Source organism: Hordeum vulgare, chromosome 5H, assembly GCF_904849725.1.
Source record: "Hordeum vulgare subsp. vulgare chromosome 5H, MorexV3_pseudomolecules_assembly, whole genome shotgun sequence".
NCBI lineage: Eukaryota > Viridiplantae > Streptophyta > Magnoliopsida > Poales > Poaceae > Hordeum > Hordeum vulgare.
The window spans coordinates 135748742-135820830 of NC_058522.1; the positions used below are offsets into that span (position 1 = coordinate 135748742).

Below are 72089 nucleotides of genomic sequence, written 5' to 3' on the forward strand. Positions count from 1 at the left end.
ACCAACAGGATTAAGACGAGGTGCGAGAACGGGTCCTCCATATGTCATGGGAGGTGGAATCGAAGCATATGTTCCAGTCCCATCCTTTTCGTGAGGTGAAGCAGGTTGCATACCTTTAGCCGCTTCCTTAGAGGAGTTGGCCTCCGAATCGAAAATGGTGGGTTTAACCACTAAAGCTGGTTCGGGTGAACTTTTAAGACCATCAATTAATTCTTTAAGCATGGTTTTGACTTCGCTCGTCAAGGATGTCTTGAGGGCTGCCATAGCCGTATTCAAGTCGTCCCTTGTGACCGAAGTCAAGTCCATGTCCTCGGGTTGCCCACGGTTAACTTCCTCTCCGCCTTCCATACTCTTCGGGTGGTTAAACCCTTAATAAAGAGACGTGGCTCTGATACCAATTGAAAGGATCGATATGGTTGGCTAGAGGGGGGGTGAATAGACAACGACCACTTTTTAATTAATCTTAACAAATTAAGGTAAACACTATACGGGTTCACAAATAATATGACAATGAGGTGAACCCTATAGAAGCTAACAACAAGAGCTATTAAGACAAGTAAGATATAGTCACAAGCATAAGCAAATACAAAGTAAAGGTTAGAGATAACCACAAGTGGAACCGATGGAGACGAGGATGTGTTACCGAAGTTCCTTCCCTTTGACAGGAAGTACGTCTCCGTTGGAGCGGTGTGGAGGCACAATGCTCCCCAAAAAGGCACTAAGGCCACCGTATTCTCCTCACGCCCTCGCATGATGCAAGGTACCGTGATTCCACTATAGGTGCCCTTGAAGGCGGCGACCGAACCTTTACAAACAAGGTTGGGGCAACTCCACACAAAGCTTGGAGGCTCCCAACTAAACCACGAAGCTTCACCACAATGGAATATGGCTTCGAGGTGACCTCAACCGTCTAGGATGCTCAAACACCCAAGAGTAACAAGATCCGCAAGGGATTGGTGGGGGAATCAACTTTTCTCTTGGTGGAAGTGTGTATCTAGGCCTTCTCAACCAATCCCTAAAGAATCAACAAGTTTGATTGGCTAGGGAGAGAGATCGGGCACTTTAGAGCTTGTGGAGCAACAATGGAGCTTAGAGAGGTAAGAGATAGGGTTCCTCAGCTAGAAGAACCATTTATATAGTGGGGGGGGGGAAATCAGACCGTTTTCCCACTCTCTGCCCGAGTACCAGCGGTACTACCGCTGTGCCGGAGCGGTACTACCACTGCCTGGCGGTACTACCGCTGGTTGCAGCGGTACTACCGTTGGGCCTCCAGCGGTACTACCGCTGACACCAGCGGTACTACCGATGGGCCTCCAACGGTACTACCGCTGACACCAGCGGTACTACCGCTGGCCCCTTGGTAGTGCACAAGCACTACTACCGCCGGGAAAGTCTTCGCAAAAGGGTCCGTCCACGAACTACCGCTAGGTAGGTGGAACAAAACACCTGGAGCGGTACTACCGCTGACTAGGGGCGGTACTACCGCTGGCTAGCGGTACTACCGCTGGATGCAGCGGTACTACCGCTGGCACCAGAGGTACTACCGCTGGGGACCATTTTGCACAGATAATCGAGACGAATAGGCGAGGGCCGCTCCAAAAGATAAGGAAAGGGAGAATGTGAAGTGTGCGTGTGTAAAGATAGATTCCACCCAAACCTTTCCACTACAGATCCCCTCTTAATAGTACGGCTTTCCTATGACTCAAATAAAGAGAATCGTAGAGAGCGCCGTGCTTTCGTTCCAGAAGAGAGGAGACGTGTCGTCTTGTGCCGTTGACGAGTGTTACCTGAAACCTTGACACACACGATTAGTCCTGTACGGTACTGTCATCAATCACCAAAATTACTTAGGCATAATCTATGCCTCAACAATCTCCCCCTTTTTGGTGGATTGATGACAATACCGGATTTGCACAGAGAATAATATGAGAATAAAAAGATAGAGATATATGACAATACGGGACATATGACTCACAGCATATGATGGAAATAAATCTCACATAAGATCATGTCTCACAAAAGATAGCAAACGAGAATCAAACCAAGTTCGAAGCAAACCATACGAGATAAAGCAAAGCAATGCAAAGTTCGAAATGAAAGCAAATCCTAGACTCTCTCCCCCTTTGGCACAAGACACCAAAAAGGGGCACACCTAATGCCACAGGTAACTACTCCTCGTCTTCAGGATCACCAGACTCGTCTGTCCCCTCCTGGTCGGTCTGCTCCTCCTCTTCTGCCTCATCGCCAGACCACTGGTACCCCTGAGCCTGCATCCAAGTGGCCTCAGGAGTGATGTCGTCCTCTGAGCCGCTGGAGATGTCCACATCCAAGGTCCTGAGAACACGCTTATGCCTCTGGCGGCTCTGCTTCTGAGCCACATGTGTCTGGTACTGACCCTTGGCCTGCATACAGAAAAGTGTCTTCATCTTGTCCTGCAGTTTGATCGCCCAAGATGGCATGGCAGACGAGCGGGACTGAGAGGCAGTTCCTCTGTCAGCAGCGGTCTCTGTATCTGTATCCATGTGCTGAGAGGATGTAGATGGGTTGGCCCACTTGTCCTTGACGCGAAGCCTGATCGGGTCATGCACAATGTAATCAGACTGTGCGTAGAGCACCTCATCCGGAAAAGCCTGTTCCCACTTATGGCAAATGTATGCGAACAGGTAAGGCCCGTAGATAGGAACCTTACAATTGATGATGCAGTTCCAGAGCTCTGTGAACATCACATCTGAAATATCCAGCTGAGCAGACTCCTGAGACATAGCCTCCTCACACAGTAACAGCATCTCAGCCAAGTATCCATGGACCTCATCAAAGTTACCACTCTGAGGGAAGAGGGTGTTGCGAAAAATCCGATGCATGATGTCCAGGTGCTTGGGAAGCACCCCCTTCCTTAGATACAGTGACTGCAGTCTGTCCTTTGCGGGGGCCCTATCGGTGGGGGCTGCAGCATGAGGACGCAGCCCAAGAGGAGTGTCAGCACCCTGAAAGTCAATGTGAAGGAACTGCATGAACTCAGTCCAGGAACCGGTCATCTTCTTCGACCCAGTCATCCAGATCATGGAACGCTGTGCATCAGGAGAGAAATGGACTGTGACATAAAACTGAGCCACTGCAGTGGGATCAAAGTCCGTCTTGAAGGTGATGATGTCTTTGATGCCCAGTTTGTCAACCAGAGAGAGGGCATCACCAAAGTAGTCCATGTTCCGCTGAAGATGTGCCAGATCAATCCACTGAACAGAGACATGGTTCTTCTTGAAGGAAGCAATCACATCCCGATAGATCCTGCACTGGTCCCCTGCCCAGACATTTTCAACCCCATCGATCACTTCCCTCTCCTTGAGATAGGGGTTCTTGGTGCGAAAGCCCAGAAATCCTCGACTTTTGCAACAGTAATTATTGTAATTAAGCTACAGTGATCAACCGCTAATGATGCCACGTCATCGAATTCCCATCTCAGACCCGCGTTGATTCGAGTCTATCCGGATCCAAAATTTGAAAGCAAAAGAAAAAGTACTTTATAAGTTCATTACAAATATTAAAAGAATATGTATATGAAAGAGAGATTTAGAAGTATGTATAATAAATTGAAAAAGAAAGTATAATAAAAGAAAGTATTTAAAAAGAAAAATCAGTTAGTGAAAAGAAATTAGAAAGAAAGAAATAATAAAAAAGGCAAAAGGCAAAATAAAACAAAATGAAACAAAAAAGAAGAAAAGAAAAAAACAACCCCCCCCGGCCCAGCTGGGCCACCCACAGGCCCAACCGGCCAAACCCTAGAGCCCCCTGGCGAGCAATCCCACCCCCCCTCGCTACTCGCTCCCCTCCTGAGCGCCGCCACCCCCCCCCCCACTCGCCTCCCACGCCGCCGCCAGCCTCCCCCTCGTGGGGGGCCCCACCCCCACGACAGCGCCACCCCCCTCTCTCGGTCCTCTCCCCCCACCCCCACCGGCACTCCCTGCCCACGAGAGAACCCCATCCTGTGACTCTCTCCCACGACGCCAGGCCCCTCCCCATCTCTCCCGTGACCCTCGCCCCCATCTCCCTCCCACGAGCCCTCTCCTCCCGTCGCCCCCCCCACTCAGATCCACCTCGGCTCCCCTCCTGTCGCCCCCCTCCTCCACCTCGGCCCACCTCGGCCGGCGGCCTCTCCTCCTCCCGCCGGCAGCCCCCCCGGCGGCCTCTCCTCCTCCCGCCGGCAGCCCCCTCGGTCCTCCTTCCCGCGGCGAGCCCCGGCCCCCCTCGGCCCTCCTTCCCGCCGACGAGCCGCCCCCCCCCCCCCCTCGGCCTCCACCCCGCCGGCAGGGGCCCCGGCCTCCTCGAGGTCCCTCTTGCCGGCCTCAACTCCGACCGGCTCCATCTCCGGGGGCCCCTCCTCACCGGGGCCCCTCTCGGCGAACCTCCGGCCGGCTCCTCCTCGCCGGCACGCCCGTCTTCACCGGAACCGCGTCACCGTCGTCACCTTCACCTTCGTGCGAACTCCGGCTTCATCGGGCCGTGTCGTCACCGTCGGTGAGCCCCTCCTCGGGCTCCTCCCACCATGTCGATCTCCTCACCGCCCCGGTTCCGTTCCGGCAAACGAGACCTCGATCCGTCAACGGTAGACACCGGTAGGAAGGATTGAATATTTGGTTCCTCTAGGTTGAGTTGGAGCACAGAGAGTTCTCTGTCTCTGTGTTAACACAGAGGGAGATGAGAGTTTTGAGAGAAAATAATAAAAACAAATGATGTATTAGATGTGTATGTATGTATGTATGTATGTATGAGATGTGATGTATGTATTCGCGTATATGGATATTTAGAGGAATACGGTATTTGCACGGTTAGGTATCTAATAAAAAAGGATGAGTAAATGGCCTTGGGTCACTTACCGGTGGGGCCAATGCACCCGCTGTCTATGACAGGGAGGCCCCACGCGATAATTAAATATAAAAAATAAAAATAAAGTTTTTATTAAATAAATAAATAAATAGATATATTAGTTAAAATAATTAATTAACATAATTAGAGTATGACACGTGGGTCCCCCACTAAATTAATCTGATTAATTAATATTTAATCTTAAATAAAACTTGTGCCTATGACGTTCGGGACCCGCTGGTCAGTTGACCAGTCAAATGTTGATGTCAGCATGACATCGTGATGATGTCATAATGGAATTTTATTAAAATAGCTAAATCTGTTTTTAATTCCTAAATAATTAATAAAACTTTGAAAATTAATATTAAATAATCCGTAAGTCAGATCAAAATATTTTCAACATGAAAGTTGATCAGCAAAACGAGACGAACCCGGTTACACGGTCCATTCGCCTGTCACGCGTCCCTAGCATAGCAAACATGGAACTTTTCCATCGTTTCCAGTATAACCGATAGTAGCCCGAGACCCGGAAAATATCGTCAGATATTCTTCCGACCCGTCTATGACGGATGTTGCTGCGTTAGCTCATGTCTAGCCTGCATCTTTCCATGTCATGCTTTGTGTTGCATCGGTGCTATTATTTATTGTTTCTTCCCCCTCTTCTTACCGGTAGACCCCGAGACTGACGCTGCTGCCGGGTACATCTACGACCCTGCCGATCAGTCCTTTGCCGCAGAGCAGCAAGGCAAGCAAATTCCCCTTGATCATTCCTATATCGCCTATGTCTTTCTTTCTACTGCTTGCATTAGTATTTTGCTACTGTTGTAGTTAGCTCCTATATCTGATGCATAGCCTGTTTTTGATGAACTGCTACTTTCAGTCCTGCACCTTTAATATGCTTAGTATAGGTGGAGCAGTCATCCCCTCTGACCCCGTAGTCCAGTTGCCCCGCTTGTTTTCGAATCTCGATCTCTGATCGACGAGCCAGACCCGACACAACACATTCACCCCCCCCCCTTCGTTGTACGACGCTATAGGGATACTATCGGGTACCGAGGGTGACACCTCGCTAAGTACTCCTGATGATATCTCTGTAGTATAGCTAGTCGGTCGTGGTTATCGAGGGTGATTCCTCTTTCACCATTCCCGATGACGCCTCTGTCGTGCAACCCCGCGAGTGTGGGACCCCCGAGGGTGATTCCTCTAAGCCCACCTTGACGGGTACATCGTTCGGAATCCAACGAGGGTGATACCTCGAATTCCCCCGATGTTACGACCACACAGTTACTCGACCATGTTACTGGGATCATTGGTGTTTAGTTGTAAGCCGGGTGGATTCCCGTGAGACTGTGTTATTGGCCTAATTAAAATGCTAATGGATTTGGGTATTTGATCTGGGTTGGTCGGAGACCTTTTCGCACTAACCGGCTACGCGGGAAGAATTATGGGTACTCGGCGTCGCGGTATCAGCCGAAGCTTTTCAGATGCCAGCAATGTAGCGGCGCGCGCCCGAGTGGTCCCGAGACGCATCGCGCTTGTGATTAAGGGATGCTAGGACTGACGTCGGCCGCCACGCCACGTGCAGGAGCGTGAAGGGGAACTGGGCCCACGAACCCTTTGTGCTTAGAATTTAGACCGGCGGGCTGGCCTCTCTGATTAGTCTTAGGTGGGGTTGCGACGTGTCGATATTCCGAGGCCGGGCAGGACCCAGAAAAGTATGTCCGGCCAGAGTGTTATCGAGCGTGACGGGACATGTGGTGCACCCCTGCAGGGATGAAAATTAACTATTCGGATAGCCGTGTCCACGGTTACAGGACGACTTGGAGTTGTGCCCCGATCTTTTACAACTACAATTGTTACTTAACTGGAATTAGTTTGCCTCGGGATTGCTTCCTCGCAGGGAGTCGAGGGAGGATCCTTAGGCGTGACCTCACTTTAATTTTGCTGCAACAATATGACTATTATTGTTTTACCCCTGTTCTACTCTCGTCTATTGCTGCAAGACCCTAAAGATGCTAGTCTTCGATAGGACTAGGCCTTCTCTCTCTATTCTCGCATTGCTGCAGTCAGTCCACATATAACCCCCTTCTTTGATACTGATGCATATTTAGAATAGTTCTGATGTAAGACTTGCGAGTACTTTGGATGAGTACTCACCGCTGCTTTGCTCCCCCCTTGTCCCCTTGATCCGTTGCTGTGACCAGAAGATGGAGCCCAGGAGATGGAGGTCCCCGCCGCCGACGACTGCTACCCCGACGGTGCCTACTACTACGTGGAGGCCGCTGATGATCAGGAGTAGTTAGGAGGTTCCCAGGCAGGAGGCCTCGCCTCGTTCGATCGTTGTATCTTTTGTGCTAGCCTTCTCTAAGGAACCCCATGTTTTATGTCTGTACTCAGATATTTGTTGCTTCCGCTGACTCGTGTGTTTATCGAGCTTTCGTATTCTAGCCCTCGAGGCCCCTGGCTTGTAATATGAAGCTGATGTTATTTTATTTGTGTCTAGAGTTGTGTTGCGATATCTCCCCGTGAGTCCTTGAGTTTGGTCGTACGCATTTGCGTGTATGATTAGCGTACGATTAAATCGAGGGCGTCACAGGATCCCCTCTTAATAGTACGGCTTTCCTATGACTCAAATAAAGAGAATCGTAGAGAGCGCCGTGCTTTCGTTCCAGAAGAGAGGAGACGTGTCGTCTTGTGCCGTTGACGAGTGTTACCTGAAACCTTGACACACACGATTAGTCCTGTACGGTACTGTCATCAATCACCAAAATTACTTAGGCATAAACTATGCCTCAACACAGTGGCATCATGAGCTAGGTCTATGCATAGATGACATCGCGAGTAGAACACAAAGGAGTTTGTGGGCATTGGTATTCAGAATGCTTCCCTCCTTAATCATTTATTGATTCGGCGGTATTGCTGGATGAAGCGTCCCTGACCAACCTTACTCGTATGCTTACGAGAGACAAGTTCCATCGACTGACATGCAACTTGTTACATAATGATGGCTGGCGGGTGTCTGTCTTTCCTACTTTAGTTGAATCGGATTCGACAAAGGAGGACCTTGGAGAAGGTTAAATAGCAACTTGTGTATCATCGCAGTGGTTTTTCGTAGGTAAGAATCGTTCTTGCTAGATACCCATAGCAACCCCGTAAAACTTGCAAAAACAAATTAGAGGACGTCTAACTTGTTTTTGCAGGGTATGATGTGATATGATATGGCCAAGTACATGATATTATATATTTGATGTATGAGATGATCATGTTGTAATAGTTAAATATCGACTTGCATGTCGATGCTACGGCAACCGGCAGGAGCCATAGGGTTGTCTTTAATTTATTTTGGCGCTCGGTGATGCTTTGCTTTATCGCTAGTTCAGTAGCTTTAGTAGTAATAACATTGTTGGCTTGGCAACCTTGATGGAAGCACAATGATGGATATCATGATGATGGAGATCATGGTGTTGTGCCGGTGACGATGGAGATCATGCCAATGCTTTGGAGATGGAGATCAAAAGCACAAGATCATGGCCATATCATGTCACTTATGATTTGGATGTGATTGTAATCCTTTTATGCACTTTATTTTGCTAGATACATGTGTGGATACATAGACAAAACAATGTTCCTAATAAGCCTCTAGTTGGCTAGTCAGTTGATCAAGGATGGTTAAGGTTTTCTGACCATATGCAAGTGTTGTCACTTGATAACTGGATCACATCATTAGGAGAATGATGTGATGGACAAGTAGAGGAATAAACAAATCTCAACGTGAAATACCTCCCCTTGCAGACGTGTCAACTAACAAAACGTTTTTTCTTCATCAATTCCCAATCCCCAGTTAAATTACCACGGGTCCCAGGGAAGAGATCCGAAGGAATTGGACCTGTTAATTCATCTTCCCCTTCCCTTCTTAATTCCCATGTCTCCGAATCAATCAAGGGATTTAAAGTGTCCTTATCTTAGAAAACATCATCCACCTTGATAGTCGTCTGATCTACATGTGTAGCCGTCCGATCCGCGCGCGGCGCTTCGGGTGGGCACCCGGTAATTCCTGAGACAACGCTCGAGTTTCTGAAACAATCGCTTTGTTGCAGTTTTTTTTCTTCGTGCGCGGCGCCTCGGTTGGGCACCTGATAATTCCTGAGACAACGCTCGAGTTTCTGCAACAATCTCTTTGTTGCAGTTTTTTTTTCTTCGTGCGCGGCGCTTCGGCTGGGCACCCGGTAATTCCTGAGACAACGCTCAAGTTTCTGAAACAATCGTTTTATTGTTGTTTTTCTTCGCGCGCGGCGCTTCTGCTGGGCACCCGGTAATTCCTGAGACAACGCTCGAGTTTCTGAAACAATCGCTTTGTTGCAGTTTTTTTTCTTCGTGCGCGGCGCTTCGGCTGGGCACCTGATAATTCTTGAGACAACGCTCGAGTTTCTGAAACAATCGCTTTGTTGCAGTTTTTTTTCTTCGCGCGCGGCGCTTCAGCTGGGCACTCGGTAATTCCTGAGACAACGCTCGAGTTTCTGAAACAATCGTTTTGTTGTTGTTTTTTTCTTCGCGCGCGGCGCTTCTGTTGGGCACCCGGTAATTCCTGAGACAACGCTCGAGTTTCTGAAACAATCGCTTTGTTGCTGTTTTTTTCTTCGCGCGCGGCGCTTCGGCTGGGCACCCGGTAATTCCTGAGATAACGCTCGAGTTTCTGAAACAATCGCTTTGTTGCAGTTTTTTTCTTCGCGCGTGCTTCGGCTGGGCACCTGGTATTTCCTGAGACAACGATCGAGTTTCTGAAACAATCGCTTTGTTGCAGTTTTTTTCTTCGTGCGTGCTTCGGATGGGCACCTGGTAATTCCTGAGACAACGATCGAGTTTCTGAAACAATCGCTTTGTTGCAGTTTTTTTCTTCACGCGCGCTTCGGCTGGGCACCCGGTAATTCCTGAGACAACACTCGAGTTTCTGAAACATAGACAGGCTCAGAAGAGCTTGTAAGGGGAGGAGGCGTCCAACGGATGGATGAGGTAGGTGAGCACCAGCGCCAGGGTCATCAGAAGGTAAGCGACGCCCTGGTCGATCGAAGACGCTGCACGTATTGACAAGAAAACAAGTGAGAAGAAATTCAAAAGGGAAGAAGCAACTCAAAAGGGAAGGCGTCAGAGTCTCATGGCTCACCGTCACTGGTGGGCGCCGGCGCGGGGGCCTGCGCGGCGACGAGGGCCGGCATGAGGACGGCAAGGAGGAGTGCGGCGGCGGCGGGCGGCGACGAAACCAAAGAGGGTTCTCGCCATGCGGTTGACGATGTACTTGAGATGTTTCAGGAATCGAAAAGGTGAAGACGTGTGGGACCTATCTGAACACATGTTGCACAGAAATACTTTTCAGTCGGTTAACGGTGAGCGTTTTCCTTAAATTTTTTCTTTTGAACCTCGTTTTCCTTAATCTTAAATTGCCATTCCCTATCTCGAACTCCCCCAACCAAACACGCTGTGAGGAGAGGAGACCTGTCGTGGATTCTTCTCCGCTATTAATTAAGAATCGCCGACGACAGTGTGCCGAAAACCGCAGACAGACACGTGAGTAAAGAAAGCGCTAGAAAGATGGCGAGTCAACACACAGCAGCTGCTGCCGTCCGCGGGCCCAGTATCGCCGGCGCCGGCTGCCGTGGCGCCCTCCTCCTCGCGTTGCTCCTTGCCGCCGCGGCCGCCTTAGTCCCAGTAGCCGAGCCGTCCTGCCCCCGAGGTCTCCCCAGCCATGCTTTTTTTTCTTCTCCTCTTCCCCTTTCAGTTTACTCCTGCAGTTCTTGGAACCTCTGTTTTTTATCAACACTTCACAGTTACTAGCCAAGATCTATTTGAAAATTAAAAACTGATCTAGGTTCCGAGTAATTTTGAAGGTTAGAGGTAAATTTGAGATAGCAATGAGATTTCAGACAGTTCGAGGCAGTTCAACACCAGATCTAAGTGTATTAGTTAAGTACAGGAGTACTGGATAATAGACAGTTCAGTTCTAGCAACTGCCAACTAAACGCATCGAATTCTAGTCATCTAGTGTATCCACCCAAGCTAATCTCTGTTCTAGCAAGTGCTAACTAACTGTATCTAGTGTATGCAGCCAAACCGATCTCATTTCTACCGAGGGCTAACTGTATCTACTGTCGTATCCAGACAATTCAGTCGTGAAGGACATAAACAAAATGCACCAGAGCAACTATGGAATTGGAGGATTCTCACATATAACCGTTGCCGGCGCACTAGCTCACGGCATGAAGGAGGTGAGCAATCAATCCAGGAACCAGACTGTACTTGAGTTTTTTCCATTTCGTGGTGCTATGCATTTATGCAGACCTTTACTTGGATGCACTCATGTATATATATGGTTCATCTGTATTGGACAATGTGTCGATCTAAATGGAGCTGTTCTTTCTTGCTTATTTTGTGAAATGTTTTCCTCTAGGTGGAGGTGTGGCTCCAGACAATTAGTGTGGGCCAGAGGACACCGATCCACAGACACTCATGCGAGGAGGTCTTTGTTGTTCTCAAAGGGAGAGGCACACTCTTGCTGGGGTCGACCTCACTGCCGTACCCGGGAACGCCTCAGGAGATTCCTGTCGCTCAGAATAGCACATTCACAGTTCCTGTAAATGATCCACACCAGGTAACAATGATGGATGGCTGCCATTATTATTAAGCACGCTCGTAGTCAGGAAACCATCACTAGATTTTAAGATTATGATGGGAATCGATTTGCATGCTAGTGTTTACGCCATGTTCCTTTTGATTGCAGGTTTGGAATTCTGATGAACATGAAGATTTACAAGTGCTTGTGATCATATCGCGCCCACCTGTGAAGATGTATGTGTACCTTGCTTGAATGTTGTACCGTCTAGTTGATAACATAAACTGAATTGATTTGTTCATACCCATCATTGTAGAGTAACTTGTGTTGGGTTCTATATATGCATATTGTCAAAACCAATTTTATCCCAAAACCGCTGCTTGTACAGTACTGAAAAAAAAAGGATTCAAAGGTAGAAAAATGGCATAGTGTTTTATCTTTTACAATTTTTTTCCTTTAAAACCCAACATTTGGAGTTCGAACACAATCTTAGTATTTACTCCGTCAGCGACATAATATAAGATGTTTTTTGACATTGTCATGGTGTCAAAAGACGTTTTATATTATGTTACGGAGGGAGTACAGTTCTCCTAACTACTCCTTCCGTTACTAAATATAAGTCTTTCTAGAGGTTTCACTAGTGAACTACATACGGATGTATATAGACATATTTTAAAGTGTAGATTCACTCATTTTGCTTCGTATGTAGTCCCCTAGTGAAATCTCTTAAAAGATCTATATTTAGGAACGGAGGGAGTAGTAAACAGCCGTGTAGAACCAAGAACCATTTGTGCAGTATTTCTTACAGTTTCCATTTTTATATAGGCCTTACCTATATTAATGAGTTCCTGTCGGAGCTTTGTGGCCATGCCTAAATGCAGTTTGCTATAACAAATGCTCAAAGCTGATTAAGAGAAAAGACAAAAGGCAGTGATGCTTTTGTTATTAAGGTTAATTACTTGTAGCATACAGTAAGTGTCCGTAGTATCAAGAGTAATTTTTTTGGCGGGGTAAGTGTGATATTATTCTAGTACTCCCTCCGTTCCTAAATATAAGTCATTTTAGAGATTTCACTATGGACTACATACGGATGTATATAGACATACTTTAGAGTGTGGATTCTGTTACAGTATATGTGGATTGCACTAGCCCTTTCCATCAGTTCGGATTTTTGGTTGCGCTGTGTTGGCTAGTGCATGAAGCTTAGAGCATCTCCAACAGGCGCGCGCGCTAAAAAACGGCAGTTTACCGCGCGCGGGACTGAAATGCGCGCTCCAACAGCGGCGGGAAAACCGCGTGTGCGGGAACCGCTAGCGCGCGCGGAGGCGGCAGCCCGCGCGCCATTTTTGCGGCGGCGCGTCCCGCGCGCGCCATAAAAGGCAGCGCGCTGCCCTGCCTCTCGCGCCGCGTTCTCTCTTCTCTCTTTCTCTGCCGCTCGCGCCGCCGCCGCGTTCTCCCTGCCTCTCGCGCCGCGCTCTCTCTCCCTTCTCGCGCCGCCGCCGCCGCCGACGAGCCACCATGCCGCCGCGCCGCCGGTCTGCGTCGGGCTACCGCGGCGTTCGCCAGCGCCCCAACGGCGGGTTCTATGCCGAGATACGCTGCGGCGATCTCCGGCTGAGCCTCGGCACGTACGACACGGCGCACGAGGCCGCCCGCGCGTTCGACGCGGCGGCGTGGCGCCTAGGCAGGCCGCGACTGCAGATGAACTTCCCCGACGTCCGCACGCTCCAGCAGGCATTAGACCTGGCTCCGCCGCCTCGTCTAAACTCCGCACAAGACCGTGCGGAGCACACTGCGCTGCAGCGCCGCCTCCTCGTCGCCCAGGAGGACGAGCGGGTCATGGCGGAGTGGCGCCGGCGCCACCCAGAAGACGTCGTCTACGAGGGAACGGCGCCGCGAGGAGGACACGCGCCGGCGCCGCGAGGAGCGGTTGGATAGACGTCGTCGGAAGGCTTTGGCGTGTGCGCAGGCCGACCTCGTCAATGCAGGCGGGAGTTCCTTCTTCATTGAAGAAGATGAACGATGGTTTGACATTTGGCTGTCAACCTCCGACGACACCGACGACGATGGTGGTGCAGATGACTGGAGCGACTAGGATTAGTATTTTTTTATCGAACTATCTAGCACCGAACTATCTATCTATGTTTTCGAACTACCTATCTAGTTGCTATCTATGTAAAATAACTTTGTATCTTTTTTATTTAAATGCAATCTATTTATTAAAAAAAAATTGTGCGCGCTGCATTTTTGGGCACTGCTGGAACGGCGCGCGCGCTGCATTATAGCGCGGCTGTTGGAGCCAGCGCTGCGCGACGCGCAAAACCAGGCGACCAGCACGCGACAAACGTGACGCGAAGCGCGCCTGTTGGAGATGCTCTTAACATGGTATTAGAGCTAGGTCAATTTTTTGCACGTGCTCTTAACATGGTATTAGAGCTAGGTCAATTTTTTGCACGTGGCAACTCATGCAGTTGATCCGCTCCGCGCCGCCACTCTCCTCCGTGGTCGTTGCTCGTCGCCGCCCTTCTGCCGTGTGGATCGCAGGACTGGGCCGACTCCTCTCCTCGATCCAGTCCCTGCTGGATCCCGTCGCCAGCCTCCCCGTGCTGGATCCCGTCAACGTCGCCAGCCTCTCCTGTCCCGTCGCCCCCGTGTTGGATCCCTCGCCAGTCCTCAGCCGTGCCGGTCCTCCGCCGCAGCCGCCGATCTCGCCCTCGCCGGTCCTCCGCCGCAGCCGTCGATCTCGCCGGATCTCGTGCTGCTGCAACACTCCGTCGTCCCTCCAGGCCGGGTGGTTCCAGATAGAGCAGCCTCCAGGCCGGGTTCCAGCCTCCAGATCGAGCAGCCTCCAGATCGAGCAGCCTCCAGATCGAGCAGCCTCCAGGCCGGGTTCCAGATCGAGCAGAGCAGCCTCCAGGCCGGGTTCCAGATCGAGCCGAGCAGCCTCCAGGCCGGGTTTCGGATTCCCACGCAGCAGATCGAGGCGGTTCCAGATTCCGCCCTGCCCGCACGAGCAGTTGTTTCTGCCAGATCGCAGGCTTGGCCCTGGTCTGCTTTTCGTTGATTGAGTTTCTTCGATAAGAAAAAGAGAAAAAAAAGAAAAAAATAAATGTCTACACCAGCTCACAAGGTTGCAGTACCTTGCTTGACTCCTGACGGCTGTGCTGGTAGCTCTTCTGCCGCTCCTCCTGCGAGCTCAGCATATGGTAATTGTCGCTTTACAACAACTCCTCTTGCGATTTTCATCGGTGCATGTCGCTCTTCCCCGACACCTCACGACTTTCATCGGTTGTCCTCCATGGACTGTGCTTCGTCCACGCGTCTTCCCTTGGCGCTCGGTGCTTGTCTGCACACGGCCTCGTCTTCTCCATCGGCCTTTGCCGACAATATTGGTCATGCTACACCGCCATATTTAGCGGCTTCCACAGGTGGTGGTGGTCGCTCTCTCCTCGTGCCACTACGCCGCCTACTTCAGCTGTGTACTTCACCGAGGACGAGATTGCGCGACTTCGCGCCCTGTTGATTGCCTCTGACTCTCTATTGATATCATGTTAAGCTTCATGCACTAGCCAACGCAACCAAAAGTCTGAACTGATGGAAAGGGTTAGTGCAATCCACATATACTGTAACACCCCCTCTCATGTGTGACGGGGAAGACAAGTCAACACGTGCAACCGGAAGAGAGCGACGGCGCGCGAAACTCACGTGTGACTCAAGGGGCCTTTACGTGGACACAAAGGGGGGCTACCAACAATTTTTTAAATAAATTGCGAAAGTCAGGACTTGAACTCAAGACCTTAGCTTTGATACCATGTTAGGAAATATGCAACTTGTATTTCCAGGAGGCCATAGGCCAGTATATATACATGTACAGGTGTGTAATGTGCAGAAAACCCCTTATACAATAGGGTAAATGTGAAAGGTTACATGGCTACATATATAGTACTCTAACAATTCATTCATTTTGCTCCGTATGTAGTTTGTAATGGAATCTCTAAAAAGACTTATATTCAGGAACGGAGGGAGTATATGTTTTCTTGGTCAAAGTTGATGGTAAAGTTATAAGGAGGCATAAGTAGAACAAAACATCAATGACTTAATTTCCAAACCTTACAAAGTAAATACCGGTAACTTGAAATGAACATGAAACACTGTTACAGATCGCTTGACAGGCTCCCTACGAATCTTCCTGTGATGTTTTTTTTCTTGAAAAGGAGGATAGCCGCCGGCCTTTGCATCAGGACGATCTTCCTATGATGTTCTGTCCAGTTGTCACACATTTTACATGTCATGTCAATATGAACGATGCATCTATTGATGTCAAATACTACTGTAGTGTTTTTTGATATCGAAAATGTTGCTTGTTGTAGATTTCTGTATGACGATTGGAGCATGCGTCACACGGCGGCTAAGTTGAAGTTCCCCTTTGTCTGGGATGAGGGCTGCTTAGACGCACCTAAAGATGAACTGTAAGTTGGAAAGTGCTTACATGTCAGCGGATCCGCTTCAGTCAGCGCACTGATGAACTGTGGTCTACAGCTTGCCTGCTTCCTAATAATGCGCATGTCTGTAACATCTTTTCTCTTCACGGAATATGTACTTGAGAGCATGATGAAGCAAGCTTCTGCAGTAAGAACCATTTTCAAATTTTGAATTACCAGTGTATCAGACTGCAAACGTCGCTGAGCTTGATCAGAGGGCCATTGTTCACCCGAAACCGTTCTGGTTCCAAGTAGATTTCATGAGCTAGATTTTTTATGAGTTCACAAAATTATTTTAGAGTTGATAACTGTTCATGGTGTACACGAGATGTCAAAAAATGCGGTGCTTGGGTTTTTGTTTCCGTAAGACTGGCCACGATGGAAGTAACTTCAAGGAGGTGTTTGGTTCACTGTTTTTCACCCGGTATCCAATTACATTGCAACCCCATACTGTTACTCATGTTTGTTTCGCTTTGCCTGTAAATAGATCCCACTTATTCAGATCCCAGCTCTGTTTTAGCCTGATTCCGCCCACCCCCCACTGTAAACAAGTTACGTTACAGCCAGAGCGAGCCGAGTCGAGCGACTCTTCGAGGCTCAATCCCCAAACCTCGACGCCCACTCCCCAGCGTAAAACAAAGTAGCGGTTGGAGCTAGCTAGCTGCCTAGACAACTGGCCGGTATGGATAAGCGTTACAACAATTAGCCAAACAAAAATTAATTAAAAATTAATTTTGACCCATACCGTTTACATTAACGGTATAAACCCTTTACATTTACATTTGCGTTACTCAGTAAATTTGCTTATGTGGCAATGAGTTAGTGAGGAAAGAGAGAAATTAAGTAACTTGGCTAGGTTTTTTTTAGAAAAAATAATGCTTGGTTAGTTATTTATTTTATGAATAACATCACACATATCAAGACAAAATAAGTCTAACCTAATCCTCTATTCTTAAATAGCTAAAACCCACTAGCTAATTTTCTCTTTCATGCAACAATGCTACATCATCAAATCATGCATGAAGTCATAAGTTACTTTTTTCATTAATCTCTTCATGCAAAACATACCACTTCATGTATTATTTTTTCCCAGGGAATTTAGTCATGTAAGAAAGTTTTATACTAATTTTAGTCTTCTATCACTTATCCATACATTTTTAACGAGGTTCCCGCCGTAACGCGCGGGCATCGTCTAGTAAATAAAGTTTTGTATGACACTACACATATGTTACTATCCACTATAAAAGTGGTAACATAGTCTAAGATAACGTGTATATTACTCCATCCGTTTTTAAATATAAGCATTTTAAGGTTTAGGAGATCTCACTGTACATACAAAACAAAATAAGTGAATCTATACTTTAAAATATGTCTATATATATTTGTATATAAGTCTTTTAATAAAACTTTTAAAAAAAATTATATTTGAAAACGAAAGAAGTACTGGTGTAAGTTACTTTCGCTGTAATTAGTCTAACTATTTAGTATTTGGGGAGCAACACCCATAGTCATGTTCTAAAAATATAGCCATGCTAATGAATCTCGTTAATAAATTTGGATGTTCTGCTTGTGCTGGCGTAATTGCTTGTCCTTGACGAATCAATGTCCGTCTTGAAATATCTAACTAATATCATGAGCAAGATTTTTTTAAGAGCCACACAAATTATTCTAGAGAGTTGACATTCGTTCATGGTGTAGGCGGTAGGTCTGACCTGAAGCTGTGGTACTTGGGTCTGTGTTCGAAATACTTGCTCCGTTTTAAAATAAATGTCTCAACTTTATATTTGTTTTAGTATAAAGTTGTACTCCCTTCATTCTTAAATATTTGAATTTCTAAAGATTTAACTACGGACCACATATAAAGTAAAATAAATAAATTTACTCTTTAAATTATGTCTATATACATCTGTATGTAGTTCGTAATAAAATATCTGAAAAACAAATATTTAGAAACGAAAGAAGTATTAAGCTTGAAACAATTATTTTGAGATAGAAAGTAACCAACACGCGGTTCATGGTGTGCCGCAGGCCGGGCGCCACAACGTAGCCTAAGACACGGGCCGCGCCAGTTTTCCCGGGTGAGATGACGAGAGGTGTTGGGGGGGGGGGGGGGGAGGAGGGGCTAGACCCCCCTTAACAAATTAATTTTTCTACTATAATAGTGATTGTTGTAGCTAAATTTTTGTATTTCATATAAACTTTGCCCCCTCCATGAACAAAGTTGCCCCCCGTATGTTTGCATGTTGGCTTCGTCCGGGTGCACTGGCAGCTTGTTTGGCGCACTTGGGCGCCTCTCAGTCTCAGGATGGGGCTATTCATCTGGCTGGCTGCCCAAGACCGGCACTGGACGGCCGCACGGCGATGCGTGTGCGGTGTGCCCTCTGTGACCAGGCTGACGAAAACCAAGCAACATCTTCTGGGCCATTGTCCGCTCTTGAAGCAAGTAATACGAGGCTCATCTGCTCGCTGATCATCCAATCGATCAAATACGAGGCTACCGGGATGACAATGTTGTTCTTTGGGCTGAGCATCCCCTTATGTAGTATTCTCCTCACTCTGACCCTAGTTGTGCCTAATCATTAACCCTCTGTTCCTAAATAATTATAGTTGAAAAAAAACTAGTTTAATTCTGTCCAACTACAATTATTTAGGTACGGAGGGATTAACTATCAGTGAAATCGCAATGGTGTATTCGTCAAGAAAAGAGAATGATCTTCGTCCTCTTCTGCTTTCTACCTCTATTCTTCCCCAAATCCCCGACCCCTACCGCTAGGCTACATCTCTCTTCTCCTCCGGTCAGGGACATAACAGCATAGCCAAGGGAGGAGACGCCGCTGCGAAGCGCGCTAGTGTGACTCTGTGCGCCCACAAATACAAGCGCATGTTGTGTTCCCATGCAACATACAGTAGCAAACAAGGCTGCAGCCGAAAGAGAGACACCACAAGGTAGTAGCAGGACCAAATAACACTCTCACCTGGTAGTGAAGTTCCAGCATCACATGAAAAAATTGGATTATTCACTCTGCAACCAGAGCAGCTGACCATTACGGTCGTTATCACGGGCAAGAATCATGCATGTCCCTGCACTTGCGGATAAATACAGATGGTGGGAAATGAATAAAGTCCACGATACCATACCAACTATCCCACGTTTAAGTTACACAGGGCAACGGCAGATTTCTCTACAACGCAACTTCATAGGCTTCTCTCCACAAAATCCCAGATCCTCTCCTCCATATAGATCCGGTCGTCTAGCTGACGTGGCATGTGCCTCTCATCAGGGAAGAGGAGGATCTCGTACGACTTGCGTTCCGCCATCAAACTGTTGATGAGCCTAGCCGTGTGCCTGAAATGCACGTTCTCGTCAATCATCCCATGGATGAGGAGCAGCTTCCCCTTGAGATTCTTCACATGGTGCATGATTGACCCGTACTCGTAAGCATCGCTATGCTCCGAGGGCAGTCCCAGGTACTTCTCTGTGTAGAAGGTATCATACCCGTCCCATGCAGTCACTGGGGCACCAGACACGGCGCAGCAGAACGTGTCGGGAAACCTCGATAGGCACATTGCTGATAGAAAACCACCGTAACTCCAGCCATACAAACCAATATGTCCAGGCTTCGCAAGGCCTTGCTTTATTAACCACTCAGTACCAGCTAGTTGATCCTCAGCATCGACACGGCCAATGTTGTACTTAAGCTGTCCCTCAAAATGCAAACCTCGTCTTGCAGATCCCCGGTTGTCCATCTGCCAGAGCATGTATTGTCGTGAAACCAGTGATAGGTATAGGTTGAGCCTGGGATGCAAGCTATATGCATCTAATCCAATTATGTAAAATGGCATTATGTGATTATTATTCCATGGTTTGCAATTGTTAAGGGCAAGACGGATGCAGCAGGTGCATAATAACAGGATTCCGGATGTAAGCCATCACCCCGTTTGAAGATCGACCATTGGCATCAATAATTTTAATTTTATATACAAATGTGCTGGAAAAGGTTGGCATTCTAAAAAAACAAATATAGCAGATTCTCCAAAAAAATCCTTCACTTTGTTCTCTAAAAAAAAATCCTTCACTTCTTTTATGGGTTGTCATAGGTTAATGTTGGGTTTCATCTCTAGCGTACCAAAATTGTTTGGGACAAAAGGCCCTGTTATTGCTGTTGTAAAGAAATGCTACCTAACAAAACCATGTTGAACAAAATAATAATAGAAATAATAATGTTTACCTTCCAGACCAATATTCCCTTACTTCGCAGATACTGAGCCCTCATGTCAACAGTGCTAATCCATGAATCACTAACGAGCTGGACACTGGGACCACCATAAACATTAACAAGTGTTTTGTAGGGAGGCGGTCCATATTTCTTCTCATCGGGAAGATAGAGAGTTCCATAAAATGAAGTCCCATCCTTTCCTGTAAACTGGACCATCTCTGGAGCCAGCTGCTGAAACTTTTTAAGTGGCTGAACTGTTAGTGGCTGCTCATACAGAGGCATTAGTACACTTCCATCAAGCAAAGAACACAGCAGGATCACAGGTGGTGATTTTACTGAGTCATACACATCAATAAACCTTAGCAACTGATGGTCAAGAATTACTGAATGTCGTCCAGTTCCACGAGTCAACCTCTTTGGGGCCTGTAATGGAAGGCTACAATCAGGAAAGAGATTGGTGCAGTACAGATTTGTCTCCAATGGTCCATCCAGTGTTCCAGTAAAATATACAAGTCCAGAACTCTCATTGACACCAGCAATTTGGTCGACCAACCAATCACCTTGCGTGATAGGGCCTAAGCACTCACCATTCTTGTCATGAAGATATAAGTGTCTAAATCCTGTCTTCTCACTGGCCCAAATAAACCCACCTGGATGTTTACTACTCACTCCACTGTCTAGAGGAGTGAAACAATCATGTAATGTTATCCATATAGCATGCTCTTCTTCGAGTAAGACTTCCCTTTTACCAGTGCCAATATCAAACTTGAGGAGCTTAAGTTTTGTGTGAGCTCTATTGAGAACTTGAACAGCAAGAGCATTATGATGCATCCAGTTAACCCTAGCAAGATATTCTTCATCGCCATGTGCTCCATTTGGTTCTCCACAAAGGAGATCCATCCAAGTTACTTCTCCTCCACTGGAAGGAACAACTCCCAGTCGCACTTTAACATTAGCTGCTCCAGCAAAGGGGTAAGCATGATCTTCTTGAGCATCTAAACCAACAGAATTTTTGCCCTGATGCATAATTCTGTATAGTGGAATTGCAGATGAATCTACTTCAGTAAATGCAAGGTGTTTACTATCAGGAGACCACCAAAATCCCATCTTCCTTTCCATCTCTTCCTAAATTGAGGAATGCAAAGTATTAGATAACAGTCATCAAAACAAATTTCATACTAATGATAATGGAACACCCTCTAGTACCTGCGCAATATATTCAGCAAGTCCATGGACCTGAAAAGAGAAAACACATACAAATGTTAGATTTGAAGTTTTTCCACACTTACCCAGTATATACAGTTGTAAGAATACAGTCAGCAAAAGAACAAGCATGTATAGTTACATTCATCAATGATTGATAATGATGAATTATTGGTGGAAGGGGGTGAACACTCTTTAGCAGCTTAAGAACGTGAATTACGTTTGCTAGTTACCAGTTAAGTCCAAACATAAGCCAGCTGTTTGGACCTGTATTTAGCCTATTTTTGTGGCAGGCCAAAAGTTAAACTGGATTAAGAATGCCTTACTAACAAGAGACTGACACGGAACATCTGAACCACAATACTAGCATATACAATAATACAATACCAAATCAATACCATTAGATTCATCATTGAATCAATTTTCACATCATATAGATATGCTATTGTAAATGTTCATATTGTTTTCTATAAACTTGGTCAAACTTTACAAAGTTTGACTTCAGTCAAAACTCAAAACTAATATGCGGGGTAAATAAGAACGGAGGGAGTAATATTTTGCTGCCTGCTAAACAAAACTGGGCATGGTAACACACGTCAACAGCAACCATGCTCCCATTAAAATACTATTTGCAACAGAAAAGCAAGGAACTACCTTTCCACTTTCTCTTGCACCGTAGGTCAATTGCCTAGTTTCGCCATCATCAAAACCGAAGTTATATATCTTGCACTGCAGTTCATCATCCCTGACATATGCAATCATGGTCCCATCGGGAGATAGATGTGGGTCAATAATTGGTGATGTGGAAGAACTTTGTAGCATGAGTACTGGTTCAGAGCCAGACAGGTCCTGAAAGTAAACCTATTGAAAAAGGAAAAGCTGGTTATACATCTCTCGTGAAATCAACCATATCTTCAAAGTTGCAGAAGTACTTTCAGAAGAATCAACAACATGTCTGCGCTGGTACTCAGCAAGAACCAATTTTCACCGAGCGGAGAAAACATATGAACATTCATTATCATTTCATCCGTGAAGTCTTGGAGAATGAGAGCATCCCTGCTTATTTTGTCAGCAACGATGAATAGCTCACAGACAACCTAGCAAAGGCATTAGGGCAAGCTCGCTTCCATGAGCTTAGCGTAACGATTCGAATGGTCAAGGGAACATACAGGGATGTTTTTAGATAGACCTTCAGGGCAACAATACAAGCTACAGTTTCAGAAAATAACACTCCTGTGTGCAGCTCCTTCTAGTCTGATTCTAACACAAAATAGCAAATAGGTAGTATATACACTACTGAAATATTCTTATATGCTACATACAAAAGCTACATACCCTCTGGTATGAAAGATTACTACTCCAATGTACAAAACACATGTTGAACATCTGGTGTTTTCATGTTAGTGTGATGAATCATCGGTGTTATTATTAAGGGTTTTTTTCCATCCTAAATATTGATCTAAAAAGGACATGAATTCTGATAGATGCACCTGCAAGATTAACAACATCCAATCCATTTTTTGTACAGTTGGTTAAAAACATATCTGCCAAGCCTGGACTGGCATCAGAAGACATGGCATGAGACAACAGGATGATCTCCAAAGGGGAGAAGCAGGGAGTGGCAAGAAGTGGATTAGCGCCAAGTAACATATCACTATCAGGGAAGACTGCACGCTGGACTGGCTAATATTAGACTTGCAAGTGAGATACAGTGAGGGAATGGCTATACAGCCAAGGCACTGCTGTGATGTGACAGATTATCAATAGAGAAAATAAAAGTGAATTCTCTCCAATTATCTGCTTCCTCTCCAAATTCTTCTTCCACACCTCACATCATTTTTTCTTGTTCTGTGTTCTATTCCAATCCCATCATAGGCAGGTTTTTAACAATATTGAACAAGGCAATACAACCTTTTCCCTCATATATGCAAACAAGATGTCAGCAAGAACTACTCTATGTAAGATAACTTGGCACAATTTCTATAGTTTTCCTCTCCTGTCAAGTGGGTCAGTTGTGATTCTCATCTCCTAACATGCATCATACATTTATCATATCATTTTTTTAGCATATGCATAGCAAGGCAAATCAAACTATTGACCTCCGGACCGGAAGTAGTAATACAATGCAGAGAGTTAAGCTACTACCAAATTCAATTCAATTCAATGCATTGAACAAATAGCGGAAGGTTGAAGGGAAATTACGAACCCCTGAGGGGAGAGGCACGACAATGCCCGCACGAGAAGAGGGGCCGCCAGACCGACGGGCACGCCACTCGTACCGAGTGACCCCAAGGCCACGCTCCCGGGAACGCTCGCGGCGTAGCCGCTCCTCGGCGGATAGATTGCCCTCCTCGAGCCCGCCGCCGTCAGGAGGGGCGAAGAGCAGCTCCTGGCGGTGGCGGGCCTTGGCGGGATCGAAGGTGAACACTTTGCGGTGGAGCGTGCCGTCGGGGCTGTACAAGAAGGCTATTCGCCGGTCGTCGGGGCTAAAGCTGAGCGCCACCGGCGCCCCGTAGCCTGGCAGGGGGTGCTGCACGATATCCTCCACCCGCATGCTGAGAGACCCACCGGATTCTTCAATGCCTCCGCAGTCGCCGCTGCTGCCGGCGACGATGGAGCCGGCTAGGGGCATCTCCGTCTGGAGACGCGGCTTCTTGCAGTTTTGCTGATCCGACCTCTCCGCCCCCGCCACGTCAAGCGATCGCATCGACCGCGAATCAACCGCCGGTAGCTCGGGACTGGCCTCCAGAGATCGCGGTTTGTTTCTTGGGGTTCTTTCCAGACCGTAATACCGTGATCTTGCGGACGGAAGACGAGAGAGGTGGGATCTCTCCGCCGGAAAGCCAAGAAACGCCGAGCCTTCCCCGCCAGAGAGGTCGGAGAAGGGTCGCCGGAGGGGCGAGGAGGCCGCCGCTTCGGGAAGGGGGAGGAGGGGAAGTGATTTTGCGTTGGAGTTTGGTCGTTGGTTGTCCCAAGGAGCCTATCCTACTATTTGTAATAAAAAAAATGTTGGGCCTATTCGTATTTCGGTCGAATTACATAATTTTGCTATAGACGGGTATTGTTGTTGATTTGGTTCCTCTGCAATCCGTACTATCCTCGACTTGGATAAGGGCCTCTTTAATTCAAAGGATTTTTGTAGCAGAAAGGCTTTCTATTTCTTTTTCAGAAAAAGAAGGACTGACCCTACGTCAGTTTTATTAGTTATTATTTACTAAGATCCTATAAAATAATACTATACTAATAAATTTAAAATTATTTATTACTCCATCAGTTTTAAAATAAATGTCGTTGTTAGTATAAAATTTGCGTCACTTATTTTAGGACAAAGGGAGTATAACATTTATCGTTGTTTCTATCAACTTGACGAAGAAGATGCACGTCACGGTCGCTTGCGAGATCAAACCTAGCACCTTTTGTACTTTATGATGTAACTCTGCTAAGATATAAATAAAAATGTCAACAAGATTTCTTTTAAAAAAACTAGCACCTAAAAAGGGAGGCCTCAACCAAACCGCCCAACGGTGGGTCGTGGGCTCAAACCGGTCCAATGGACTCTCAGCGGGCACTGCATGCACACGCTCCACATGCCGCCGTCACCATCTTTCGCCGATCCATCTTCAATATAGGTACTGATGCATTGACTGTGTGAGGCCCGTCGTCGACACCGCCATAACGCCAGCCAACGATTCCACCGTGTGTGAGTCTACCTAGCCACATCCAACACCGAGAGCCCCATGCACCATGGTGCCCGGGCTCACTGTCGTCGACAAGGTAGATGTACACCGCTCCATCACTTGTCTCCTTTATCTCGCAGCTACTCCAAAAACAATGCTCCCATGAGGGAGAGCGACACCTAAAGCGTTGCCATCATTCGATCCGGGAAACCCACGTCTAGGATCTCACCAAGAGGAGTGCAAGTAAATCAACGTTAGTTGTAGTGGCGATGTCTTCAACAATGTAATGACGGAAAGACGCCATCATCGCCCGCCATGACCAGAGTCAGAGCACGGGTTTCACCGGCAGCAACGCCTCCCTACTTGCCGCCGAGGCTAGATGTGTGATCAAGGATCTGCCACAACCAGTCACCAACCACCTTTCGCAGAGGAGGAGGCCACCACCGATAGCCCAGGGTCAAAGCCCCCAACATCCTCATGTTGCGGGTCTAGCGCAGAATTCGTGTGCGTCAAGAGAGTCAGGGAGATGCAACAGGACAACAATAGGTCACGGCCCGTCAGAGCCCGTCTGGGCCCAAATCAGGCGCCTCGCGCACTGGCCATCTTGACATTCATCGTCGCCTACACGCCGACCCTGGCCACCACCTCCCGCTACTGTCGTTGATCCAAGCGGAGCGAAACACCGCCACTCTTAACTGAACATCGACCGAGGAGAAACGCGGCCTCCGCCGCCACGGCACACAAGCTTTACCTGCTTAAAGGACGTGGATGTTGCCTAGAGGGGGTGAATGGGCGCTTTAAAATAATTGTGGTTCAGGCTTGAACAAATGTGGAATAAAACTAACTTTTAATTAGTCAAGCACAAAACCTAAAACAACTAGGCTCACCTATGTGCATCAACAACTTATGCTACACAAGGTAAACAACTAAGTGATAGCAAGATATATAAAATGAAACAATATGGCTATCACAAAGTAAAGTGCATAAGTAAAGGGCCCGGGTAAGAGATAACCGAGGCACGTGGAGACATTGATTTATCCCGAAGTTCACACCCTTGCGGATGCTAATCTCCGTTTGGAGCGGTGTGGAGGAACAATGCTCCCCAAGAAGCCACTAGGGCCACCGTAATCTCCTCACGCCCTCGCACAATGCAAGATGTCATGATTCCACTAAGGGACCCTTGAGGGTGGTCACCGAACCCATACAAACAAGGTTGGAGAAATCTCCACAACTTAATTGGAGGCTCCCAACAACACCACGAAGCTTCATCACAATGGATTATGGCTCCGAGATGACCTCAAATGCTCGGGGTAATCTCCACGACCTAATTGGAGACCCCGACGCTTGCCCGGAGCTTTACACCACAATGATTGAGCTTCGAGGCACCACCAAACTTCTAGGATACCAAAGCACCCAAGAAGAACAAGCTCTAGGGTACCAAGCACCCAAGAGTAATAAGCTTCTCAAACTTCACTTCCATGTATCACTGTGGAGAACTCAAACCGATGCAACTAATGCAATGGAAAGAACACACGAAGTGGTCAAGTCCCTCACACTCAAATCCCTCCACAATAACAAAAGCTATGGAGGAATATGAGAGGAAGAACAAGGAGCTCACAAAGAACTCCAAGATCTAAATCCAAGGGGTTCCCCTCACATAGAGGATAAAGTGATTGGTGGAAATGTGGATCTAGATCTCCTCTCTCTTTTCCCTCAAGAACTAGCAAGAATCATTGGAGGGATTGAGAGTTAGCAAGCTTGAAGAAGGTCAACAATGGGGGGAGAACACCGCTCAAAAAGGTTGGGGCAATGAGGAAGAATACCCCCTTTTATAGTGCTCCCCAAATCCAACCATTATGTGCACTCGTCGTGCACAAGTGGTACTACTGCTTGGTTGAGTGGTACTACCGCTTTGCCCCGACGGTACTTCCGCTCAAAACAATCAAAATCACCGAAGACACCAGTGAAAAAAACTAAGCGGAACACGGGCCGAAAGGGGAGGTTGGTAGTACCGCGAGAGCGGTAGTACTGCTCACCCCCCCCCCCCAACGACACTTCCGCTTAAAATGGGCAAAGGTGCCCGAAGATGCCACAGAGAAAAACTAAGCGAAAGAGGGGTCGGAAGGGGAGGGTGGAAGTACTGCTAGAGCGGTACTACCGCTTTGCCCTAGTGGTACTTCCCTTGAGAGAGAGAAAACCTTCCCTAGCACTGAAACCGCCATAACTTTTGCATACGAGCTCCAAATTGAGAAAACTCAAGCTTGTTGGATAGCACACGACAAGTACTATCCAAACAGCGAGTGGATATCTTAAGAACACATTTATGCAAATGACAATGATATAGTGATGTGAAACCTCTATGAATGAAGAACAGCAAAAACTCCAACATCGAAAACATCATAGAAGATGCACATGAACTCCGTTTTCCATGAACTCGAGCTTGTGATGAAGATGACCATAAGCTCAAGAACCCACATAGAGAAAAGCCAATGAAGAAAGTTGATGATGCCATGAATGCAATGGTTTGAGATCTCAATGAACGATGCGGTCAAGCTACTCACTTGAGAGCCCCCTTGATAGTACATCAATCTATCCTATAACACAGCTTCCTAACTAAAACACTGAGACCGGTAAAATACAAAACCTATCAAGGACAAACATTTGCCTTGCACATAGTCCACTTGACAATGTTGTCCTCCTCAAGATGGACCACCTTTCTCGATTGTGCCTGCTTGATGAATACTAGTAGATTGCTCCCCCATACTCCACTATGGATGAGCCACTCTTCAACACATATTCACAAGTCCATTGCCACCACAATGGATGCCAAGCTTCAAGCATGATCTCTTCGTGATGCTTCACTTGAACTTGCACACCGCAATATTGATGATGATCACCACTTGATGTCATCCTCCACGGGTCATATTAGATCTTTCTCTTGACGCAAGCCCATGGAAATATACCTAACCCCACATAGAAATCTCACGTAGACCATGGGTTAGTACGTAAGTGTAATGGACAATGCTTACCGTACCATGAGATCACTTGATCCCTCTCGGTACATATTGTACGCTTTGTTAGTTGATCAACTTGATTCACTCTTTGACTTAGTCTTGATCAACCTTGTGTCTTTATGACAAATCTTTGGATAAAACCTTGAATACCGTCTTGGTCATCATATAAACTCCTTGAAACCAACAAATGGACTTCAAAAAGTGCCTATGGACAAATCCTTCGAATATAACTCAAGGCAACCATTAGCCCATAGCGATTGACATCAATTATCAAAAGCACAAATGGAGAAATATGCTCTAACACCTGTGATGCAGGAGGTGGAATGTGGGGTGCCCCGATGCGGCGCGATGTTTCCGCACATGGGGAGTCGGGGGAGGAGAGGAAGAATGTAGTAAGAATAGGTGGCCTTGTCATAAAGTTTTTCTATGCTAATCAATTTATTCATTATTTTAAATTTTATAGGAAGTTTCCCTAAGAATTTTCTATACAACATATGTTTCAGAAAAATGTTAAAATCTACTTAGGGCTCTATTTTTTGCGAGTGAACTTTGCGCTCTTTTGATTTAGAGGAATTTCATAGGATTAGAATCCTTACGAATATTTTCTGCATAGACTATTTGATTCGTAGGATTGAATTCCGAGAAAAAATCCAAAGGATTGTTTTGCACTCTATTTTTGAAGGATTTTTTTCATCCACTCAAAGAAAATGTGTGTGATTTCTTTGTTTTTTCTGTAGAATCAAACATTCTCTAGTCCAAGTTCCTATGGTTGGCAAATCCTATAGGATTGAAGTGAACATGACACTTCAATCATGTTTTTTTTCTGTGGGAAATGATATATGGCGAATGTTCACTGGGATTGTCACTCTAGCGAACACCCTATAGACCGTTGGATATAGAGCACGGATCTTAGCAATGGTCCCTAGGGAAAGGGCTTATAGGTGAACATCAATTAGATTACGCCCGCCACTAAACCGCTCGTCACTACTATTAGCTTACCAATAGTGCACGCCAGTTTATGCCCGCCATAGGTAACAGATCTCCAAATTTGTCGTGGGAAAAACGTTTCCAATGGCGGGCACAAACTAGAGCCCGCCACTAGTAGATGAGTTACCAGTGGCGGGCTGCAATACGTGCGTGCCACCGGTATTTTTTGGCGTGGTGGCAAATCTGTCATAAACTAGAAGTGAAGGGCGATAGTAGACGCTCGCCACTTGTAATGAAAATAACAGTGGTCGGTGGTAGTATGTACCCGCCAATAGTATTTTCGGTCTCAAGGTGCGACGCCCTTGATTTGATCGTATGCTAATCATACACACAAATGCGTACGACCAAGCTCAAGGACTCACGGGAAGATATCACAACACAACTCTAGACACAAATAAAACATACAAGCTTCATATAACAAGCTAGGCCCCTCGAGGTCTAGGATACAGAAGCTCGAAAAACAAACGAGTCAGCGGAAGCAACAAATATCTGAGTACAAACATGAAACATGATAATGCCTTAGAGAAGGCTAACACAAAAGATACAACGATCGAATGAGACGAGGCCTCCTGTCTGGGAACCTCCTAAACTACTCCTGGTCTTCATCGACCTCCACGTAGTGGTAGGCACCGTTGGGGTAGTAGACGTTGTCGGCGGGATACGCCATCTCGTCGGCTCCATCATCTGGTCGCAGCAACGAATCAAGGGGAAAAGGGGGAGCAAAGCAACGACGAGTACTCATCTAATGTACTCGCAAGACTGACATCAGAACTATGCTAAGTATGCATCAGTATCAAAGGAATGAGTTATATGTGGACTGACAACAGCAATGCGAGAATAGAGAGAGGGGACTAGTCCTATCGAAGACTAGCATCTCGAGGGGTCTTGCAGCAATAGACGAGAGTAGAGCAAGTAACATAATTAATAGTCATATTGTTGCAGCAATATTAATTAAAGTCACATCCAGAGATTATTCCTTGACTCCCTGTGAGGAAGCGATCCCGGAGCAAACAGTTCAAGTTGTATAAGATCAGGGCACAACTCCAAATCGTCCTGTAACCATGGACACGACTATTCGAATAGTTAATTTTCATCCCTACAGGGGGTGCACCACAATACCCAACACGCTTGATAAACTCTGGTCGGACACACCTTCCTGGGTCATGCCCGTCCTCGGAACATCAACACGTCGCAACCCTATCTAGGCTCAACAGAGAGGCGAGCCCATCGGTCTAAATCCTAAGCGCGCAGGGGTCATGGGCCCATCACCCTTTGCGCTCCTGCATGATGCATGGGCGGCCAATGTCATTCCTGGCACCTCTTATACAAGAACGATGCTTATCCGGGCCACTCGGACGCGCGTCGCTCCATTGCTGACGTTTGAAGAGCTTCGGCTGATAGTACGATGTCGAGTACCCATAACTTCTCCCATCTAAAGGTTAGTGCGAAAAGGTCTCCCGACCAACTCAGATTAAATACCCAAATCCATTAGCATTTTAATTAACTCATCATCTCAACCACATGGGAATCCACCCGCAATACACCATTCATCAAGTTCCCAATAACGAGTCAAGTAGTTGTGTGGTTGTACATCAGAGGGATCCAAGGTATCACCGTCAATGGATTCTGAACGATGTAACCATCAAGGTGGCCAGGGAGGAATCACCCTATGTGGACCACGCTTGATGGGTTGTACGACAGAGTCGTTATCGGAGGTGGTGAAGGAGGAATCACCCTCCGAGAACCACCACCGGTCAACTACACTACAACGCTAACATCAGAGTACGTAACAAGGTGTCACCCTCAATACTCGATAGTAGCTCTGCAGCGTCGTAGAACTAAGGGGGTGCGAGTGTTGTGACGGGTCATGGCTCGTCGATCAGTTGATCGAGACTTGACGATAAAGCGGGGGTGTGACAGCCCGAGGCCGACGCACCAGAAGATTCCCCTTTTATTCTCTTCTCGTTGTGTGATTCTTTTGGGTGTCGCATTCATCATCGCATCATGCACATCATCCGCATTGCATCGGCACTCTGTTGTCGCGAGTTTTCAAAACTTGCATCCATTATTAGTCGTCGGTTCTCTCCGTTTTTGTCGCTGACCGTTCCGAGACCAACCACACACGCACGCGCCCGTGGCATCGTTAAAATCTTGCTTTTAAAAGTGTGTATAAAACTTTCTTGAAATGGGTTAAAAATTGGTGTGGGGGTCTTATTTTAATGTAGGTAGGCCGCTTGCCAAATTTCATCACAATCGGAGTTCGTTTGATACCCGAACGGTCGACCGTAGCGACACCGTCTTCGGATTATCGGCGAATGGTTTTTCGGTGTTTAAAAATCCGGTGCCAGGCCGCAAACCTCCCTCTCTTCCCGACCTAGCCTATTCTACCCACCCCAAAACATCCGCCAAGCCTACCCTTTTGTTTCGGACCATCCGATCGAGATCCAACGGCCCGAAAACGGATGAAAACCCTACCACTAGCCCGTTTTCTATAAATGGGCACCCCACATCCAGAATAGCCTTCTCCCACCTCTGCCTCAAAAACCATGTCCCCAAAACCCTAGCACCACAACCTCTCTCCTCCCCCAGTCGCCAGGCCCGCGAGGCTTAGATCGAGCCCTCCCAGGCCCGGATCCGCCGCCACCGCGCCCGTAGGCAGCTCCCGTGGGCAGAGCCCGAGCACAGCTCCCTCCTCTCGTGGCTCTGTGCGCAGCTCGCCGGCCCCAAGGACAACCTCGCTGCCTCCCGCCACCGGCAAGGCGCCGCCTCCCGCCGCCGCCCTCGGTTACCGTGTCGGTGCCACCGGTAGGCCGCCCTCCTGCCGTCAAGTTGTTGGGCACCGCCATCGCCGCCTCGCTCTCGATCTGGATCGGGATCCAGAATGGGGGGAGCACTCCCCGTTGACCGCAGGAGCCCGAGTGGGCTGGCCACCCTCCGGCCCAACCACTAGCCGTTCGGCTCAGCTAGCGGCAGCCTCGCCACGACCCAGTTGAGTCGAGCCAGTGCGTGGGCCGCCTCTCATGCTACCTTGGGCCGCCTCCCTTTCGGCCTGCCCAGCCTCTTCCGCCATGGGCCTCGGCCTGCTAAGGTGAGCCAGCATCGGATCCCTCTATCTTGCGCCTTGTGTGCATTTTAGTATATTGCGCCCACGCCTGTTTCGACCCAATAGTTAGTTTTGGGTCGTAGTTTTTTTTTATTACGATGAATTTAGTAATTGTCAGAAAAAGCATATTTTTCAAACGCACGTAGCTTTTAATCCGTGCGTCAGATCGCAGCAAGTTAGATATGTAACTCGCTAGAATTTCGCGTAGATTAATATTTTCCAACTCTCATGCATGTTTAAAACTGTTTAGCATGTTGTTTGCATCGGTTTGCGTGTCAACATGTTAGAAACGGTTTAGGTCATAGTTATTTAACCGTAGCTCCGTTGGAGATGAGCCATATATGTAAATGGACTAGAACGATTTTTAGAATCACGTTGTTAGGTCATAGTTTATGCCTAAGTAATTTTGGTGATTGATGACAGTACCGCAAAGGACTAACCGTGTGTGTTAAGATTTCAGATAACGCACGTCAACGGCACAAGACGACTCGCCCCCTCTTTCATGGAACAGAAGCACGGTGTTCTCTACGATTCTATTTATTTGAGTCATAGGAAAGCCGTACTATTAAGAGGGGAACCGTAGTGGAAAGGTTTGGGTGGAATCAATCTTGCACGCGCACACTTCACCTCTTTTCCCCCTTGCCGGCAACTTTGGAGTGGCTCCCGACTTTGTGTTTCTCTCTTCTTTGCAAATGGTCCCTCAGCGGTAGTACCGTTGGGCCTAGCGGTAGTACCGCTCGCCCTAGCGGTAGTACCGCTAGCCCTAGCGGTAGTACCGCTGCAGCCAGCGGTAGTACCGCTGCAGCCAGGGGTAGTACCGCTAGCTGGCGGTAGAACCACCCCTGGTCAGCGGTAGTACCGCTCGAGGAGCTTAGTACCGCCTTCCTAGCGGTTGTACTTGGACGAACCTTTTTGCGAAGACTTTCTTGGCGGTGGTAGTGCTTATGCACTACCATGGGCCCAGCGGTAGTACCGCTGCAGCCAGCGGTAGTACCGCTGAAGTGCCAACTTCGATGAGTTACACCTTTCTGCAACACCCTCTTTCCTCGCATTGGCAACTTCGATGAGGTACACGGCTCTCTGGCTGAGATGCTTCTGCTTTGTGAGGAGGCTATGACTAAGGAGTCTGCCCCTCTCGATATCTCTGATGTGATGTTCAGTGAGCTCTGGAACTGCATCATGATGCGCAAGGTTCCCATCTACGGGCCCTACTTTTTTTCTTATATTCGTCACAAGTGGCAAGACACCTATCCGCTTGAGGAGTTCCACCTTCGGGCTGACTACTTCGTGCACGATCCTATCAAGCTCCACATCAAGGACAAATGGGCCAACCCATCAACTTCATCTCAGCACATGGACACTGACACAGAGACTGCTGCTGACAGAGGAACCGCTTCTCAGTCCCGCTCTTCTGCCATGCCATCTTGGGCCGTGAAATTGCAGGATAAGATGAAGACTCTCTTCTGTATGCAGGCTAAGGGACAATATCAGACGCACGTGGCCCAGAAGGAGAACCGTCAGAGGCACAAGCATGTCCTGAGGACACTTGATTTGACATCTCCAGCGGATCAGAGGACGACATCACTCCAAAGTCTGCTTGGATGCGGGCTCAAGGTTACCAGTGGTCTGATGCAGAGGAGGAGGAGGACAATGAAGAGGAGCAGGACGATCCGGATGCTACGGACGAGTCTGGGATGATGAGGATGAGGAGTAACCACCTGTGCCGTTAGGTGTACCCCTTTTTGGTGTCTTGTGCCAAAGGGGGAGAGAGTCTAGGAGCTGGATTTGATTTGAGACTTGAACTTTGCTTAGCTTTGCTTATCTTTCGTGTTTGCTTCGAACTTGGTTTGCTTCTTTTTTGCTATATCTGCTTTGTGTGACATGACACATGAACTAGTGTGAGATTTATTTCCATCATATGTTGTGAGTCATATGCTCCTTATTTTCATATATCTCTACCTTTTTGTTCACATGTTATTCACTGTGCAAATCCGGTATTGTCATCAATCCACCAAAAAGGGGGAGATTGTTAGGGCATAGTTTATGCCTAAGTAATTTTGGTGATTGATGACAGTACCGCAAAGGACTAACCATGTGTGTTAAGATTTCAGATAACGCACGTCAACGGCACAAGACGACTCGCCCCCTCTTTCATGGAACAGAAGCACGGTGTTCTCTATGATTCTCTTTATTTGAGTCATAGGAAAGCCGTACTATTAAGAGGGGAACCGTAGTGGAAAGGTTTGGGTGGAATCAATCTTGCACGCGCACACTTCACCTCTTTTCCCCCTTGCCGGCAACTTTGGAGTGGCTCCCGCCTTTGTGTTTCTCTCTTCTTTGCAAATGGTCCCTCAGCGGTAGTACCGCTCGCCCTAGCGGTAGTACCGCTAGCCCTAGTGGTAGTACCGCTGCAGCCAGCGGTAGTACAGCTAGCTGGCGGTAGTACCGCTCCTGGTCTGCGGTAGTACCGCTCCAGGAGCTTAGTACCGCCTTCCTAGCGGTTGTACATGGACGGACCTTTTTGCGAAGACTTTCTTGACGGTGGTAGTGCTTATGCACTACCATGGGCCCAGCGGTAGTACCGCTGCAGCCAGCGGTAGTACCGCTGCAGCCAGCGGTAGTACCGCTGGAGTGCCAGCGGTAGTACCGCTGCATCCAGCGGTAGTACCGCTAGGCACGGGCTGTGAGTGGGAAAACGGTTGGATTCCCCCCCCCCCACTATATAAGGGGTTCTTCTAGGTGTGGAACCTGATCTCTTACCCTCCCAAGCTCCATTGTTGCTCCCTAAGCTCAAAAGTGCCCGATCTCTCTCCCTAGCCAATCAAACTTGTTGATTCTTTAGGGATTGGTTGAGAAGGCCTAGATCTACACTTCCACCAAGAGAAAAGTTGATTCCCCCACCAATCCCTTGCGGATCTTGTTACTCTTGGGTGTTTGAGCATCCTAGACGGTTGAGGTCACCTAGAAGCCACATTCCATTGTGGTGAAGCTTCGTGGTCTTGTTGGGAGCCTCCAAGCTTTGTGTGGAGTTTTGCCCCAACCTCGTTTGTAAAGGTTCGGTCGCCGCCTTGAAGGGCACCTATAGTGGAATCACGGTACCTTGCATCGTGCGAGGGCGTGAGGAGAATACGGTGGCCTTAGTGGCTTATTGGGGAGCATTGTGCGTCCACACCGCTCCAACGGAGACGTACTTCCTGTCAAAGGGAAGGAACTTCGGTAACACATCCTCGTCTTCATTGGTTCCACTTGTGGTTATCTCTAACCTTTACTTTGTGAATGCTTATGTTGTTGTCTATCTCTTACTTGTCTTAGTATCTCTTGTTGTTAGCTTCATTACGGTTCATCCCATTGTTGTTATATTTGTGAACCCGTATGTTGTTTACCCTAACTTGCTAAGATTAATTAAAAAGTGGTCGTTGCCTATTCACCCCCTCTAGTCAACCATATCGATCCTTTCAATTGGTATTAGAGCCACGTCTCTTTATTAAGGGTTTCACCACCCAAAGAGTATGGAAGGCGAAGAGGGAATTACCGATGGGCAACCCGAGGCCATGGACTTGACTTCGGTCACAAGGGACGACTTGAATACGGCTATGGCTGCCCTCAAGAAGTGCTTGACGAACGAAGTCAAGACCATGCTTAAAGAGTTAATTGAGGGATTTAAAAGTCCACCCGAACCAGCGTTAGTGGTTAAACCCGCCATCACCGATTCGGAGGCCAATTCCTCTAAGGAAGCGACTAAAGGTATGCGACCTTCCTCATCTCACGAAAAGGATGGGACTGGAACCTATGCCTCAGTTCCACCCCCCATGGTCTATGGAGGATCCGTTCCCACACCGCGACTTAACCTTTTTGGTCCTCCTCCTAAGCTTGTGAAAGGTGACTTTGCTAACTGGGTATTTTCTATTAAGTCTCACTTGAATCACAGCTCAACAAATTTGCGGAGAATCATCGAGCAAGGATATTATCCCCATGATCCAAGCAACCTCACTCCAAGAGAAGATGCAGACAATCAATACAATCACTCCGCTTTGTTTATTCTCCAGTCCGCAGTGCCACCTGAGGATCTTCCTCACTTGCGTCCCTTCACTTTGGCCAAGGATTGTTGGGAGCATATTATGGTGCTGTACAAGGGAAGCTCAAGCATTCAACGATCCAACTATGAAGTGATACTTGATAAGGCCGATGAGTTTGTGATGAAGGAAGATGAGGACCCTCGTGATCTCTATCGGAGGGTGACTGCTATTGCTGTGGCACTCAAGGATCATGGGAGCAAGGATGTGGATGGTACATGGGTCAAGCGCAAGTTTTTCAAAGCCATCATGCCTTTCAACAAAGCCATGTCATCTGTCATTCGTCAGCGACCAGACTTCCACTCCTTGTCTTCCAGTGAGGTGTTGGATGAATTTATTGCAATGTCAATCATGAACGAAACAGCTGACAATGCACTTGCTCGTGTTCGCTCAAAGACAACTTCACCCAACCTTGCATTAAAAGCAAAAACAATGTTTGAAGAAGAAGAAGAGGATGAGGAAGAGGAGAGCTGCCCTGAAGACACAAAGTATGCCTATCATGAGCACATGGCTCTTGCGTCAAGGCAATTCTGGGGCAACAAGAGGAACTCAAGACCCACCTTCACCAAGAACAACTCGAGTGTGTTCAAACCCAAGCAACGAGTGAGGACATGTTATAACTGTGGTAACGTGAGCCACTTCGTGGCTGAATGTCCCTATGAGAAAAGGGAAGACAACAGGGGCAAGCTCATTCGCAAAGACAAAACCAAATCATTTCCAATCAAGAACAACTTTGTGAAGAAACCCCACCCAAAAGGATGGTGGCCCTTGAAGAGTACCCTTCCGATGATGATGATGATGATGATACAGTGGCAACAACAACTGTTGCTATTGCCACTACCTCTCCCCAAAAGGTGTCTCTCTTCAACGCCCCAACGAGAACCACATCACCAAGTGCCTCATGGCAAAAGGTATCAATCAGGTAGCCCCCATCATTAAGACCAACATCGCTACTGCTCCTTCATTGTTAAATTGTGTTGATGATAGTGATGTTGGGGAACTTAATGAGCATGATCTTGACAAGTTTCTGTGCACTATTAAGGGAGAATCCAAGAAGCACTTTGTTGATCTCTTGGAACAACTGGGTGAGGCCAATGACCTCATTCACTACTGGAATCAGAGAATTTGCCATCTGCTGCTTCTTTGTCGTCTGCTGCCTGATGGCAAAGACACTCTTTGCCATCAGCTACCCAAAACCTGACGGCAAAGAGCAGGCTGATGGCAAAGAGTGTCTTTGCCATCTGCTGCCTCTTTGCCGTCTGCCAGCTGACGGCAAAGCACATGCAGGCAGACGACAAAGAACCCACCCACACCGCCCTCTAACCCATAACGGTCCACCTCTTTGCCGTCATCCTGTTACCCCTTTGCCGTCGGGGGCAGACGACAAATCGCCCACTAGACCTAACGTCGTCAACCCCCACCCCACCCCCTCTCTACCCCCCGTAACGGCTCACCACAACCCGTGACTCTCTCCTTGCACCGCCGCCGGAGCTCATCCTCCCTCCTCCCTCCTCCCCGCGACCCGCCGCCGGAGCTCGCCCCTCCTCCTCCCTGCGACCCCCTCCTCCACCATCGTGCCCCTACTCCACCACCGCCCCCTCCTCTCCCTTCCCCTGCTCCACCATCGCCCCCGACTCTCCCTGCACCGCCGCCGGAGCTCGTCCTCCCTCCTCCCTCCTCCCCGCGACCCGCCGCCGGAGCTCGCCCTCCTCCTCCCTGCGACCCCCTACTCCACCATCGTGCCCCTGCTCCACCACCGCCCCCTCCTCTCCGTTCCCCTGCTCCACCAGTGCCCACTCTTCCCTACGAACCCCTGCTCCACCGCTGCCCCCTCCTCTCCGTGCCCCTCGTCCACCTTGTCGCCGACATTTCCCCCGAGCTCCACCTCGTCGCTGACGTCTCCCCTAGCCACTTGTAAGTCCTCCGGCCCTCCTTTCCTCTCTTTGCCTCTTTGCTAAGGGTAATTTAGTTAAGTTTAGTGACTTAGGTTAATTTAGTTAGGTTATTGTTATTAGGTTCTTGTTGCTATTAGGTTCTTACTTTAAGTTGTTTAGGTTAATTTAGTTAAGTTAATTAGGTTAATTTACTTAGGTTAATTTTTATTAGATTCTTAGGTTAAGTTACTTAGGTTGATTCTTATAAGGTTGCAAATTTTTCTTCTAGTTTCATATAGGCTATTTAAAGAAAAAACAGAATTGATTACCACTAGTTCCAAATATTGCGAAGAAAAAAGACTCTTGCATTTTGCTTCAAGTTCTATATTGTTCTTCCTATTATATGAAATTTGAAGTGGACATGTCATATGTGGACATGTGATTTGGACACGTGATATTTCGAATTGGGACATGTCATGCCGAAATTTCCCGTGAAAGAAGAAGAAGAGGAGAGGAGGAGGAGAAAAGGAGAGGAGGAGGAGGAGGAGAAGAGGAGAGGAGGAGGAGGAGGATGAGAAGAAGAATAAGAGGAGAGGAGGAGGAGGACGAGAAAAGGAGAGGAGGAGGAAGAGAAGGAAGAGGAGGAGGAGAAGGCCAAGGACCTTCTAGTCCTTCTCCTCCTCCTCCTTCTCCTCCTTCTCCTCCTTCTTCTTGATTTCTTCTTCTTCTCCTCCTCATCCTCTTTCTTCTCCTATTTCATATTATCCTTGCTTTAATTTCCCCAACAATGACATAATTAGGCCAATTTAGCTCCAAAATACCATAATAAGCTCAAAATGGCATAAGAACCTTGGTTAGCTCATGAATATTATATACTTAGCTTGTTTTCCTCTAAAATGGGATAATTAACCCATTTAGCTCCAAAAAGAAATAATTAGGTAATTTAGCTCCAAAAAGAGGAGAAGAGGAGAAAAAATAGGTAAAATGAAAAGAAAGAAGAAGAGAAGAAGGAGAAGGAGGAGAAGGAGGAGGAGGAGGAGGAGGAGGAGGAGAAGGCCAAGGACCTTCCAGTCCTTCTCCTCCTCCTCCTTCTCCTCCTTCTTCTTGATTTCTTCTTCTTCTCCTCCTCCTCCTCTTTCTTCTCCTCTTTCATATTATCCTTGCTTTAATTAACCCAACAATGACATAATTAGCCCATTTAGCTCCAAAATACCATAATAAGCTCAAAATGGCATAAGAACCTTGGTTAGCTCATGAATATTATATACTTAACTTGTTTTCCTCTAAAATGGGATAATTAGCCCATTTAGCTCCAAAAAGACATAATTAGGTAATTTAGCTCCAACAAGAAGAGAAGAGGAGAATAAATAGGCAAAATGAAAAGAAAGAAGAAGAAGAAGAAGAAGAGAAGGAGAAGGAGGAGGAAGAGGAGGAGGAGGAGAAGGCCAAGGACCTTCTAGTCCTTCTCCTCCTCCTCCTTCTCCTCCTTCTTCTTGATCTCTTCTTCTTCTTCTCCTCCTCCTATTTCTTCTCCTATTTCATATTATCCTTGCTTTAATTAACCCAACAATGACATAATTAGCCCATTTAGCTCCAAAATACCATAATAAGCTCAAAGTGGCATAAGAACCTTGGTTAGCTCATGAATATTATTTACTTAGTTTGTTTTCCACTAAAATGGGATAATTAGCCCATTTAGCTCCAAAAAGACATAATTAGGTAATTTAGCTCCAACAAGAGGAGAAGAGGATAAGAAATAGGCAAAATGAAAAGAAAGAAGAAGAAGAAGAAGAAGAGAAGGAGGAGGAGGAAAAGGAGGAGGAGGAGGAGAAGGCCAAGGACCTTCTAGTCCTTCTCCTCCCCCTCCTTCTCCTCCTTCTCCTCCTTCTTCTTGATTTCTTCTTCTTCTCCTCCTCCTCCTCCTCTTTCTTATCCTCTTTCATATTATCCTTGCTTTATTTAACCCAACAATGACATAATTAGCCCATTTAGCTCCAAAATACCATAATAAGCTCAAAATGGCATAAGAACCTTGGTTAGCTCATGAATATCATATACTTAGCTTGTTTTCCTCTAAAATGGGATAATTAGCCCATTTAGCTCCAAAAAGACATAATTAGGTAATTTAGCTCCAACAAGAGGAGAAGAGGAGAAGAAATAGGCAAAATGAAAAGAAAGAAGAAGAAGAAGAAGAAGAGAAGAAGGAGAAGGAGGAGGAGGAGGAGAAGGCCAAGGACCTTCTAGTCCTTCTCCTCCTCCTCCTTCTCCTCCTTCTTCTTGATTTCTTCTTCTTCTCCTCCTCCTCCCGTTTCTTCTCCTCTTTCATATTATCCTTGCTTTAATTAACCCAACAATGACATAATTAGCCCATTTAGCTCCAAAATACCATAATAAGCTCAAAATGGCATAAGAACCTTGGTTAGTTCATGAATATTATATACTTAGCTTGTTTTCCTCTAAAATGGGATAATTAGCCCATTTAGCTCCAAAAAGACATAATTAGGTAATTTAGCTCCAACAAGTGGAGAAGAGGAGAAGAAATAGGCAAAATGAAAAGAAAGAAGAAGAAGAAGAAGATGATGAAGAGAAGAAGGGGAAGGAGGAGGAGGAGGAGGAGGAGGAGAAGGAGAAGGCCAAGGACCTTCTAGTCCTTCTCCTCCTCCTCCTTCTCCTCCTTCTCCTCCTTCTTCTTGATTTATTCTTCTTCTCCTCCTCCTCCTCTTTCTTCTCCTCTTTCATATTATCCTTGCTTTAATTTCCCCAACAATGACGTAATTAGCCCATTTAGCTCCAAAATACCATAATAAGCTCAAAATGGCATAAGAACCTTGGTTAGCTCATGAATATTATATACTTAGCTTGTTTTTCTCTAAAATGGGATAATTAACCCATTTAGCTCCAAAAATACACAATTAGGTAATTTAGCTCCAACAAGAGGAGAAGAGGAGAAGAAATAGGGAAAATGAAAAGAAAGAAGAAGAAGAAGAAGAAGAAGAAGAAGAAGAAGAGAAGAAGGAGAAGGAGGAGGAGGAGGAGGAGAAGGCCAAGGACCTTCTAGTCCTTCTCCTCCTCCTCCTTATCCTCCTTCTCCTCCTTCTTGATTTCTTCTTCTTCTCCTCCTCCTCCTCTTTCTTCTCCTCTTTTGTATATCCTTGCTTTAATTAACCCATTTAGCTCCAAAATGCCATAATAAGCTAAAAATGGCATAAGAACCTTGGTTAGCTCATGAATATTATATTCTTAGCTTGTTTTCTGCTAAAAATGACATAATTAGCTGAAAAACATCTTATTTTGTTCTTCTTCTGACTTTCTTATTCACATTTTTGCAGATTGGATATACTACATGCATGGAATCTGGCATTCATGGAGTTGAACAATGTCGATGGATGAACTTTATATGTATATCATCTAGTTTTCATTTGAGTTGATGAACAATGTCGAACTATATGTATATGTATATATGGATAAACAGTGCAATACTTTGTATGTTGGTTCTTTCGATATATGGGGATGTACATTGATTTATATGTATATCATATATGTGTGGTGAATTATATATATGTGTTGGCAAGTATATGTGTGGTGAACTATATATCATATATGTGTGGTGAATTATATAAATGTGCTGTCAAATATATATATATATATATATATATATATATATGTGCTGTGAAATAATATAAAAAAACAGGTACTATATGGGCTCTTTGCCGTCTGCCAGCTGATGGCAAAGATCTGTGCCATTAGCTGGCAGATGGCAAAGGTGCCACATGGCACCGAGCTGTGCATCCTGGGGTGTCTATATAGGCTCTTTGCCGTCAGCCTCGAGGGTGGGCAGACGACAAAGAAGAGGGCACAAAGGAGGGGGGGAGGAGGAGGTAGACGACAAAGAGTGGAGGGGGGAGAGGCAGACGACAAAGAGTGGAGGGGGGGAGGAGTAGGTAGACGACAAAGATGGAGGGGGAGGCAGACGACAAAGAGTGGAGGGGGGGGGGGAGGAGGAGGCAGACGACAAATATAAAGGGGGAGGCAGACGGCAAAGATAAAGGGAGAGGCAGACGGCAAAGCCTCCGTTAACCCCTAACGGAGGCAACGCCTATCGGCTGCCGTCTCGAGCACTTTGCCGACTGCTCCTAAGGAAAGCTGACGGCAAAGAGCTTTGCCGTCCGCTTTGGGGGGCAGACGACAAAGAAGGTCCTATGCCGTCGTAGGCTGACGCAGAAATTTTGCCAGCCGTGAGAATCTTTGCCGTCTGCTATTTTGTCTTTGCCGTCTGGGATTTTGTCTTTGCCGTCTGTGATGGCAGACGGCAAAGAAGCTGATTCCTGTAGTGAGGAGACCATCTCCGAGCTTCAGGGACACAGTCGTGACTATGCCGATGACATTGCTGAATTATCTATTGCTCTAGAAAAGGAGCGCACTCTCCGTTTGGCTCTGGAGGAGTCATATAACGATGACTGCGCTAAAATGCAAAAGAAACTAGATCATGATATTGTTCTTACTCGTATGCTTAAGTCTGAGAAGTATGCTCTTGGGGTTGGCCATGACAGACTCAAAGTGGAGTTTGACACACTTGACAAGGCCCACAAGGTCTTGAAAGGTGTTCATTTCTCTCTGAAAGAGTCTCATGATCAACTCCAAGGAAAGCTTACCAAGGAGATCTCTACTTGTCCTCCCTTTGTGTTAATTGATAATGCTTGTGCAACTAATCCCTGTTGTGAGCATGTACATCTTGTGGAGGAAAATGCCAAGTTAAAGGAGAAACTTGAGAAGGGCCTTGTGGCATGCATACAAGGTGAGAAGAGCCTGAACGACCTCTTGAGCACTCAAAAAGGTGTTGTAGGAAAGGAGGGACTTGGACTTACCTCCAAGTCAAAAGGTAAAAGGAGGAACAGGAACAAACGATATCCTACCCTCATGGACATCTTTGTCAAAGAGGGTGAGGGGACTCAGGAGGTGAACAGGAACAAGGTGGACGATGGAAACATCAAGAAGGGCAAAACCATTCTTACTAACACAGCCGACAAACTCAATTCTTCTTATGTCTTATGTCGTGCTAGTGATGGGCATGTTTATGCCAGATTTGTTGGTTCCTACTATGAGTACATTGAATGGGCTATCTGGGTTCCTAAGACCCTTGTCTCTAACATGAAAGGACCCATTAAAAAATGGGTACCTAAAACCAAGCCTTGATCTATTGCAGGAGTTTGCTTCCGGTGGGGTGTCATGGTTGCTCGATAGTGGAGCAACAAATCATATGACCGGAAGCAAGGACTTAGTGGTGGATGTGCATCCTTCTCCATCTATGCCCACCCATGTCCAATTCGCCGATGCATCCTCGTCAAAGGTATTGGGATTTGGTAAGGTGGTCGTCTCTCAAGAGTTATCTATTGAGAAGGTCATGCTTGTTGAGTCACTTGCCTACAATTTACTTTCGGTTCGTCAACTTGGAATTATGGGTTTTTCCACATTCTTTAATTTGATACCGTGGTCCTCCTGTGGAGCAAGACTCTTAAAGTAGCCTATGTTGGATATGTCGAAAATGGTCTTTATGTGGTGAACTTCTCAAAGCGACCCACTAAGAACGCGACGTGTTTAATGGCTAAAGTTGATGTGGGCTGGCTTTGGCATCGCCGATTAGCTCATGTCAATATGAGATCTTTGCAAAGTCTTCTAACAGGGGACCATATCCGTGGACTAACAAATGTGAGTTTTGCTAAAGATCGTGCTTGCAGTGCCTGCATTGAAGGAAAGATTCATGAAACTGCTCATCGTCCAACGACTCTCATCTACACTAAGAGGCCATTGGAGCTCCTCCATATGGATCTGTTTGGCCCTCCATCATTTGATAGTCTTGGAGGCAGAAAGTACTGCTTGGTGATTGTTGACGACTACTCAAGATACACCTAGGTATATTTCTTCAAAAGGAAGAGTGAAACTCAACAAACTGTCATCAACTTTGCTAATGAAGCTCAACGTCAACATGAAGCAAAGATCTTGATGATTAGAAGTGACAACGGCACCGAGTTCAAGAACTACACCTTGGATGAGTTTCTAGGTGATGAGGGAATAAAACATCAATATTCAGCACCATATACCCCTCAACAAAACGGCGTGGCAGAAAGGAAGAACCGGACCTTGATAGACGCTGCAAGAACAATGATGGCGGAATTCAAATCTCCATATAACTTTTGGGCAGAGGCCATCAACACAGCATGTCATGCGTCCAATCGGCTCTATATCCGCAAAGGCTTGAACAAGACACCATATGAGATTCTAACTGGAAACAAACCCAATCTCAAGTACTTCCGGGTATTCGGTTGTAAGTGTTTCATTCTCAAGAAAGGTGCACGTTTAGCTAAATTTGATTCTAGAGCACATGAGGGCATCTTTGTTGGTTATGCTACAAACTCTCATGCTTACCGTGTCCTCAACAAGTCCACCGGACTCATTGAGGAGACGTGTAACGTGGAGTTTGATGAAAATAATGGCTCCCAAGTGGAGCAAAGTGGTCTTTGTGATGTAGGTGATGAAATTCCTCCCCAAGCCATAAGAAGAATGGGGATTGGTCAAATACTCCCCATTGAGGAACCCCTTGTGGCCGAAGGAGAAGGAAAATGCTCTACTCAAATGGAGCCATCACCCCCACAAGCCCCACACACTACCGATGAACAAAGAGAAGACTCTCAACAAATGAACAAGCTCAAGGTCAAGATAAATTTCCCAACAATGATGATGTGTCCCATGATATTCAAGCACTCACCCAAGGCTCCGAACCTGCTCATGATCAAGATCAAGTGCAACCACGAGATCCAGACCAAGTAGAAGCACATGATCAAGATCAAGAGCAACCACAAGTACAAGGACAAACAAGTGAACCTGCTCAAGTCAAAACTCAAGATGATCAGGATACTGTCTCACAATTCCCTTCTGCAGCACCAACAGCCGGTGCCAAGGGAGGCTCAAGACGCAAGGGCAAGCAAAGTAAACAAGTCGATGCTCCCCAGTTATCCAATGAAGAAATCTTGGAGCGTCGAGCAGCCAAGATTGCGAACAAGCTGAGAGTCAAGTCACATCTTATGAAGAATGTACTTGGCAGTTTAAAAAGGGGAGTATCCACCCGTCAACAGATTTGGAATTATTGTGAGCATCACACGTTTGTTTCGTATTGTGAACCTCAACAGGTACAGGAAGCGCTCGATGATGAGGATTGGCTTATGGCCATGCATGAAGAACTTAACAACTTCGAGCGTAACCAAGTGTGGGATTTAGTGCCAAGGCCAACGGAGGAACATAATGTCATCGGGACCAAATGGATATTCTAGAACAAGCAAGATGCCAATGGGATTGTGATTCAGAACAAGGCAAGATTGGTGGCTCAAGGCTACTCCCAAGTCGAGGGTATCGACTACGGTGAAACCTTTGCCCCTGTTGCTCGTCTAGAATCTATTCGCATGTTGCTTGCATTTGCTTCTCATCATTACTTCAAATTACAACAAATGGATGTGAAAAGTGCCTTTCTTAATGGTCCTTTAAATGAGTTGGTCTATGTCAAACAACCCCCGGGATTCGAACATCCCAAGCTCCCCAATCATGTGTACAAACTTAATAAGGCACTCTATGGCCTTAAACAAGCCCCACGTGCGTGGTATGAGTATCTTACTGAGTTGTTACAAGATCGTGGGTTTGAAATTGGGAAGATAGATCCCACTCTTTTTACTAGGAGGGTTAAAGGGGATTTGTTCATATGCCAACTATATGTTGATGATATTATCTTTGGCTCTCCTAACATTTCCTTCAATGAAGAATTTGTTGCACTAATGACTGAGAAATTTGAGATGTCCATGATGGGAGAGTTGAAGTTCTTCCTCGGGTTCGAGATTAAACAAGGCCTAGAAGGGACCTTCATCAAACAAGCCAAGTACACTCAAGACATGCTCAAACGGTTCGAGTTTGAAGATGTCAAACCGGTCAAGTTCCCCATGCCAACAAGATACAAGCTTGACAGTGATCCCAATGGTAAAGCAGTGGATCAAAAGGTATATCGCTCCATGATTGGATCCCTCCTTTACCTTTGTGCATCTAGACCAGATATTATGTTGAGTGTAGGGATATGTGCACGGTTTCAATCCGCACCAAAAGAAAGTCATTATATGGCTGTTAAGCGAATCTTTCGATATTTGGCTCATACCCCAAACTTTGGCCTATGGTATCCCAAAGGAGCAAACTTCAACCTAGTAGGCTATTCTAACTCAGATTGGGCAGGAGATTGTGTGGAGAGGAAGTCAACTTCTGGAGGATGCCAATTCCTTGGTCACTCACTGGTAAGTTGGTCTTCAAAGAAGCAGAATTGCGTCTCTCTATCATCCACCGAAGCTGAGTATGTGGCAGCTGCAAGTTGTTGTGCACAATTGCTATGGATGAGGCAACCTTTAAAGGATTACAGTGTCACTTGTGACAAAGTGCCTCTTCTATGTGACAATCAAAGTGCTATCAAGATTTCACTCAGCCCAGTGAAACATAGCAAAACCAAGCATATTGATATTCGCCATCACTTCATTTGTGAACATATCAAGCTAGGTGATATTGATGTTCACTTCATCCACACTGAAGAGCAACTTGCAGATATTTTCACTCAGCCCCTAGATGAAGCAAGGTTTCGGGAGTTAAGGCATGAGCTAAATATCATTGATTCAAGTAATGTGGATTGAAGCTAGGCACATTGCACCTTACTATGCATTCTATCTTGTTCTAGATGTAGGCATGGACATAGGGGGAGTATTGTTCTCTCAATGAACTCTTCCTCCCCCCATTATGCATAAATCGATCTAGTCTTTCACTTTAGCCATTGCCAAATGGCACTTGTGCTTCAAAGACGAGCGTTGGTCATGAACCCAAGGATAATTCTTCGCGGTGTCATACCTTTGTCTCAAACATAGGTGGCCTCGGCCACCGCCCCCCCACCTTTCTCTCATATGGAAGAAAGGATACAAAATGACAAGTCTGTATATCTTGCTGGTGCTATCTTCTTATTTTCACTAACTTGTCATTTGCCCACGTTCTTCTCATCTCCTAGGTCCCGTTGTGACATTTGCAGCGGTACTACCGCCAGGGGTAGCGGTACTACCGCCAGGACCCCAGCGGTACTACCGCCAGGGGTAGCGGTACTACCGCCAGGACCCCAGCGGTACTACCGCTAGGGATAGCGGTACTACCACCAGGACCCCAATCTACCACGACCTAACTAGGACATTTTTAGGGCTGTCTCAAGGGGGAGTGGTACTACCGCCAGGACCCCAGCGGTACTACCGCTGCAACCAGCGGTACTACCGCTAGGTAGCGGTACTACCGCCAGGACCATAACGGTACTACCGCTGGCCCGTACCCCTTGGGCTATATAAAGGAGGGGGAGCCCGTTTTTCCTGCCTCTTTCTTCTTCCTCGTGGCTCCTCCCTCCCCAACCCCGAACTCCCCCTATTTGGATATATATCCGTGGAGCCCCTTATCTCCATTGAGTTGGAGGGTTTGCTCCACTTCTCCTTCCTCCTCCAAGTGCCATGGACCCCGATAAAGCTCCTCCCTTTCTTCTCTTGGTTGATGTTTTCTTGTTCTAGGGTTAGGAGCATTGGTGGTTTGGATCCATGTCTTTGATATTGTGATTTGTTCTTGGATGGCATGAAGGATATATTCGAGGGGAGTGTAGGTCCTATGAATCTTTGCTTTTATATTGCCATGCCTTAGGATTTTCATGTTTTAGATCACACACTTCTTCTATTTTTGGATTAGATCTAAAACTTGCATTCTCTTGACTAGGCATGTCCTTTTTTTAGATGGTACTTGTGATCCTCATGTGGTTAGGGTTGTGCTGAAGTTCTTAGTGATTATACACAGCCCATGGCCCTCGTAAATTCCATGTAGCCATCTCTATGGGTTCTTTTCATATTCAGATCTGAAAATCAAACCCCAGCGGTAATACCGCCAGGGGTAGCAGTACTACCGCGAGGACCAGAGCGGTACTACCGCTCGGACCCCAGCGGTACTACTGCCAGGGGTAGCGGTACTACTGCCATGACCCCAGCGGTACTACCGCCAGGGGTAGCAGTACTACCGCTCGGACCCGAGCGGTACTATCGCCAGTGGTAGCGGTACTACCGCCAGGAGGATACTCTGTTTCTTCTTTTCATTTGCTTGGCAATGAGTGTTTACTTTTATGCCTCTTCTTGTTCATTGCCTTGACTCCTTCTGTCGCTCCTTTTTGGTGTGTGTTTTGTGTCACAGGTGATGCTCGTCGCTCGAACCCCCCACGGGACACGCAGTCAAAGCATTATCGCAATCCAGAGGCTCCAGAGGGCTCCGCCACTTCAGGTCTGCAACCCAAAAATAAGGCCTTCAAGAAGGCCGCTCACAAGGACAAGGGGGTCAACGTTCGCACTATGCCCCCTAAGGATTTTCTGCGGTTCCGCAACCAAAATCACTATCTCCAAGAGAGGGCTATGATCAGGAATGTCGAGCATTTTTGGGCAACGGATCACTGCAGGATCTATTGTGACATCATCAAGCATTTCAAGAAGAGTTTTGTTCCCGTTCAGTGGATTGACTTGGCTCACCTTCAGCGGAACCTGGATTACTTTGGTGACGCTCTCTCTCTCTGATTGACAAGCTGGGCATTAAGGAGATCATCTCCTTCAAGAAAGACTTTGATCCAGATGTTGTTGCCCAGTTCTATGTCACGGTTCACTTCTCGCGTGATGACGACCGCTCCCTGGTTTGGATGACTGGGACTCAGAAGATGACAGGTTCCCGGCATGAATTCATGGCATTTCTCAAGATTGATTTTCAGGGAGCTGACACTCCACTTGGGTCGCGTCCTCATGCTGTAGCTCCCACTGATAGGGCCCCCGCCAAGGACAGGTTGCAGCAACTCTATGTGAAGAAAGGTGTGCTCCCCAGGCATCTGGATATCATGCATCGGATCTTCCGCAACACCCTCTTTCCTCGCATTGGCAACTTCGACGAGGTACACGGCTCTCTGGCTGAGATGCTTCTGCTTTGTGAGGAGGCTATGACTAAGGAGTCTGCCCCTCTCGATATCTCTGATGTGATGTTCAGTGAGCTCTGGAACTACATCATGATGCGCAAGGTTCCCATCTATGGGCTCTACTTGTTTGCTTATATTCGTCACAAGTGGCAAGACACCTATTCGCTTGAGGAGTTCCACCTTGAGGCTGACTACTTCGTGCACGATCCTATCAAGCTCCGCATCAAGGACAAATGGGCCAACCCATCAACTTCATCTCAGCACATGGACACTGACACAGAGACTGCTGCTGACAGAGGAACCGCTTCGCAGTCCCGCTCTTCTGCCATGCCATCTTGGGCCATGAAACTGCAGGATAAGATGAAGACTCTCTTCTGTATGCAGGCTAAGGGACAGTATCAGACGCACGTGGCCCAGAAGGAGAACCGTCAGAGGCACAAGCGTGTCCTGAGGACACTTGATGTTGACATCTCCAGCGGATCAGAGGACGACATCACTCCAGAGTCTGCTTGGATGCGGGCTCAAGGTTACCAGTGGTCTGATGCAGAGGAGGAGGAGGACAATGAAGAGGAGCAGGACGATCCGGATGCTACGGACGAGTCTGGGATGATGAGGATGAGTAGTAACCACCTGTGTCGTTAGGTGTACCCCTTTTTGGTGTCTTGTGTCAAAGGGGAGAGAGTCTAGGAGCTGGATTTGATTTGAGACTTGAACTTTGCTTAGCTTTGCTTATCTTTCGTGTTAGCTTCAAACTTGGTTTGCTTCTTTTTTGCTATCTCTGCTTTGTGTGACGTGAGACATGAACTAGTTTGAGATTTATTTCCATCATATGCTGTGAGTCATATGCTCCTTATTTTCATATATCTCTACCTTTTTGTTCACATGTTATTCACTATCCAAATCCGGTATTTTCATCAATCCACCAAAAAGGGGGAGATTGTTAGGGCATAGTTTATGCCTAAGTAATTTTGGTGATTGATGACAGTACCACAAAGGACTAACCGTGTGTGTTAAGATTTCAGATAACGCACGTCAACGGCACAAGACGACTCGCCCCCTCTTTCATGGAACAGAAGCACGGTGTTCTGTACAATTCTCTTTATTTGAGTCATAGGAAAGCCGTACTATTAAGAGGGGAACCGTAGTGGAAAGGTTTGGGTGGAATCAGTCTTGCACGCGCACACTTCACCTCTTTTCCTCCTTGCCGGCAACTTTGGAGTGGCTCCCGCCTTTGTGTTTCTCTCTTCTTTGCAAATGGTCCCTCAGCGGTAGTACCGCCGGGCCTAACAGTAGTACCGCTAGCCCTAGCAGTAGTACCGCTCGAGTGCTAGCGGTTGTACCGCTCTAGCCAGCGGTAGTACCGCTAGTTGGCGGTAGTACCATCCCTGGTCAGCGGTAGTACCGCTTCAGGAGCTTAGTACCGCCTTCCTAGCGGTTGTACTTGGACGGACCTTTTTGCGAAGACTTTCTTGGCGGTGGTAGTGCTTATGCACTACCATGGGCCCAGTGGTAGTACCGCTGCAGCCAGCGGTAGTACCGCTGGAGTGCCAGCGGTAGTACCGCTAGGCACGGGCTATGAGTGGGAAAACGGTTGGATCCCCCCCCCACTATATAAGGGGTTCTTCTAGCTGTGGAACCTGATCTCTTACCCTCCCAAGCTCCATTGTTGCTCCCTAAGCTCAAAAGTTCCCGATATCTCTCCCTAGCCAATCAAACTTGTTGATTTCTTTAGGGATTGGTTGAGAAGGCCTAGATCTACACTTCCACCAAGAGAAAAGTTGATTCCCCCACCAATCCCTTGCGGATCTTGTTACTCTTGGGTGTTTGAGCATCCTAGACGGTTGAGGTCACCTCGAAGCCACATTCCATTGTGGTGAAGCTTCGTGGTCTTGTTGGGAGCCTCCAAGCTTTGTGTGGAGTTTTGCCCCAACCTCGTTTGTAAAGGTTCGGTCGCCGCCTTGAAGGGCACCTATAGTGGAATCACGGTACCTTGCATCGTGCGAGGCCGTGAGGAGAATACGGTGGCCTTAGTGGCTTATTGGGGAGCATTGTGCGTCCACACCGCTCCAACGGAGACGTACTTCCTGTCAAAGGGAAGGAACTTCGGTAACACATCCTCGTCTTCATTGGTTCCACTTGTGGTTATCTCTAACCTTTACTTTGTGAATGCTTATGTTGTTGTCTATCTCTTACTTTTCTTAGTAGCTCTCGTTGTTAGCTTCATACGGTTCACCCAATTGTTGTTATATTTGTGAACCCGTATGTTGTTTACCCTAACTTGCTAAGATTAATTAAAAAGTGGTCGTTGCCTATTCACCCCCCTCTAGTCAACCACATCGATCCTTTCACACGTGAACCGCTTTGTTTTGCCCTTTAACAAACATAAAATGTGATTAGGACAAATCTGAACAAATTACAAAGTTAACGCGTGGGGTCGTTTCGGAGATGCTATATGTCGTTTTCGGCCTCATTTAAAATGCCTAGATAGGTAGATTTATTTGTGATTCACCCCTTGCCATGTTTAGCAACATTTAATATAGCCGTGTACCTAAACGGGAGTGAACTAAATAATTAAATGTGGAGTTCCCTCAATAAGTGTTTGACTGTGTGAATTTCCATGCCATGCCTTGCATATTTTAAACTGATCATGCATCATATGTGTTGCGTCATAGCGTGCATGTGCCGTGGTGAATATTGTGTGTTGATTCTTTTTTCCGGTTTGCTTCGTATTGATAGAGTTCCGCAAGCGTGTCGGAATGTGAGGACCCGTTCGACTACGTCGGTTCATCGGCTTCACAGAGTCGTTCTTCTTCCAAGCGGGATCTCAGGCAAGATGAACATTTCCCTAGATATCATTACTATCATTGCCATGCTAGTTGTTTCGTTTCTTCGTCATGTCTCGCTGCCTACCACCAGTTTAATATCAGCCTCCCAACATTGCCATGAAAACCTTCAACCTATCTACATCCTAGCAAACCATTGATTGGCTATGTTACCACTTGCTTAAACATTGGATAGCGTTGCGGGTTGTAGGTGAAGTTGCTTCCATGTGCAAACATGGGTTCCTTGTTATATCACCATATTATTGCTAATTAATTTAATGCACCTATATACTTGGTAAAAGGTGGAAGGCTTGACCTTTCTAGCCTGGTGTTTTGTTCCATCTTTGCCACCTTAGTTTCGACTACCGGTGTTATTTTCCAGAAATGAGCGCTACTAACATGCTTGGGGTTGTTATGGGACCCCCTTGACTTTTGTTTTGGGATAAAGCTTGTCTGGCAAGGCCCAACATTGGTACTATATTTGCCCAACATAATAAGTTTGCTAATACTGAAAAGCCTAGGGCGTCATGAACCCGAGGAGTAATTCAACATAATACATGGAGGGCCAGTGCTGATGGTGCTGGTCCAAAATAGAGCACTATGCGGGACCAACCCAGGGAAACTTGGGTGATTTCTATGAGGTCACCATACACGTCGCTTATCCGTCGTGTCCTGTTAACGAGATACGCAACTCCTATCGAGGTCATCGACATGCCGGGCGGCCTTGCTGGACTTGTTTTACCTTTCTCGAGCGTCTTGTGCTAGGGATTTCGAGGATACTTTGGGCTATATCGAGGTTGAGGTTTTCCAATAGGAACCCGAGGAGATCACGAGTTTCCCTGATTGATGTCATTTCGTCGCAGCGTGTGGTAGTTTGTGATGGACTAGTTGGAGCACCCCTGCAGGGTTAAATCTTTCGGAAAGCCGTGCCCGCGGTTATGTGGCAACGTGAAAACTTTGTTTAACATCTGGTTCTAGATAACGTGAAGTAAACTTAATTAAAACTTGCCAACTGAGTGCGTAACCGTGATTGTCTCTTTCGTGAACTTCTGCTCCAATCGAGGATACAGTGGGGTTATGTCTGACGTACGTAGGTGTTTAGGTTCATTCAGTTGATCATGAGTAGTTCACGTCCGCTATGCGTGGATCATCCCCCTCTCTTATTCTTATACTCGTAAGTTAGCCACCTCAAATAAATTCTTAGTCCCTTGCTGCAGCCTCACCACTTAACCTTACCTCACCCATTAAGCTTTGCTAGTCTTGATACCTTTGGAAATGAGATAGTTGAGTCTGTGTGGCTCACAGATTACTACAACATCAGTTGCAGGTACAGGTAAAGAGTTACTTTGACGTGAGCGCGCTGATTGTGCTATTTGGAGTTTCTTCTTCTTCTTCTTCTTCTTCATAGATCTAGGATGGGTTCCAGGCCGGTAGCCTGGGATAGCAAGGATGGTCGTCGTTCTTTTATCGTTTGTTTTCGTCCATAGACGGACCCTGCTCTTCTTCATGATGATTGTATGTATTGTACTGTTGTAACTCTGATGTAGCTTGTGGCAAGTGTAAGCCAACTCCTTATACTCATCTTTTCAGTACATGTACATGTAAGGATATCCATTCTTGCGAAACGACAAGATGCGTTTCTATCCGTGTCGAGGCCCTCGTGCCAAAATAAGGATAGGACCGCATCTTGGGCGTTACAGGGGGCAACTGGACTAAGGGATAAAGGGGACCACTGCTCCACCTATACTAAACAGTTTTAAGGTGCAGTAGAATAAAGTAGCAGTTTATCAAAAACAGGCTATGCATTAGATATAGGAGCTAAGTACAACAGTAGCAAAATTCTAATGCAAGCATGAGGGAGAAAGAATAGGCGATATAGAAATGATCAAGGGGGTTTTGCTTGCCTTGTTGCTCTGCGGCAAAGGGCTAGTCATCAGGTGGGTAGCCGTACTCGGCAGTAGCGTGGGTCTCGGGGTCTACGAGAGAGAAGAGGGGGAAGAAACAATAAATATAAGGCACAAGTGCAACACTATGCATGACATGGCAATATGCAGGGCTAGGCATGAGCTAACGCAGTATCGTCCATCATAGACGGATCGGGAAAATATTTGACGATATTTCCCGGGTCTATGGCTACTACCGGACAGGCGAAACAGATGGAAAATTTTCACGTTCGCTATGATAGAGACGCGTGACAAACGAACGAATAGCGTATCCGGGTTTGCCTCGTTTTTCCAATCAACTTTCATGTACAAATTATTTTCATCCGGATTAGAGAATATTTTATATTATTTTTTAAAGTTTTATAAATTATTTAGGAATTTAATAGATTTAATTAAATTCATTAATTATTTATGACATCGACATGATGTAACTGTGACATCGACAGTCAACAGCCAGTTGACTAGTCAACTCTGACCAGTGGGTCCCATACATCATAAACACATTTTAATTTAGTTTAATTAATAATTAATTAGATTGAATTAGGGGGGTTGGACCCACCTGTCATCCTCTACTCAAATTAATTAATTTAACAGATTTTAATTTATTTAGCTTAGGGTTTAACTAACCTAATTAATCACTCTAATTAAGTACTATAATTATATTAGACAAAATTACTAGAGGGTTTAATTAAGGCCACTAATTAATCATCGACTAATCTTTATTATTTAGTTAACCATTTAATTAATTAATTAATTAACTTAACAATTTTAATAATTATTTTAAATTCATTATATATATTTAATTATTTTTTAACCGTTCTAATTAGCAGGGGGTGTGGGACCCTGCTGTCGACCGCTCAGGGGGGTAGTGCGGTGTGTGTGTGTGTGTGGGGGGGGGTAATCCCCCACTAAACCCATCTCACCGAGGCTGGCCAGGGAGGGCCGAGGCCATAGGGAGGGGGCGAGGCCAGGCCGAGCCGGTCATGCCCAGGGGCTCCTGGCAAGGCGAGCGAGCGTGTCGTGTTGGGGAACGTTGCATGAGAAACAAAGAAATTCTTACGCACACGAAGACCTATCATGGTGATGTCCATCTACGAGAGGAGATTTGGATCTACGTACCCTTGTAGATCGCACAATAGGAAGCGTTAAGAAACGAGGTTGATGTAGTGGAACGTCCTCATGTCCCTCGACCCGCCCCGCGAACCGTCCCACGAACCGTCCAGCAATCCGTCCCACGTACCGTCTCGCGATCTGTTGAACAAACCGTCTCACGATCCGTTCCGATCAAGTGCCGAACGGACGACACCTCCGCGTTCAGAACACGTACAGCTCGACGATGATCTCGGCCTTCTTGATCCAGCGAGTAAGACGGAGAAGTAGATGAGTTCTACGGCAGCGTGACAGCGCTCCGGTGGTGGTGAAGGATCTACTCCTGCATGGCTCTGCCCGAGCTCCGCAGAAATACGATCTAGAGGCAAAACCATGGTGTCTAGATCTGAGTTGCACATGGCAAAGTTGTCTCAAATCAGCCCTAAATCACCAGTATATATAGGAGGGAGGGGGAGGGACTTGCCTTGAGGGCCAATCCCCCAAGGTGCGCCGGCCAAGAGGAGTAGTAGGAGTCCTACTCCAATCCTACTCAAAATAGGATTGGAAAGTGGAGTCCTTCTCTTCCTTCCCACCTTTTTTTTCTTTCTTTCGTTTTTCTCTTATGGCGCATAGGCCTTATTGGGCTGTCCAACCAGCCCACTAAGGGATGGTGCGCCACCCATAAGTCCTTTGGGCTTCCCCGGGAGGGTTGCCCCCTCCCGGGGAACTTCCGGAACCCATTCGTCACTCCCGGTACATTCCCGGTAATGCCCGAAAACTTTCCGGTAACCAAATGAAGTCATCCTATATATCAATCTTCGTCTCCGGACCATTCCGGAAACCCTTGTGACGTCCGTGATCTCATCTGGGACTCCGAACAATATTCGGTAACCACGCATATAACTCAACTATACTAAAACATCGCCGAACCTTAAGTGTGCAGACCGTGCGGGTTCGAGAACTATGTATACATGCCCCGAGGTACTCCTCGGTCAATATCCAAATGCGGGACCTGGATGCCCATATTGGATCCTACATATTATCCGAAGATCTTATCAGTTGAACCCCAGTGTGAAGGATTCATATAATCCCGTATGTCATTCCCTTTGTCCTTCGGTATGTTACTTGCCCGAGATTCGATCGTCGGTATCCGCATACCTATTTCAATCTCGTTACCGAGAAGTCTCTTTACTCGTTCCGTAATACAAGATCCCATGACTTACACTTAGCCACATTGCTTGCAAGGCTTGTGTGTGATGTTGTATTACCGAGTGGGCCCCGAGATACCTCTCCGTCACACGGAGTGACAAATCCCAGTCTTGATCCATACTAACTCAACGGACACCTTCGGAGATACCTGTAGAGCACCTTTATAGTCACCTGTTATGTTGTGACGTTTGATGCACACAAGGCATTCCTCCGGTGCCAGTGAGTTATATGTGTTGGAAATATGCCCTAGAGGCAATGATAAATAGTTATTATTATATTTCCTGTTTAAATATAATCATTTATTATCCAAGCTATAATTGTATTGAATGAAAACATAGATACATGTGTGGATACATAGACACAACAGTGTCCCTAGCAAGCTCTAGTTGGCTAGCCAGTTGATCAAGGATACTCAAGGTTTTCTGGCTTTGTGCAAAGTGTTGCTGCTTGATAACTGGATCACATCATTAGGAGAATCATGTGATGGACTAGACCCAAACTATGAATGTAGCATATTGATCGTGTCGTTTTATTGTTATAGTTTTCTGCGTGTCAAGTATTTGTACCTGTGACCATGAGATCATATAACTCACTGGCATCGGAGGAATGCCTTGTGTGTATCAAACATCACAACGTAACTGGGTGACTATAAAGGTGCTCTACAGGTATCTCCGAAGGTGTTCGTTGAGTTAGTATGGATCAAGACTGGGATTTGTCACTCCGTGTGACGGAGAGGTATCTCGGGGCCCACTCGGTAATACAACATCACACACAATCCTTGCAAGCAATGTGACTAAGTGTAAGTCACGGGATCTTGTATTATGGAACGAGTAAAGGGACTTGCCAGTAACGAGATTGAAATAGGTATGCGGATACCGGCGATCGAATCTCGGGCATGTAACATACCGAAGGACAAAGGGAATGACATACGGGATTGCCTGAATCCTTGACACTGAGGTTTAACCGATAAGTTATTCGGAGGATATGTAGGATCCAATATGGGCATCTAGGTCCCGCTATTGGATATTGACCGAGGAGTGCCTCGGGGCAAGTCTACATAGTTCTCGAACCCGCAGGGTCTGCACACTTAAGGTTCGGCGATGTTTTAGTATAGTTAAGTTATATGTGTGGTTACCGAATGTTGTTCGGAGTCCCGAATGAGATCACTGACGTCAAGAGGGTTTCCAGAATGGTCCGGAGACGTAGATTGATATATAGGATGACCTCATTTGATTACCGGAAGGTTTTCGGGCATTACCGGGAATGTACCGGGAGTGACGAATGGGTTCCGGATGTTCACCGGGAGGGGGCCAGCCCACCGAGGGAAGACCATAGGCCCTAGGGGTGGCACACTAGACCTTGGTGGGCTGGTGGGACAGCCCAAGGGGGCCCTATGCGCCAAGGATAAGAAATCAAAGAGAAAAGAAAAAAAGGAGGTGGGAAGGAGGAGAAGGACTCCACCTTCCAATCCTAGTTGGACTAGGATTGGAGGAGGACTCCTATCCCTAGCCGGTGCACCAAGGGGGCCTTGGCCCTCAAGGCAAGCCTTCCCTCCCCTCCTCCTATATATAGTGGAGTTTTAGGGCTGATTTGAGACAACTTTTGCCACGGCAGCCCGACCACAAACACCACGGTTTTTCCTCTATATCGTATTTCTGCGGAGCTCGGGCGGAGCCCTGCAGGAGTAGGTCCTTCACCCCCACCGGAGCGTCGTCACGCTGCCGGAGAACTCATCTACTTCTCCGTCTTGCTTGTTGTATCAAGAAGGCCGAGATCATCGTCGAGCTGTACGTGTGCTGAACGCGGAGGTGCCGTCCGTTCGGCACTAGATCGGAGCGGATCGTGGGACGAATAGTGGGACGGTTCGTGGGACGGTTCGCGGGCGGATCGAGGGACGTGAGGACGTTCCACTACATCAACTACGTTTCTTAACGCTTCCTGTTGTGCGATCTACAAGGGTACGTAGATCCAAATCTCCTCTCGTAGATGGACATCACCATGATAGGTCTTCGTGTGCGTAGGAATTTTTTTGTTTCCCATGCAACCTTCCCCAACAGTGGCATCATGAGCTAGGTTCATGCATAGATGTTATCTCGAGTAGAACACAAAGGGTTTTGTGGATGGTGATGTTCGATTTGCTGCCCTCCTTAGTCTTTTCTCGATTCGGCGGTATTGTTGGATTGAAGCGGCCCGGACCGACATTATTCGTATGCTTACGAAAGACTGGTTTCATCGCTTGACATGCAACCTCGTTGCATAAAGATGACTCGCGGGTGTCGGTTTCTTCAACTTTAGTTGAATTGGTTTTGACCGAGGTGGTCCTAGGAGAGGTTAAATAGCAATTTGCACATCTCCGTTGTGGTCTTTGCGTAAGTAAGATGCGATCAACTAGATACCCATAGCAGCCACGTAAAACATGCAACAACAATTAGAGGACGTCTAACTTGTTTTTGTAGGGTATGCTTGTGATATGATATGGCCAATGATGTGATGTGATATATTGGATGTATGAGATGATCATGTTGTAATAGTTAATATCGACTTGCACGTCGATGGTACGGCAACCGGCAGGAGCCATAGGGTTGTCTTTAAACTAACGTTTGTGCTTGTAGATGCGTTTACTATATTGCTAGGATGTAGCTTTAGTAGTAATAGCATAAGTAGCACGACAACCCCAATGGCGACACGTTGTGGCGCCATTGACAAGAAGATCGTGCCGGTGCTTTGGTGATGGAGATGAAGAAGCACATGATGATGGCCATATCATGTCACTTATGAATTGCATGTGATGTTAATCCTTTCATGCACCTTATTTTGCTTAGAACGACGGTAGCATTATGAGGTGATCTCTCACTAAAATTTCAAGACAAAATTGTGTTCTCCCCGACTGTGCACCGTGTTGGGTAACGTAGCATAAATTCAACATTTTCCTACGCCATATTCAGATCTTCCTATGGAGAGACCAACAACGAGAGAGGGGTGAGTGCATCTTCATACCTTTGAACATCTCTAAGCGGAAGCATTGCTAGAATGCGGTTGATGGAGTCGTACTCGCGGCGATTCAGATCACGGTGTGATTCTGATCTAGTGCCGAACCACGACACCTCCGCGTTCAACACACGTGCAGCCCGGTGACGTCTCCCGCACCTTGATCCAGCAAGGAGGAGGGAGAGGTTGTGGAAGATCTCCGGCAGCACGACGTCGTGGTGTCGATGGAGAGACGAGGTCTCCCGACACGGTTTTGCCAAGCACCGTGGGAGAGGAGGAAGAAGAAGAGCAGGGCTGCGCCGAGAGAGAGATGGAAAACCGTATCTCCAAAGGCCAAAAACCCCACTATATATAGGGGGAAGGGAGGGGTGGCGCCCCCTTTAGGGTTTCCCCCTTGGGGGGGGGGGCGGCAGCCCTAGATGGGAGAGGGGGCGGCGGCCAGGGAGGAGAGGGGGTGGCGCACCCCTAGGTGGGCCTTAGGCCCACCAGCGCCTAGGGTTTCCCCTCCCTCCCTCTCTGGTGCGCCTGGGCTGAGTGTGGGGGGCGCACGAGCCCGCCTACGGGCTGGTTCCCTCCCGCACTTGTCCCATGTAGCCTTCCGGGGCTTGTGGCCCCTCCCGGTGGGCCTCCGGAACCCTTGCGGTGGTCCCGACACTTTGCCGCTGGTGCTCGAAACATTTCCGGCGTCCAAACCCATCCATCCTATATATCAATCTTTACCTTTGGACCATTCCGGAGCTCCTCGTGACATTCGGGATCTCATCCGGGACTCCGAACATCCTTCGGTAACCTCATATAAGAATTCCCTATAACCCTAGCGTCATCGAACCTTAAGTGTGTAGACCCTACGGGTTCGGGAGTCATGCAGACATGACCGAGACACTCTCCGGTCAATAACCATCAACAGGATCTGGATACCCATGGTGGCTCCCACATGTTCCACGATGATCTCATTGGATGAACCACGATGTCAAGGATTCAATCAACCCCGTATACAATTCCCTTTGTCTCTCGGTATAGAACTTGCCCGAGATTCGATCGTCCGTATACCTATACCTTGTTCAATCTCATTACCGGTAAGTCTATTTACTCGTTCGGTAGCACGTCATCTGTGACTAACTCCTTAGTCACATTGAGCTCATGATGATGTTCTACCGAGTGGGACGAGAGATACCTCTCCGTCACACGGAGTGACAAATCCGATCTCGATTCGTACCAACCCAACAGACACTTTCGGAGGTACACGTAGTGCACCTTTATAGTCACCCAGTTACGTTGTGACGTTTGATACACCCAAAGCACTCCTACGGTATCCGGGAGTTGCACAATCTCACGGTCGAAGGGAAAGACACTTGACATTAGAAAAGCTTTAGCATACGAACAACACGATCTAGTGCTATGCTTAGGATTGGGTCTTGTCCATCACATCATTCTCCCAATGATGTGATCCCATTATCAATGACATCTAATGTCCATGATAGGGAAACCATGATCATCTATTGATTAACGAGCTAGCCAACTAGAGGCTTGCTAGGGACACATTGTGATCTATTTATTCACACATGCATTACTGTTTCCTGTTAATACAATTATAGCATGAACAATAGACGATTATCATGAACAAGGAAATATGATAATAACCATTTTATTATTGCCTCTAGGGCATATTTCAAACAGTCTCCCACTTGCACTAGAGTGAATAATATAGTTACATTGTGATGTATCGAACACCCGTAGCAGTATGGTGTTGATCATGTTTTGCTCGAGGAAGAGGTTTAGTCAACGGGTCTGCAATATTCAGATCCGTGTCCACTTTACAAATATCTATTACTCCACTATGGACATGGTCCTCGATGGAGTTGTAGCGGCGTTTGATGTGCTTGGTCTTCCGGTGAAACCTGGGCTCCTTGGCTTTGGCAATGGCCCCAGTGTTATCACAGAAGAGTGTCATCGGACCCGACGCGCTTGGGACCACTCCAAGGTCGGTGATGAGCTCCTTCATCCAAATTCCTTCATGAGCCGCTTCTGAACCAATTATGTACTCCGCTTCACATGTAGATGCTGCCACGACTTCTTTCTTGCCGCTGCACCACCTCACTGCCCCACCATTCAAAACATACACGTATCCGGTCTGTGACTTAGAGTCATCCGGATCTGTGTCGAAGCTAGCATCGACGTAACCCTTTACGATGAGCTCTTCGTCACCTCCATAAACGAGAAACATCTCCTTAGTACTCTTCGGGTACTTAAGGATATTCTTGATCGTTGTCCAGTGTTCCATACCGGGATCACTTTGGTACCTCCCTACCAAAGTTATGGCAAGGTTTATATCAGGTCTCGTACGCAGCATGGCATACATTAGAGAGCCTACGGCTAAAGCATAGGGGAAAATACTCATCTTCTCTCTATCTGTTGTCGTGGTCGGTGACTGAGTCTTATTCAATCTCATACCTTGCAAAACTGGCAAGAACCCCTTCTTTGAGTTTTCCATATTGAACTTCTTCAATATCTTGTCAAGGTATGTACTTTGCGAAAGACCTATGAGGCGTCTCGATCTATCTCTATAGATCTTGATGCCTAATATGTATGCAGCTTCTCCAAGGTCCTTCATTGAAAAACTCTTGTTCAAATAGGCCTTTATGCTCTCCAACAATTCTATATTATTCCCCATCAATAATATGTCATCCACATATAGTATGAGGAAAGCTACAAAGCTCCCACTCACTTTCTTGTACAGACAGGCTTCTCCATAAACCTGTATGAACTCAAACTCTTTAATCACCTCATTAAAGCGAATGTTCCAACTCCAAGATGCTTGCACCAACCCATAGATGGAGCGCTGGAGCTTGCATACCTTATTAGCACTCTTAGGATCGACAAAACCTTCTCGTTGCATCATATACAAATCTTCCTTAAGATACCCGTTAAGGAATGCTGTTTTGACGTCCATTTGCCAAATTTCATAATCATGAAAAGCGGCAATTGCTAACATGATTCGGACTGACTTCAACTTCGCTACGGGAGAGAAAGTCTCGTTGTAGTCAACTCCTTGAATTTGTCGAAAACCCTTTGCAACAAGTCGAGCTTTGTAAACGGTCACATTACCGTTTGCATCAGTCTTCTAATTGAAGATCCATTTATTTTCTATGGCTCGCCGATCATCGGGCAATTCCACCAAAGTCCATACTTTGTTCTCATTCATGGATCCTATCTCGGATTTCATAGCCTCAAGCCATTTGTTGGAATCCGAGCCTGCCATTGCTTCTTCATAGTTCGAAGGTTCACCGTTGTCTAACAACATGATTTCCATCACAGGGTTGCCGTACCACTCTGGTGCGGAATGTACCCTTGTGGACCTTCGTGGTTCAGTAGTAACTCGATCCGAAGCTTCATGATCATCACATTAACTTCCTCTTCAGTTGGTGTAGGCGCCACATGAACAATTTCCCATGTTGCGCTACTTTCCGGTTCGAGAGGGGGTGTGATTACCTCATCAAGTTCTACTTTCCTCCCACTTACTTCTTTCGAGAGAAACTCTTTCTCTAGAAAGGATCCGTTCTTGGCAACAAAGGTTTTACCTTCGGATCTAAGATAGAAGGTATACCCAATAGTTTCCTTAGGGTATCCTATGAATACACATTTCTCTGCTTTGGGTTCGAGATTTTCTGGTTAAAGTTTCTTCACATAAGCATCGTAGCCCCAAACTTTTAGAAACGACAACTTAGGTTTCTTGCCAAACCATAGTTCATACGGTGTCATCTCAACGGATTTAGACGGTGCCCTATTTAAAGTGAATGCTGCAGTTTCTAATGCGTATCCCCAAAATGATAGCAATAAGTCGGTAAGAGACATCATAGATCGTACCATATCTAATAAAGTGCGATTACGACGTTCAGACACTCTGTTGCGTTGCAGTGTGCGAGGCGGTGTCAGTTGTGAAACAATTCCACACTTTCTTAGGTGTGTGCCAAACTCGTGACTCAAATATTCTCCTCCACGATCAGATCGTAGACACTTAATTTTTCCGTCATGTTGATTTTCCACCTCACTCTGAAATTCCTTAAACTTTTCAAACGTCTCAGATTTGTGCTTCGTCAAGTAGATATACCCATACCTACTCAAATCATCGGTGAGAGTGAGAACATTATGGTAGCCACCGCGAGCTTCAACGTTCATTGGACCACACACATCAGTATGTATTATTTCCAATAAGTCGGTCGCTCTCTCCATTATTCCTGAGAATGGAGTGTTAGTCATCTTGCCCATGAGGCACGGTTCGCATGTGTCAAATGATTCAAAGTCAAGAGACTCTAATAGTCCATCAGTATGGAGCTTCTTCATGAGCTTAACACCGATATTACCAAGGCGGCAGTGCCACAAGTATGTGGGACTATCATTATCAACTTGACATCTTTTGGTACTCACACTATGAATATGTGTAACATCATGATCGAGATTCATCAAGAATAAACCATTCACCAGCGGAGCATGACCATAAAACATATCACTCATATAAATAGAACAACCATTATTCTCTGACTTAAATGAGTAGCCGTCTCACATTAAGCAAGACCCTGATACAATATTCATGCTCAAAGCTGGTACTAAATAACAATTATTAAGGTTTAAAACTAATCCCAACGGTAGATGTAGAGGCAGCGTGCCGACGGCGATCACATCGACCTTGGAGCCATTTCCGACGCGCATCGTCACCTCGTCCTTGGCCAGTCTCCACTTATTCCGCAGTTCCTGCTTTGAGTTGCAAATGTGAGCAGCAACACCGGTATCAAATACCCAGGAGCTACTACGAGCGCTGGTAAGGTACACATCAATAACTTGTATATCATATATACCTTTAAGTTGCCGGCCTTCTTGTCCGCTAAGTACTTGGGGCAGTTCCGCTTCCAGTGACCTTTTCCCTTGCAATAGAAGCACTCAGTCTCAGGCTTGCGTCCATTCTTTTTCTTCTTCTCGGTATCTGGCTTACCGGGCGCGGCAACGGCTTTGCCATCTTTCTTGAAGTTCTTCTTACCCTTGCCCTTCTTGAAACTGGTGGTCTTATTGACCATCAACACTTGATGCTCTTTCTTGATTTCTACTTCTGCAGACTTCAGCATCGAGTACAACTCGGGAATGGTCTTCTCCATCCCTTGCATGTTGTAGTTCAGCACAAAACCTTTGTGGCTTGGTGGTAGAGACTGGAGGATTCTGTCAATTATAGCATCATCCGGAAGTTCGACTCCAAGTGAAGTCAGACGACCGTGTAACCCAGACATTTTGAGTATATGCTCACTGATAGAACTGTTCTCCTCCATCTTAAAACTAAAGAACTTGTCAGCGACTTCATATCTCTCGACACAGGCATGAGCTTGAAAAACTAGTTTCAGCTCTTGGAACATCTCATATGCACCGTGTTGCTCAAAACGCCTTTCGTGCCCCATTTCCAAACTGTATAACATGCCACACCCAACCAGAGAGTAGTCATCACTCCGCGTTTGCCAGACGTTCAGAATGTCCTGGGCTGCTGCGGGAGCAGGAAGGTCACTTAGCGGCGCATCAAGGACATAAGCCTTTTTAGCTGCTTCGAGGATGAGCTTCAAGTTGCGGACCCAGTCCGCATAGTTGCTACCATCATCTTTCAGCTTGTTTTTCTCTAGGAATGCGTTGAAATTGAGGTTGACGTTGGCCATCTACAATATTTATAAAGACAACCTTTAGACTAAGTTCATGAAAATTAAGTTCATTTAATCAAATCAAGTATGAACTCCCACTTAAATCGACATCCCTCTAGTCATCTAAGTGATACATGATCCATGTTGACTAACCCGTGTCCGATCATCACGTGAGAGGGACTAGTCGTCATGGTGAGCAACTTCATGCTGATCGTATTCAACCATACGACTCATGTCGACCTTTCGGTCTCTTGTATTCGAGGTCATGTCTGTACATGCTAAGCTCGTCGAGTCAACCTAAGTGTTTCACGTGTGTAAATCTGGCTTACACCCGTTGTATGCGAACGTTAGAATCTATCACACCCGATCATCACGTGGTGCTTCGAGACAACGATCCTTTGCAACGGTGCACACTTAGGGGAATACGTTCTCGAATTTTTTTTAGAGGGATCATCTTATTACGCTACCGTCGTTCTAAGCAATAAGATGAAAGACATGATAAACATCACATGCAATCATATAGTGACATGATATGGCCATTATCATCTTTGATCTTTCGATCTCCATCTTCGGGCATTGCATGATCATCATTGTCACTGGCGTGGCACCATGATCTCCATCATCGTGTCTCCGTGAAGTCGTCACGCCAACTACTACTACTACTACTATAGCTAACCGTTAGCAGTGAAGTAAAAGTAGTAAACACATGGCGTTGCATCTCATACAATAAATTAAGACAACTCCTATGGCTCCTGCGTGTTGTCATACTCATCGACATGCAAGTCGTGAATCCTATTACAATAACATGATCATCTCATACATCACACATGTAACATCACAACTTAGGCCATATCACATCACATGTCATACCCTGGAAAAACAAGTTAGACGTCCTCTAATTGTTGTTGCAAGTTTTACGTGGCTGATTTGGGTTTCTAGCAAGAACGCCTTCTTACCCACGTGACAGCCACAACAATGATATGCCAAAGCTCTTTACCCTTCGTAAGGACCCTTTTCATCAAATCCAATCCGACTAGAGTGGGAGAGACAGGCACCCGCTAGCCACCTTTATGCACGGTGTGCATGTCTACCGGTGGAACCTGTCTCACGTAAGCGTACGTGTAAGGTCGGTCCGGGCCGCTTCATCCCACAATACCGCCGGAAAGAATAATACTAGTAGCGGCAAGAAATTGACAAATCAGCACCCACAACCTTTTGTGTTCTACTCGTGCATAGAATCTACGCATAGAAAACATAGATCGGATGCCACTGTTGGGTAACGTAGCATAAATTCAAAATTTTCCTACGCCATATTCAGATCTTCCTATCGAGAGACTAGCAACGAGAGAGGGGTGAGTGCATCTTCATACATTTGAAGATCACTAAGCGGAAGCGTTGCTAGAACGCGGTTGATGGAGTCGTACTCGCGGCGATTCAGATCGCGGTGTGATTCCTATCTAGTGCCGAACCACGGCACCTCCGCGTTCAACACACGTGCAGCCCGGTGACGTCTCCCGCACCTTGATCCAGCAAGGAGGAGGGAGAGGTTGGGGAAGATCTTCGGCAGCATGACGGCGTGGTGTTGATGGAGAGATGAGGTCTCCCGGCACGGCTTCGCCAAGCACCGTGGGAGAGGAGGAAGAAGAAGAGCAGGGCTGCGCCGAGAGAGAGAGATGGAAAACCGTATCTCCAAAGGCCAAAACCCCCACTATATATAGGGGGAAGGGAGGGGTGGCTCCCCCTTTAGGGTTTCCCCCTTGGGGGGGGGCAGCCCTAGATGGGAGAGGGGGCGGCGGCCAGGGAGGAGAGGGGGTGGCGCACCCCTAGGTGGGCCTTAGGCCCACCAGCGCCTAGGGTTTCCCCTCCCTCCCTCTCTGGTGCGCCTGGGCTGAGTGTGGGGGGCGCACGAGCCCGCCTACGGGCTGGTTCCCTCCCGCACTTGTCCCATGTAGCCTTCCGGGGCTTGTGTCCCCACCCGGTGGGCCTCCGGAACCCTTCCGGTGGTCCCGACACTTTGTCGGTGGTGCTCGAAACATTTCCGGCGTCCAAACCCATCCATCCTATATATCAATCTTTACCTCCGAACCATTCCAGAGCTCCTCGTGACATCCGGGATCTCATCCGGGACTCCAGACATCCTTCGGTAACCTCGTATAACAATTCCCAATAACCCTAGCGTCATCGAACCTTAAGTGTGTAGACGCTACGGGTTCGGGAATCATGCAGACATGACCGAGACACTCTCCGGTCAATAACCATCAACAGGATCTGGATACCCATGGTGGCTCCCACATGTTCCACGATGATCTCATTGGATGAACCACGATGTCAAGGATTCAATCAACCCCGTATACAATTCCCTTTGTCTCTCGGTATAGAACTTGCCCGAGATTCGATCGTCCGTATACCTATACCTTGTTCAATCTCATTACCGGTAAGTCTATTTACTCGTTCTGTAGCACGTCATCTGTGACTAACTCCTTAGTCACATTGAGCTCATGATGATGTTCTACCGAGTGGGACGAGAGATACCTCTCCGTCACACGGAGTGACAAATCCGATCTCGATTCGTACCAACCCAACAGACACTTTCGGAGGTACACGTAGTGCACCTTTATAGTCACCCAGTTATGTTGTGACGTTTGATACAACCAAAGCACTCCTACGGTATCCGAGAGTTGCACAATCTCACGGTCTAAGGAAAAGACACTTGACATTAGAAAAGCTTTAGCATACGAACAACACGATCTAGTGCTATGCTTAGGATTGGGTCTTGTCCATCACATCATTCTCCCAATGATGTGATCCCGTTATCAATGACATCTAATGTCCATGATCATCTATTGATTAACGAGCTAGCCAACTAGAGGCTTGCTAGGGACACATTGTGATCTATTTATTCACACATGCATTACTATTTCCTGTTAATACAATTATAGCATGAACAATAGACGATTATCATGAACAAGGAAATATGATAATAACCATTTTATTATTGCCTCTAGGGCATATTTCCAACACACCGTTGCTATAGTTCGTCGTTTCGAGACACCACGTGATGATCGGGTATGATAGACTCAACGTTCACATACAACGGGTGCAAAATAGTTGCACACACGGAACACTCGGATTAAGCTTGACGAGCCTAGCATGTGCGGACATGGCTTCAGAACACATGAGACCGAAAGTTGGAGCATGAATCATATAGTTGATATGATTAGCATAGGGATGCTTACCACTGAAACTAACCTCAACTCACGTGATGATCGGACTTGAGCTAGTGGAATTGGATCATGTACCACTCAAATGACTAGAGAGATGTACTTTTTGAGTGGGAGTTTAGCAAATAATTTGATTAGTTAAACTCTAATTATCTTGAACATAGTCTAAGTCCATTTTGAAAATATTTGTGTTGTAAATCAATGGCTCACGCGACAGTCACCCTGAATTTTAATACGTTCCTAGAGAAAGCTAAGTTGAAAGATGATGGAAGCAACTTTGTAGACTGGGCTCGTAATCTTAAGTTGCTCCTGTAAGCTGGGAAGAAGGATTATGTCCTTAATGCTGCGCTAGGAGATGAACCACCCGCCGCGGCTGACCAAGATGCTAAGAACGCTTGGTTAGCACGCAAGGAGGACTACTCAGTAGTTCAATGTGCAGTCTTGTATGGCTTAGAGCCGGGACTTCAACGTCGCTTTGAGCGTCATGGAGCATATGAGATGTTCCAGGAGTTGAAGTTTATCTTTCAGAAGAACGCCCGGATCGAGAGGTATGAGACCTTGATGACCCACAATTATAGGTGATCTGTCCTAGTCCTTTTGATAAGTAAGAGTGTCGAACCCAACGAGGAGCAGAAGCATCTGACAAGTGGTTTTCAGCAAGGTAATCTCTGCAAGCACTGAAATTATCGGTAGGATAGTTGTGTGAAAAGATGATTCATAGCAAGTAGCAAGTAACAAAAGTAACAACGGTGCAGCAAAGTGGCCCAATCCCTTTTTTAGCAAGGTACAAACTTGGACAAACTCTTATAGGAGGTAAAATGCTCCCGAGGACACATGGGAATTTCTGTCAAGCTAGTTTTCATCATGTTCATATGATTCGCGTTCGCTACTTTGATAGTTTGATATGTGGGTGGACCGACGCTTGGGTACTGCCCTTACTTGGACAAGCATCCTACTTATGATTAACCCCTCTCGCAAGCATCCACAACCACGAAAGAAGAATTAAGACAAAGTCTAACCATAACATTAAACTAGTGGATCCAAATCAGCCCCTTACGAAGCAACGCATAAACTAGGGTTTAAGCTTCTGTCACTCTAGCAACCCATCATCTACTTACTACTTCCCAATGCCTTCCTATAGTCCCAAATAATGGTGAAGTGTTATGTAGTCAACGTTCACATAACACCACTAGAGGAAAAACAACATACAACACATCAAAATATCGAACGAATACCAAATTCACATGACTACTTATAGCATGACTTATCCCATGTCCTCAGGAAAAAAGTGACTACTCACAAAGCATAATCATATTCATGACCAGAGAGGTAATGAGTAGCATCAAAGATCTGAACATATAATCTTCCACCAAGTAATCCAACTAGCATCAACTACAAAGAGTAATTAACACTACTAGCAACCTTACAAGTATCAATCGGAGTCGCGAGACGGAGATTGATTACAAGAGATGAACTAGGGTTTGGAGATGAGATGGTGCTGATGAAGATGTTGATGGTGATGATTCCCCTCCGATGAGAGGAGTGTTGGTGATGACGATGGCGATGATTTCCCCCTCCGGGAGGGAAGTTTCCCCGGCAGGATCGTCCTACCGGAGCTCTAGATTGGTTCTGCTCAAGTTCCGCCTCGTGGCGGCGGCGAATCCTCCGAAAAGCCTCCTCCTGATTTTTTCTGGAATGAAAACCTTCTTGTAGCAAAAGAGGGGGGGCCAGAGGGCCAACTGGGAGCCCACAAGCCCCCTAGGCGCGGCCAGGGGGGGAGGCCGCGCCTAGCAGGCTTGTGGCCTCGTGCTGGCGCCCCTCTGGTACTTCTTCGGCCCAGTATTTTTATAAAATCCAAAATAAATCCTCGTTGATTTTCACGGCTTTTGGAGTTGCGCAGAATAGGTATCTCAAACTTTCTCCTTTTTCAGGCCAGAATTCCAGCTGCCGGCATTCTCCCTCTTCATGTAAACCTTGCAAAATAAGAGAGAAAAGGCATAAGTATTGTACCATGAAGTGTAATAACAGCCCAAAAAGCGATAAATATCAACATGAAAGCATGATGCAAAATGGACGTATCAACTCCCCCAAGCTTAGACCTCGCTTGTCCTCAAGCGAAAGGTGAGATCAATAAATATGCCCACATGTTTAGAGAGAGGTGTCGACAAAACAAGATACGAACATGCATGCATCATGATCATAGTTAGAACATCAATACCAACATATAATCTCTCATGCTAAAGTGATAATTCCTTCACAGAGTAAAGTATGGATCAACAACCTTACCGAGAATTAACAACCGATAGCCTTTAGTCATTGAGGCAATGGCAATTTATCATAACATCGGAACGAGTCAAATAAGAGCTTGTAAAGCAAATCCACATACTCAATCATCTTTTCGTTTTCTACAATTGCTACAACTCACGTGGTACTCATGAGACCAAAGTTTCAGTTGGACACAGAGAAAGACACGGGCTTATAGTTTTTCCTCCCAACTACTTACCTCAAGGGTAATGTCAACAGTAATAGTTCATGAATACTTACTTCCAAGTTGATATATGAATATAGATCTTTCCCTAGCATATGATGTTAGCCAAGATAAAGGCGGAATAAGGAATTGGTGTAGATCACCACGACTCTTTCAAGGGCAAAAAGTAAAGGTACAAGATAGGCCCTTCGCAGAGCGAAGCAGAGTTTGTCATGCGCTTTTGAGGTTTGGATGTGTGTCCTCTTAGTGTGAAGGAACGTCACTTTATATTGCCTCCTGTGATAAAGAACTTTATTATGCAGTTCGTCGCTTTTATGTCTTCCTCATCACAGGTTCGTACAAAGCTTATTTTCCACACACTAATAGATCATACATAATTTGGGAGCAATTTTTATTGCTTGCACCGATGACAACTTACTTGAGGGATCTTATTCAATCCATAGGTAGGTATGGTGGACTCTCATGGCAAAACTGGGTTGAAGGTTTATGGATGCACAAGTAGTATCTCTACTTGGTGCGGAAGTTTTGGCTAATATGGGGTGGAAGCAATCGTCACATGCTAAGGGATCTCTAGTCATATAACATTGTTCGGAACCAAGCAAACACAATTCATTATGTTGTCTTCCTTGTCCAACATCTACTTCTAAGCATGTAATAGTTTAGTGAGTGTTCACAATCATAGATGGTGTCAAAGATGATATATTTATATGTGAACCTCTCCTTCTCTATCACTTCCTATTAATTGCAACAATGACCAAGGTCTACGTTTGTCTACCCTCAACAAGTTTCAATCATCATTCTTTTTTATATGTGAATCCATCACTTCCCATAAGATCATTACTTGATCTTTCATGCTTTTGTTCTTTTCTCATTCTTTTGATCATGGCATGAGGCAAGGCCCTTAACTAAGACACTCTTTACTATATGGCTTACGAGCTCGAATACATCAGGGGTGACACGAAGCAAAACTCAAGCCTAAAACACTAAGAACTTTATTCTACTAGAGAAAGAGAAAACTGAAAAGGAACAAACTAAAACAAAGGTAAAGGCAAAAGATGTGATGGTGATACGATACCGGGACAACTCCCCCAAGCTTGGCACAAGCCAAAGGGGATTGCCCATACCCATGCTTAGTTGTATTCCTTTGGAGGTGATGGTGGTGGAGTTGTTGCAACATGGGTTTGATCCTCCGTCTTCCAAGGCATAGGTGCTCCATTATGGAAAGATGACCGAGTCTCCGGAATCCTCAAATCTGCAGCCAACCGTATTGATTTAAATCTATACTCATACTCACAGTTTTGGTTTTGCAGGTCACAGATCTGGGCTTGGAGATGATCAATTTTGTCATAGAGCCTGGAGAGGTGCTTCCCGATGTCATTGGCATCGATCTTGTGCTTGTTGGTGAACTCTGTGATCATCATGTGGTTGGCGTTGAGTCCACGCTCCACCATCCCTTGGCACTTGAAGACTTGTTGCTCCATTGCTTCGAGCCTCGCCTCCATGCTTCCGGTCTTCTTGGGCCCCTC

The 72089-nt window shown here is 46.5% G+C and overlaps 2 protein-coding genes and 1 pseudogene across 3 annotated transcripts; 1 reads left to right on the forward strand and 2 right to left on the reverse strand.

Annotated features, from left to right (window-relative positions):
* Nucleotides 1–9825: 9825 nt before the first annotated feature.
* Nucleotides 9826–10137, reverse strand: LOC123395706 (annotated as a pseudogene).
* Nucleotides 10138–10403: 266 nt separating this feature from the next.
* Nucleotides 10404–16307, forward strand: LOC123395705 (auxin-binding protein 1). 2 transcript variants are annotated; one of them, XM_045090737.1, is made up of 5 exons: nt 10404–10588; nt 11014–11120; nt 11303–11503; nt 11633–11700; nt 15835–16307. In XM_045090737.1, the coding sequence occupies exons 1-5, from the start codon at nt 10447–10449 to the stop codon at nt 15935–15937; spliced, it is 621 nt and encodes a 206-aa protein (XP_044946672.1). In that variant the 5' UTR covers nt 10404–10446; the 3' UTR covers nt 15938–16307. The 2 variants fall into 2 exon arrangements, 1 of the variants encoding a protein (XP_044946672.1); XR_006609813.1 differs by lacking the exons at nt 10404–10588; nt 11014–11120; nt 11303–11503; nt 11633–11700 and adding an exon at nt 13704–14670 and having other exon boundaries at nt 15835–15923.
* A 2633-nt stretch (nt 16308–18940) lies between these two features.
* Nucleotides 18941–24339, reverse strand: LOC123451874 (dipeptidyl aminopeptidase 4). The gene is made up of 5 exons (XM_045128421.1): nt 23572–24339; nt 22020–22226; nt 21369–21398; nt 20175–21287; nt 18941–19692 (listed from the first exon to the last, which is right to left on the reverse strand). The coding sequence occupies exons 1-5, from the start codon at nt 24070–24072 to the stop codon at nt 19141–19143; spliced, it is 2403 nt and encodes an 800-aa protein (XP_044984356.1). The 5' UTR covers nt 24073–24339; the 3' UTR covers nt 18941–19140.
* Between the last annotated feature and the right edge of the window lie 47750 nt (nt 24340–72089).

Excerpts from the sequence above, each read along its gene's own strand:
- LOC123451874 (XM_045128421.1), bottom strand. The coding sequence starts at position 24,072 with ATGCGATCGCTTGACGTGGCGGGGGCGGAGAGGTCGGATCAGCAAAAC. Across the intron at positions 21,399-22,019 it reads GTGCAAGAGAAAGTGGAAAG|GTCCATGGACTTGCTGAATA; the intron begins GTAGTTCCTTGC and ends TTCTCTTTTCAG. Across the intron at positions 21,288-21,368 it reads TTGCTGAATATATTGCGCAG|GAAGAGATGGAAAGGAAGAT; the intron begins GTACTAGAGGGT and ends TCCTCAATTTAG.
- LOC123395705 (XM_045090737.1), top strand. The coding sequence starts at position 10,447 with ATGGCGAGTCAACACACAGCAGCTGCTGCCGTCCGCGGGCCCAGTATC. Across the intron at positions 10,589-11,013 it reads CGAGCCGTCCTGCCCCCGAG|ACAATTCAGTCGTGAAGGAC; the intron begins GTCTCCCCAGCC and ends TGTCGTATCCAG. Across the intron at positions 11,504-11,632 it reads CTGTAAATGATCCACACCAG|GTTTGGAATTCTGATGAACA; the intron begins GTAACAATGATG and ends TTTTGATTGCAG.